Below are 72089 nucleotides of genomic sequence, written 5' to 3' on the forward strand. Positions count from 1 at the left end.
CCTCTATGGGGTCCGTTGTACCATTTACACGGATTACAAGAGCTTGAGGTACTTGATGGACCAGCCAAATCTGAACATGAGACAGCGACGGTGGTTGGACGTGGTGAAGGATTAAAATTGCGAGATCCTCTACCACCCGGGGAAGGCCAATGTTGTGGCCGATGCGCTTAGCCGCAAGGCATTTGCGGCTTTGATCAGATACATCTGCCTGAGAATGACAGTAGTAACTCTACTTTTGGAGCGGATTCGGGAGGCTTAGCAGGAGGCTATGAAGGAGGAACATCAGAAGAGTGAGTGTATCGTGGGTCAGATTTCCTCCTTCGACTATGATAGCCGCGGGCTATTGACACTCCATCGTAGAGTGTGGGTTCCGTACGCGGGCGGTGTATGCCAAATCCTGATGGAGGAGGCACACAAATCCAGATTTTCTATCCATCCTGGGGCAACGAAGATGTATAGGGATCTTCGCCCTGACTATTTGTGGCCCTGCATGAAGTGGGATGTAGCCTGGTACATTGAGAGATGCTTGACTTTCAGGAAAGTCAAAGCAGAGCACCAGAGACCGCACGACAAAATGCAGCCGTTGGACATACCTGTGTGGAAGTGGGAGGAGATCCTTATGGACTTCATTACGAAGTTGCCTCGGATAGCGCACAGAGTTGATGCGATATGGATCATCATGGATCGATTGACCAAGAGTGCCCACTTCATACCGATTTAGGAGAGTATTTCGACCGAGAAACTGGCAGACATCTACATCAGGGAGGTAGTAGTTCGGCATGGGGTGCCGGTTTCTGTGATTTCTGACATGGATGTGCGGTTCACTTCCATATTTTGAAAGAAATTTCATGACGATTTGGGTACTCGTCTGCACTTCAGCACGGCTTTCCACCCGCAAACGGATGGGCAGAGCAAGCGGACCATACAGAACTTGGAGGATATGTTGCGGGCATGCGTTCTAGACTTTGGTGGTAGCTGGGATACCTACCTTCCCTTGGCAGAGTTTTCCTATAATAATAGCTACCATGCCAGTATTGACCGGCCTCCCTTCGAGATGCTTTACGGGAGGAAGTGTAGGACCCCAATATGCTGGGGTGAGGTTGGTCACAGGGTCATAGGGAGTACCGAAGTGGTACTCAAGACGACGGAGAAGATCCGACGGGTCCGTAGTAGACTCCAGACGATCCAAAGTCGACAGAAGAGCTACACCGACAGACGCAGATCAGACTTGGAGTTTCAGGTTGGAGATATGGTCATTCTGAAGGTGTCACCTTGGAAAGGTGTCATCCGCTTCAGAAAACGGGGCAAGTTGGGCCCCAGGTATATCGGACCTTTTAGGGTTATAGCCCGGGTGGGCAAGGTGGCGTATCGGTTGGATCTTCCGGAAGAGCTTAAACAAATCACAACACTTTTCATGTTTCATAGCTACGGAATTGCATAGTCAATGATATCACGGTGGTTCCTATGGAGGATATTCAGGTGGATGACAGCCTGAACTACATCGAGAGATCGGTAGCCATTATCGACAGGAAGACAAAGGATCTGAGGAACAAGAGGGTAGAGTTGGTGAAGGTGTAGTGGCAGCACCGCAAGGGCTCGGAATGGACGTGGGAGCCGGAGGATGAGATGAGGGATCACTACCCAAAGTTATTTCTAACAGCAGCAGACTTCGAGGAAGAAGTCCGAGATAAGTGGGGGAGAATTGTAACGCCTGGTTCATGGTATGTATTTAAATTATAATTATTCACTTTTGTATATAAACTCGACGAGATGGAGGCCCCAAAATCGTCGAGTAGAGATGAATTGGACTGCGGGTTTTGGAAACCTACTCGACGAGTGGGGAGCATCAACTCGAAGAGTAAGCTGGCAGAAATGAAACCCTAATTTCGGGGATTCACACCCTATTTAAACACCTTAACCCCAAGGTGTTGGCCTCATCTCCAGCCTCCACTGTCCAAAACCCTAATCTTGAAACCCTAAGCCATTTTTGGTGATTGTAAGCTAATTTTGTGCATTCTTGGTGAGTTTGAAGAAGAGGAAGCTTGAAGGAGGAGCAAGAACATGTGGAAGGAGAGTAGATCTAGAAGTTAGGCTTCATTTTTGTTTCATCTGAGGTATAAAGCTTCAACCTTGTCCATGGCATGCTTAGATCTAGTTTTAGGATGTTTTACTTCATGTTTTGGTCCAAGTATGTTGATGGTTGGGATTTGGACGTCCCATTTGGGCAAACCCTTCAGATCTAAGGTCTTGAGGGGACTTCATGGCATAAAGGTGCCAACTTTATGGTCATGGAAGTCCCATGCAACTTTTAGACCATCTTTTTGGTCTTTTAAGCCTTATTAGGTCATGCATGCGAGTAAAGATGAGAGATTTACGTGGCCAATTTGTCCCTTGAGTCCAGATCTATGACCTCATGGTCTATCTTGAAGTTTTAAGGGCTTTTGTAGTTGGATATAAGCCATTTTGGGGTTAGGGTTTGAGTTTTATGCATTGGGAGAGGTTCTTAATGGGTAAAGTTGGAAACTTTACCCTTCTATATGTTTTCCCAGCTTAGATCCAGAAGATAGGACCTTGGTTTAAATAATAGAGACGTAATGCATTAAGAAGTGTTAACAAACTGAAGAACTCGACGAGTTCACGGAAGGACTCGACGAGTTGTATTGAGGAATCCTGATTCTGTTGAAAAGGAAGAACTAGACGAGTTCATGGAAGAACTCGACGAGTTGGATCGCGACGTCACAATTTTGTGATTCTTGGGAACTCGACGAGTTGAAGGGAAAACTCAACGAGTTGATTCAACTCGGAGCGTTAACTTTGACTTTGACCAAAGTTGACCCTTAAGGGGTTATGAGTATTTAAGGGTACTTAAGGAAATATTATATGTGTAGGGGTTTGAGTTGGGTTGATATTCAGAGCCGGGGATTGTTCAACTACTTCCATTTTTCAATGTGAGTTACCTTCCCGGTAGCAGTGAGTCTAAGGCACCAAGGCCGGCCCACTAGTAGTTGTGTATAGTAGAGATGACTGTCTTTGTGATAATTGTCTGGTATGCCACTATCTATAAAGATTATGTGCTTATATGCTATGTATTATGTGGTAGTGGTAGGAGGGGTGGAATAGACCCCGTAGCCGGTTGAGATAAACCAGAGGGTAGGTCGGGCACCCAAATATGCCTGACAGTATGTTTATAATATGTTATTATGTGATAGTAGTAGGGGGTAAGATAGACCCCGTAACCGGTTGGAATAAACCAGAGGGTAGGTTGGGCACCCATATATGCCTGACAGGGTAGGTCGAGCACCCATATATGCTTCGCATGGGTAGGTCGGGCATCCGGGTATGCCTGATATGGGTATGTTGAGCACCCAAGTATGCTCAGCAGGGTAGGTTGGGCATCCAGATATGTGTGACAAGGGAGGACAGGCACCCATATATGCCTGGCAATATGTGATTATGTGGTATGATGGGGGAACTCGCTAATCTTTGTGCTTACGGTTTTCAGTTTTGGTTTCAGGTGCTTCTTCATCGAAAGGAAAGGAACCGACATGATCGCAGCGCATCACACTATGATTTTCCGCACATGAGATATTTGGGATTTGAACTCTGATGATGTTTTCTTATGACATATTTTAGTTATTGAGATATTGGTTTTGATTATAATATGAGATGATACTATTGATGTTTTCATACTATTGGTTTTTCAATTACTTAATTGAAAACAAAATTTTTGGTCATGAATTTTAGGATGTTACATAGGGTAATTGTGTTGGGTTTTTGAGAATTCTAACACTCCTAAGTGTACATGCAACCCTAAATACCTTGGATCTATGTTTTCTCTATTATACATGCAAATATGAATATTCCAAGGTATTACCCTATCTAGCATACAATCCTTGATACTTGGGTAATATAACAAGTTAGAATACATACCTTTTAATGAAGCTTGAAGTCTTGAACTTTAAGAGCTTAGCCCCAATAGTGTGGAAGCCTCAAGTGGAATCACAAATCACCAAAACACCTTGGAAAACCTTTAGAGAATATGTATACTAGGCTCACACTTATGAAATCGGTTATTGCCCTCTTTAGTGTATCCACACTAGCCACTAGCCTAATTTCATGAACCATAAGACCCTTTATATAGTGTGGAGGATTAGGGTTAAACCCTAATACCCATGACCTTTCATTTCCTAGGATCCATGGGTTAAAGCTCCATGGACTATCAATGAAGACTTAGCCCAACCTAAATGAACTTGGCCCACTACACATATATATCTAAGCGTCCATATTTAATTAGTTCCTTTTGATCACTTAATTAATTATAAATTAATTCTTGATCAATACTAATTAAATAATATGATTATATATTAATATATTAGAACTTATAATATATTAATATAAATCATAAATATACTATTCTCAAAAGACTATCCATATAAATTGTGCCGGTGAAGTGCAACCCAAATGGACCATGCCGGGTCGGGTCAAGTACATACCAAATATAGTTATGGACTTAGACATTAATCAAACAGTCTCCCACTTGGATAAGTCTAAAACTATTATTGAGTATGACTTCAAAAACCAACTGGCAATCGTAGCTCTTAAAGCCGTTGTCGAACTCTGATCTTGTCAACGAACTCTGACCTTTGTCAATGACTTGTCCATTAGATAAGGGATCATATATTCCTCCATTCTAGATATCATATGGACTGAGACATGGATTATCAATCATTCTCTCTGTCCATTTGTTGTTTCCCGATTTCCGATTTATGATGACTGACTGATTGAACAAATCAAATCAGTCCTGGCTTGGCCAAGCACTCACATGTGTCATCACTAAATCATCGAGGGGCCCACAGATATCGCTTTTATCCCGAACGTAAAAGGAATGGATAAACTTCGACTCATATGGCTTGTTCTACTACTTGTTGAATCATACACAAAGGCATGTTTTATAACATCGAGTTACCGAATGCGTTTTCATGCAATCAATGTACAACCAACTCATAGTAACAACTCATATCTCTAGGTTTGAAGAATATAAGATATTATCGTCTCATGATCACTCGTGATAAAATCCATGAAGTGATTCAAATGAGCGCGGGTTGAATCCAATACTCAGAACTTATGAGCACTCATGAGTGTTGTAGCACAACTTTGTCCACCAACTTGGACCTCTACAAGCCAACCCATGACAGTCTTGATTCATATCTACTTCCAACATATGACCGACTGTGGATGGTTTGAATAACTTAGTCATTCCGGAAGAATAACCTAGTTATTATGGAAGTCAAAACATGCAAAGTGAAACACAAGAATAAATAAATCAAATATGGTATCAAACCCTATGAATATAAATAGACCACTTTTATTTATCACCATACTGATTACTCATTATTCATTGTTTCGGTTTTATCAACTTTATACCTGAATTAAAAACACTAGTTGTCCCATGCTCCAAGCATGTACACTATGTTTTTCTAAACAATAGCTTTGTCATACACCAAGTATGCACTCTATGTTTGTCTATGATCCTTTTCTTTGCGAACTAGATCAATTGAACATAATTTCAATGATTCTCTTTTCACACTCCCAAATCCTTGTCGTAAATGTAAGAATTCCTAACATTTATTGAAATCTGTTTAGATTTTAAACTTATACGCACTGTTCCTCTTGTAATGATTATGCACAAAGCCATGAAGACTTGGCAACAATCATTACAGAGTATTCCAATGGAGAGCAATTCCATGGAAACGATGTCTCAAATTCAAAGCGCATTGCTTTGAACATGCTTCTTGCATTAAGTTTCTTTAACCTTACACAGATTGCTTCCACCTATGAAGACAACTCTATATTCCCATTTTGACTACCACTTCTGAACAAGCGTTGCCTCTTTTCAGACTATGTCAATATGGTCCTTCCAATATTAACAGTATACTTCCCACTGTCCTTGAGCAACCAATCTTTGGTAAACCTTAGATTGTCCTCGACAATTGCTTAATCACTTTAGTCAGATCCAATTCTAGACATTGTTCCCCTTAATGCCCCAAGGCATTTGGAAAATTCAGAAAGGATAAATATTATAGCACATGTAATCGATCTTGTACCCAAAGTAAATGGGACACGATTCATGATGTTTCACATAAAGACATGGTTCTAGACCAGTCTTTTTCCATAATAATTTTTTGTTTGCCGTATTCTCAAAATTTGACTATGAAAAGGGATGCCGTAATGATAATCGAATTTTGAGAACGCAATATATAGAATTTTCTTAAGTTGAACCAATCCAACATGAAATTCATATATATATTATTGACTAAAGGTGATTAAAATCTCAATATAAGCTCTGTAGAATGATTATAAACTCAATCTAAGCTTTTTAGAATTGAAATGAAGTATAATTTCCTCTCGCTTAATTATAGCAAAAAAAAAAATTTCAACCCCTACAACCTCACGAATTGAAACTTTTGTTTTCTATAATTAACATTACTAACTTGCAATACTTATCATAATTATCATGCTCCCACTAACATGATGATTATTAGCATAACACTTATGCTCCCACTAGCTTTGACATGTATCCAGAAAACAGCTGGACCTCTAGAAGTCAATACTTTATTGACATTCTTACCAAAGTTCAGATTTCTGATACTAGATTGCTTTGATAAGACTTTATCAAAATCATACACCTTATCTTAGATAGATCACAGGTGTGTCTAAACAATTTCAGAACTATGAAAAGGGATGCCATAATCATAGTCTCAATTGTTTATACCTTTTGCCATTTCTCATAAGTCCATGTTAGTGTGCCGGTTAACCACGCACGCTCCACTAACGACTTTGAGAACTGCAAATATCACAATTGCTATCTACTTAAAATCTACTTAGTGAAAGAATTTCCTCACCATCAATTTCATGAATCGGAGAGAAACCTTATGACACTTAGATTTTATGGTGTATGTGTTCTTATCCATGTGAATTTGTCAAACCATAATCACAAGACTAGGTTAGTGACAAATCCTAACTCATATGGATTGAACTTGTGCAATCTTAACTTCTTGCCACCTGGCAGCTCAAGGGCCTGCCATTGCTTCCAAGTAGCTATGCAAACAATTGAGAACATGTAGAACTCAAATGTATAGCCAACTTAACTGGAATGGGCACAGAAATGTCAACACGATAGGTTATAAATCTCTAGTTGTGTGCTAGTGATGAAATACAGGTTTTATTCTTGATTACTTCTTGAAACCCTTTCAGGATCTTTTAGACTCCCACTGTCTCCTTGACCTATAAGACTTTCTTGCCAAATATTCAAGAGATAGTGTGGATTCTAATCACAACAAACACTTAACACAATTGGCCTAAGTTGGTCTCTGTTTTATCCAAAACATCACAACTTACCAAATTCAAATGTACAAGAGTAGAAAACCTTTTACTCTTACATTTCACTAGTGTTAATAAACCTTCTTTAAGATGTGTCACTCAAGTTACATTTGTGGTGGGCTTGATCAGTGCACAAGAATGTGTACTCGATACCTTAGTCCTTTACTTGACTCATACATCCATGTGAACAAGTAATTAGTCTTGATTTTCCAATGCTTGAAAGTTCTCATTCATCATACTATTCAACTTGCATGATTCCAAGTTTCGGTCCAATTGAAACTTGGGTGATGAGGAACTTTCCTGATTTGGTAAATTTAGACACTACCACAAATGAAAGAATCAAATTCATATTTCCACTCTTGCTATTAATGGAATCATATAAGCAACAATTTTTTTTCCTTTTCACAAATGCCATTGTAAGGATATTTTAAAATAAATAAAATCAAATTTTTTTTCCTTTTATTTTAAAAACTTTGCGGAAAAAACTATCCTTACAGTGCAAAAGCACATGAAAAACTTTGTTGTTATCTATTCCTAAGCAATATATCATAACTCCTAAGCAACAGCTCAAAATTCTGATCACAGAACCATGCGATCGAGATCCATCTTCGCGATCAGAATCAGCATATACTTCCTTTAAGTTTCTTCACTTTTCTTTGATTCTTAAAACATCAACATGTGACCCAGTCACATTATGTAACAAGAATCTCAGAATAGAAATTTAACAGAGTTAGATAGTGGACTTTACCTGAAGTAGAGTCAATCTTCTTGACTTGATCAACCTTATGATCTTTCAGGTAAATAGGCTGCTTCGCAATCAATTCCCCTTCCTTTGGCAAGAGAAACATAGGGACTCTTTGGGAATGGTACATGGGACTATCGCAGACTTAGCCTTTCTCTTTACCATTTGGTCAACCTAGTTGACTATGGTCAATCCCTTTCCTTGGGAAGAGAAGGCTTTTCTAGATATCCAATGTTACCATCGTTAATGTCCATGGTAGCTTGGGAAGTTGATATACTAATCAAATTTGCTCTCCCAGTGCTCCAAATTATTGTTGATTCAGCAGCACCAAGCAAATAGATAAGATCATTAAGGGTCATGTCATAGTCTGTTTCATATTAGTCCCAAAGGAATTCACTATGTGACTTAGAAAGTGATTGAACCACCAACTTTCTTAAGAGTTTGACACCCAACTCTCCCGGCTTGTCAATATGTGACTTCATCTCCGAGATGCGATCACACATAGACCTTGCTTGCCAATAGGGCTTGAGTGACCTTGAACTTGTGGGTTAGGGAGAATAATTGGAGGAGGTGGAGGAAGTGAAGTTCCAAGAGATTTGGGAGGATCATAGATGTCTGAACCAGACATCTTTTTGGGAGATATTCAAGATAGTTGATCTAAAGTCCTTAATATAACACCCAATATGAAATATTAAGGCTAGGACCCAACAAACTATTTTATAACTTGGAAGAGGGATGCCGTAATCCAAGCTATAAAATATTTGAAGGTAGGTGAATGACGATTCACCAATTTCCACCAAGATAAACGAAATGTATTATTAGGTTTTAATTGGTTTTGAAACTCCTAGATTCTTTTGAGATTCATTGAACTTTTCAAAGGCATGTTTCAATCTCGAGTGTGCCCTTCAGGTTTTGTGACTGGGATGCCGAGGATCACAAAACAAGGTGTGAATAACCATGCAAATATACTTGGTACCCTTAATATTTACCCCTCAATCGATGTGCCGGTTAACCACACACGCTCCACCGATACTATGATAAACATTAAGTTACCATTTGCCTACCTTGTTAAATCAAGCTAGTGTGCCGGTTAACCACACACGCTCCACTAACTGACTTAAGCAAAGTGCAAAGTGTAATTTCATGGGTTAACACCAAATTCACATTTTCCTAAGTAACTAAGATTGAGTATTATTAAGAGTTTAGTTACTTATTATTTATCATTAATACTTTTAATGAAGGGAGAATTATAGTCCTTGTCCTAACCGTTCGGCTAACGACCCTCCACCGGTCAAGGAAGCGGTGGGTGAGAGTGGACACCCATTAAACTGCCATTTTATAGGAAGCAACCTTATACCCCCCTTATAGACCGGCTTCGTGAATGAGGCCTACTAATGGTAAGACGACTTTACTCTTATACATATATATAAATATTATTAACTTATAATATTATAAAGTATAAGGGTTGAATTTTAACTTTTAAAATTCTAAGGGCTTAACTTGGAATTAAAGTATTCATAAGTGAAAACTTTACAAATTCCAAAACTTGAGGGCAAGTTTTTGAAACTATTCAAAACTTTTCATTTCATAACTTATGAGTTTAATGGTTCATTAAAATTAAGACTCTTCATTTTTTATGTAACCTCTTATTCTTTAATAACACTTTTAAAGAAGTGACTCTTAAACATCCATAACTTGAGGACAAGTTATGGAGTAATAATACTATTTAATGAAAAAGACTCTTCATTTTTTTTATGTAACCTATGGCACTTTTATGAGTTTTAAGATTCATAAATGTGACCTTTTATGTAACTTGAGGACAAGTTACAAAAACACATTTTATGAACTACCTCTAGATTAATTAAGATTGAAAACAACTAAAACACAAATTTTTTTCCATTAATCTAAACTAACTCATAAATCAAGGAAACATAAACACTTTTGGTAATCCATAACTTATGGAGTTAAATGATTGTTTTATGATGAAAATTTTCATGTTCCACAACTTAAGAATAAGTTATGGAATTCTTTAAAACATTAACACCAAATTTTGTAACTCCATAAAAACTTTGAATCAATTTTTTTTAAAACCTTTTCATATCCATAACTTATGGAGGTTTCAAAACACTTAAGATCACAACTTTAAAAAAACTTTTGATCTCCAAAATTTTATGACAAAATTTGTAACTCCTTAAAACATTTAGATCAAACTTTTAAAACTAATAAAATAATCATATCATTTTATCTTTTACTAAATTTGACCTAATTCAACTCATATAACAAATGATTCAAATTTTACAAATAATTAGTTTTTCACAAAACAAGTAATTATCTTAAAATTTGACAAACTTCATGTTTTTTTTTCTTTTTTTTTCAACTTTGAAAATCAAACATTTGCATGAATATAACATAAAACAACCCATGTCTCTGATACCACTGTTGGGTTTTTGAGCATTCTAACACTCCTAAGTGTACATGCAACCCTAAATACCTTGGATCTATGTTTTCTCTATTATACATGCAAATATGAATATTCCAAGGTATTACCCTATCTAGCATACAATCCTTGATACTTGGGTAATATAACAAGTTAGAATACATACCTTTTAATGAAGCTTGAAGTCTTGAACTTTAAGAGCTTAGCCCCAATAGTGTGGAAGCCTCAAGTGGAATCACAAATCACCAAAACACCTTGGAAAACCTTTAGAGAATATGGATACTTGGCTCACACTTATGAAATCGGTTATTGCCCTCTTTAGTGTATCCACACTAGCCACTAGCCTAATTTCATGAACCATAAGACCCTTTATATAGTGTGGAGGATTAGGGTTAAACCCTAATACCCATGACCTTTCATTTCCTAGGATCCATGGGTTAAAGCTCCATGGACTATCCATGAAGACTTAGCCCAACCTAAATGAACTTGGCCCACTACACATATATATCTAAGAGTCCATATTTAATTAGTTCCTTTTGATCACTTAATTAATTATAAATTAATTCTTGATCAATACTAATTAAATAATATGATTATATATTAATATATTAGAACTTATAATATATTAATATAAATCATAAATATACTATTCTCAAAAGACTATCCATATAAATTGTGCCGGTGAAGTGCAACCCAAATGGACCATGTCGGGTCGGGTCAAGTACATACCAAATATAGTTATGGACTTAGACATTAATCCAACAAATTTTCCATTTAACCCTTTCCTTAATTGGGCCAAGGCCCAAGTCCAAATTTTTTATCCAAAAGGCCCGACTTACTTCAAGGCCCAAGATTGGCCCAATTTTCCAAATTGGGCCCAAACCCCTTATTGGGCTTCATCTAAGGGCCGATCCTGTAATTAGCCCAAAACACACTTATCTAGATGGTCCAGTAGGTCCCAAGTATCAAGGCCTAACAGGTGGCCCAATACACGAAGCCCAAAGTCCGTACCCCTTCATTACGCTGAGCGTACTCCGCCTCGCATTGAATACCATTGGGGTGGTTCAGTAAGCGAGGCATACATCAACTTACGCGGGGCGTACCCTCGCAGGCCTTAAAATCCTTATAAGTGTTTAATGGATTAAGCACCTAAGCTCAAACTTCAGATCTATGACTCAAAAGTACTCTAGAACCATAAAGTCTCAAACTTTAAGACTTTGGTCGTCCAAAAAGGGCTTAATGCATGGTCTTAATCCATTAAGACCTCCTACAAAGAACAAGGGACCAAACTAGCTCAAGGGACCTCATTTTTATGCCTTAGGACCCATCCTAGGGTCTGAAAAGGACAACCCAACTTGACCAAAACAAAACAAGCACAATATTGGGACTCTTGGGACAAGAAGAATACCAAAAAGCAACCAAAACAAGATCTAAACAATCCAAGCATAAAGGTAGAAGCTTTATACCTTCTGAAGCTTCCCAAGAAGATGATAATCCCAGATCTACAAGCTTGCTTTCTTCCTCGACTAATTTTATGCACTAACTTCTCTTTTTGGCACACAAAAATCACACTATAAGCTCAAGACGTCACTATGGGGGGGAGGGGGGGGGGGGGTTAGGGTTCTCTCAAAACGGCTAAGGGACTTGGAGGCTGAAAGAGTGAGTCCAAATGACCCATAATGGTGTTTAAATACTCCTCAAACCCTAAAAATTAGGGTTTCACCCGGACACGCGTACGCCCTGCGTACATATATGTACGCCCCGCGTACTAGGGTGTGCCCTAGTACGCTTAGAGTACCCACATGTACGCCCAGCGTACAACTCAAGCTCCCAATAATTACCAATTTGCCACTAGGGCTTCTTAAGGCTAAATCCAACCAACATCAGGGACCAAGAATGACATATTACAATACCAAGGGAAGGATTTGAAAATACCTTAAAACCCGGGATGTTACAATTTCCTTTTCCGATCTCGTCTGTGTGCAGCTTAAGTTATGTGGTTAGGTTTTGAAAGCGAAAAACGAAACGTTCTTGCTGGAGGTGAAGGGTGGTTCTTTGAGGAGATCAGGACTAAAGAAGAATGATAGCGACGACGACCTAGAGATTACTGACGATGATCTGCTCGATGGTGAAGAGGGTGGTGGTGACGAGCTAGTGTTTCATGAAGGTGAAGGTTTGAAGAGGTAGTACTTAGATCAGAGAAGGATGTGGATGAGAGTTAGAAGGAGAAAGGGGAATGTAATCTGTCGATGGTGGTGGGCGGTGATCCAACGTCAGAGGTGGTCGCCAATGGTGGTGGTCCGATAGGTGGTGATGGGGATGTTTTATGTGTTCAACTGATATCATAGGAAAATAGTGATAAATATATGAGTTGTAATTTCCATTTTTTTAGATATAAAAATGAATTATGAATAAATAAAAAATAAAATAGTAAGGATACTATAATCATTTTATATTTGATAAATGATGAAGTGTGTAAATTTAAACTAAAAAGGATCCGACATGTAAGTTTAGAACTGATGGGTTTTGAGCATTCTAACACTTCCTAAGTGTACATGCAACCCTAATAACCTTGAATCTATGTTTTCTCTATATACATGCAAATTTCCTTTTCAAGGTTATTTCCTAACTAGCATGGCATGGGGATTACATAAAACATAAAACTAGTAGAAATACATACCTTGTTGTTGCTTGGATTCCTTCAAGACTTTGTGAGCCTAGCACCCCAAATGTTGTGCCTCAAATGCTTCACACAACACCACAAAACTTGGAATAACTTGGGAGAATACTTCTAGCACTCAAAATCGGTTATGCCCTCTCTAGTAACACTAGGTCACGATTTTGCTAGCCATAGGGTTCCTTTTATAGTGTTGTCACAATTAGGGTTTACACATGAATGCCCTTAATTGTCATGACTCTTGATTTCTCATGACCCATGGGTTTGTAACTCCCATGGACTATCCATGGAGCTCCATATGGTTATAACCAAACCCATAAACCATGGATCATTAATCCACCATAAAAGAATTGATGATTGTCATAATCAACCCTATATATTTAATTAGTCTCACTTTGATCACTAGATTAATACTAGATTAATACTTGATCAATACTAATTAAATAATACTATTATTAATATATTAGAACTTATAATATATTAATAATCATAAGTGCCTTATTCTCTCATTTAGTCTATCCAAGTATTGCAATGCCATGCAACCCAAATGGACCATGCCGGGTCGGGTCAAGTACATACCAAATAAAGTTATGGACTTAGACACTATATCCAACAGTCTCCCACTTGGATAAGTCTAATAACTATATTTGCAAATATGACTTCAAAATCCGACTAGCAATCGTAGCTCTTTCAAAGTCTCTCGGAACTGAGATGATGATGATACGCCATTTAAGATAAGTGATCATACAATCCTCTGTTCTCATGATATCAGCCGGACAAACACATGGAACATGGTCTTACTTATTGTCCAGCATTTGTTTCTCGATCTCTGATTTGTTTCGACATAGAACTAAATTGAACACATCAATTAGGTTCTGACCGGGCCCGGTACATAAGTCAAAACCAAATCATCGAGGGGCCCAGATATCGCTTCTATTTCTAGAAGGAACAGATAAACTTCGACTGATATGCTTGTACTAACTACTTGTTGAATTATTCACAAAGGCACGTTTTATAACATCGAGTTACCAATGCGTTTTCGTACAATCAATGAATAACCAACTCATAGTCAACAACTCATATCTCTAGGTTTGAAGATTTATATGATATTACCGTCTCACGATCACTCGAGATAAATTCCATGAAGTGATGCAAGTGAGCGTGGGTTGAATCCAATACTCAGCCCTTATGAGTACTCATGAATGTTGTAGCAACCATTGCATTGTCTAAAGCACTTTAGACAAATCATACAAGCCAAATTCATGACAGTCTTGATTCATATTTACTTCCAACATATGACTGACTGTGGATGGTTTGAATAATATGATATATACCATAACATAATTATTCTGGAAGTCAAAACATGCAAAGTGAAACATAAGAATAATACTAATCTTATATGGCCCCAACACTTTGAGTGTAAATAAAAACACCTTTTATTTAAGCACCATATTGATTACTCATTATTTATGTTTCGATTAATCAACTTTATGCTTGAATTAAAACATTAGTTGTCCCATGCTCAAAGCATGTACACTATGTTTTTCCAAACAACAATTATGCCATACTCCAAGTATGCATACTATGTTTACATATGGTCCTCTCTTTGTGAAATAGATCAATTGACAATATTCCAATGATGCTAATTTCATAATTCCAATCCTCGTTGTAAATGAAAGAATACCAAACACTTGCCATCTACTGTAATCTGTTAGATTCTAAACTTATATGCAATGATCCCCTTGTAATGACTATGCACAGAAGTCACAAAGACTTGGCAACAGAAATTACAAAGTATTCCAATGGAAAACAATTCCATGGAAATGAAGTTTCAAATTCAAAGTACATTCCTTTGAACATCCTTCTTAGCATTAAGTTCTTTAATCTTACACAGATTCAAAGAATAACTTCCACCTATGGAGACAATTCCATATTACCATTTTGACCATCACTTCTGAACAAGAGTTGCCTCTTTTCAAAATATGTCAATATGGTCCTTACTCTATACTTCTAATTGTCCATGAGCAACCAATCTTTGGTAAACCTCAGATTGTCCTCGACAACTTTGCTTAATCATTTTAGTCATTTCCAGTTCTATTCCTTTTTCCATCTTAATGCCCTAGGCATTTGGAAAATTTAGAATGGATGAATATTATAACACATGTAATCAAACCTATACCCAAAGCATATGGGACATGATTTATGCTATAAATTTTTTTATTTGCCATGTTTTCATAATTCGAACTATAAAGAGGGATGTCGTAATCATAATCGAATTTTGAGAACGCAACATATATAGAATTTCCTTATGTTAAACCATTCCAACATAACATTCATATATATTCTTGACTAAAGTAGATTAAATTCTCAATCTAAGCTTGTAGAATTGGAGTGAAGTATAAAATCCTCTCCCTTAATTATAGCAAAACAACTTTTTCAAGGCGAATTGAAACTTTTGTTTTCTATAATTAACATTGCTAACCTGCAATATTTAACATAATCGTCATGCTCCCACTAGCATAATGATTACCAGCATAACACTTTATGCTCCCACTAGCTTTGACATGTACTCAGAAATCTACTGGACTTCTAGAAATCAATACTTTATTGACTTTCTTACCAAAGTTCATATTTCTGATACTAGATTGCTTTGATAAGACTTTATCAAAAACATACACCTTTCCTTAGATAGCTCACATGTTTGTCTAGACCTTTTGCAATTCTCACTAGTTAGTGTGCCGGTTAACCACACACGCTCCACTAACTATATGAGAATGCAAATATCACAACCGCTATCTACTTAAAATCTTCTTAGTGGAAGCGTTTCCTCACCATCATTTTCATGAATCGAAGAGAAACCTTATGACACTTAGATTTTGTGGTGTATGTGTTCCTATCCATGTGAATTTGTCATAACCATAATCACAGGAGTAGGTTAGTGACACTTCCAAATTCATAGGGACTGAACTTGTGCAATCTTAATTTCTTGCCACCTGGTAGCACAATGCCCACCATTGCTTCCGGGTTGTTATGCAAACAATTGAGAACTCATAGAACTCACAAGCATAATCAACTTTCAACTGGAACAGACACAGAAACAAGAATATGTCAACACGATAGGTTACAAACCTCAAGTCGTGGGCTAGTGATTAACAAAACTCTTGATTTAGTTCTTGAAACTATTTCAGAATCATTTAGACTCCCACTATCCTCTTGACATATAAGACTTCTCTTTGTCAAGAACCATTCCTTGACAAAACAAATATTCAAGATCTAGTGCGGATTCTTATCAAGTTAAACACTTCTCATTATTGGTCTTAGCTGGTCTTTGTTTTATCCAAAACATCACAACTTACCAATCTCAAATGTACAAGAATAGGAAACATCTTACTCTACATTTGACAAGTGTTGTGAACTTTCTAAAGACTATGTCACTCAAGTTACAATCTTGGAGTATAACTCCAGGATTTGTTTTTGGCACGAAGTATGAATTATCTTTTGATTTAACCATTTCAACAATTCACGATTCCTCTCCTCAGGCAACAAACACACTAAGGTGTCCTTAGAGGATCAATTGTGATATGGTTCCATAATCACTAAGATAATCATAAAACAAAATACACAAGTACTCTCCCATCTCTTCAGATTGGAGAAACTTTTATCTTTCTGCCTTATTTGATTCTTCTTATTCATTCTGCCATACATTGAAACTTTTCCAATGTTTCAGAATTACACTTAAACTCGTAAGCATAACCATATTTACTAAACTTTAGTAAATCATAACGAATAATCTTATCTATCTTTGTGGTGGACCTGACCAGCACACAACCAAGTGTACCCAATCTTTTAGTCCTTCACTTGACTCACATGTACATGTGAACAAGGAATTAGTCTTAATTTCCCAAAGACGAAAACTTCTCATTCATCATACAATACAAGTTGCATGATTCCAAGTTTCTATCTAACTGAAACTTGGGCGATGAGAATCTTTCCTTATTTGGTAAATTATGATACTACCACAAATGAAAGAATCAAATCCATTTTCAAATATTGCTATTAATGGAAACATATAATCAACAATTTTTCACAAATGCCATTGTAAGGATACTTAAAATAAATAAAATCAAAACTTTTCTTTATTTTAAAACTTTGCGAAAAACTTATCCTTACAACCATATGAAAACCTTGTTGTTATCTATTCCTAAGCAATATGTCTCAACTCTTAAGTAATAGCTCAAAATTCTGATCACCGAACCATGCGATCAAAATCCCTCTTCGCGATAAGAATCAACATATACTTCCTTTAAGTTTCTTCACTTTTCTTTGATTCTTAAAACATCAACATGTGACCCAGTCACATCATGCAATAAGAATCTCAGAATAGAAACTTAATAGAGTTAGACAATGGACTTTACCTGAAGTAGAGTCAAACATTTGACTTTACTATCCTTATGGACTTTTAGGTAAATTTGGCAGCTTCGCAACCAATGCCCTTCCTTTGGCAACAGAAACATATGGACTCTTTGGAAACGGTACATGGGACTATCACAGACTTAGCCTTTCTCTTTACCATTTGGTCAACCGAGTTGACTATGGCCAATCCCTTTCAATTGGGAAGAGAAAGTTTTTCTGGACTTCCAATGTTACCATTGTCAATGTCCATGGAAGTTTGGGAAGTTGATCTTCCAATCAAATTTTGCTTTACCAATGCTCCAAATCATTGTTGATTCAGCATCATCAAGCAAATAGGTAAGATCATTAAGGGTCATGTCGTGATCTGTTATCAGGGAGTGACCAAGTCAACAGCCAGCTACCTTGAGACTTCGACACCCTACTCTCCCGGCTTGTCAATATGTGACTTAATCTCCAAGACCTAAGCACATATAGACTTTGTTTGCCAATAGGGATTGAGTGACTTAGAACTTATCATGTCTTGAAACTTGTGGGATAAGGAGATTTATTGGAGGAGGTGGAGGAAGTGAAGTATGATTTCCAGTCCCACTAATGCATAACAAAGGGATTGATCTTTCACCTTGATTGCCATTCGGGATATCATCTTCATTAGAAAGCTTCTTCCTAAAGATTTGGGAAGACCATAGCTGTCTAAACTAGACATCTATAATGGGAGAAATTCAAGTTAGTTGATTTAAAGTCCTTAATATAACACCCAATATGAAATATTAAGGCTAGGACCCAATAACCTATTTATAACTGGAAGAGGGATGTCGTAATCCAAATTATAAAATAGTTAAAGGTAGGTAAATGACGATTTACCAATTTCCACAATGAAAAACGAAATATAATTAAGTTTTAATTGGATTTGAAACTCCTACATCTTTTGAGATACATTGAACTTTCAATGGCATGTTTGAATCTCGATTGTGCCCTCTCAAGTTTGTGACTGGGATGCCGAGGATCACAAACAAGGTGTGAATAACCATACAAATTGACTTGGCACCCTCAACAATATTACCTAATCGATGTGCCGGTTAACCACACACGCTCCACCGATCTATAATAAAGTCAAGTTACCCTTTGCCACTCTTACTAGTCCATGTTAGTGTGCCGGTTAACCACACACGCTCCACTAACGACTTGGTAAGGTACAAAGTGTAATTTTATGGGCTAGCACCAATTTCACATTTTCCTAAAGTAACTAAGATTGGGAATTTATAATGTATAGTTACTTTATAATTCATTATACTTTTAACGAGTATTTAAAGTCGTATCCTACCCGTTCGGCTAACGACCCTCTACCGATCAAGGAAGCGGTGGGTGAGAGTGGACACCCATTAAGTCACCATTTTATAGCCAACAACCTTATACCCCCCTTATAGACCGGCTTCGTGAATGAGGCCTACTAACGGTAATAATGACATATTCTTATACATATCTATATAATTAAAATTATAATAATAGTATAAGGGTGTATTTTAAACATTTAAAATACTTGGTGGTTTAATCTATTAATTAAACTATACTTAATTTAATTAAACTTAAACCATGTCTTTATGGAATTATTAACTCTTTTAATTAAACACTTTAATTAATTTAATGAAGTCCATAAAGCTTGAATTTTACCTTTAAAAAATTCTAAGAGTTCAATTTGGAATTAAAGTGTAAGGCTTTTCAAATTCCAAAACTTGAGGGCAAGAATTGAAACTATTCCAAGTCTCTTCAATTTGTAACTTATGAGTTTTAATGGTTCATAAAATGAAGACTCTTCATTTTATGAAACCTCTTTAGTTCTTTAATCATAATTAAAAGAAGTGACTTTTGGTTATCCATAACTTGAGGACAAGTTATGGACACCATCATTAGCATTAAGATCATGAATTAAACAAGCATGTAAGTTACACAAAATTCCTATGATCTTCTAAAAAACTCATAAGAACAAATATTCATATCAAACAATTTCAAGAAAATCATATAAACATATACAATACTTGAAAATTGATAAAAGTCATGTAAAATGGGTTAACATAATCATTATCATTTTGAAAAACAAATTTTACAAGTCCAAAACAGATTGGGATAATGATCTTAATCCATTTCCAGCAACAAAACTCGAAAAAACTGTCCAGCACGCTCCTACTCGCCGAGTGCATTATTCTACTCGTCGAGTAGGATGAATTTGTTCATGGACTCTGCGAGTCCTCCCCATGGACTCGGCGAGTCCAGTCGTCAGAGTGCAGAATTTTCGATTTTTAAGCAGTTTTGCATCAAGTATACAGAAAACAATCCTAGGCTCTGATACCACTGATGGGTTTTGAGCATTCTAACACTTCCTAAGTATACATGCAACCCTAATAACCTTGAATCTATGTTTTCTCTATATACATGCAAATTTCCTTTTCAAGGTTATTTCCTAACTAGCATGGCATGGGGATTACATAAAACATAAAACTAGTAGAAATACATACCTTGTTGTTGCTTGGATTCCTTCAAGACTTTGTGAGCCTAGCACCCCAAATGTTGTGCCTCAAATGCTTCACACAACACCACAAAACTTGGAATAACTTGGGAGAATACTTCTAGCACTCAAAATCGGTTATGCCCTCTCTAGTAACACTAGGTCACGATTTTGCTAGCCATAGGGTTCCTTTTATAGTGTTGTCACAATTAGGGTTTACACATGAATGCCCTTAATTGTCATGACTCTTGATTTCTCATGACCCATGGGTTTGTAACTCCCATGGACTATCCATGGAGCTCCATATGGTTATAACCAAACCCATAAACCATGGATCATTAATCCACCATAAAAGAATTGATGATTGTCATAATCAACCCTATATATTTAATTAGTCTCACTTTGATCACTAGATTAATACTAGATTAATACTTGATCAATACTAATTAAATAATACTATTATTAATATATTAGAACTTATAATATATTAATAATCATAAGTGCCTTATTCTCTCATTTAGTCTATCCAAGTATTGCAATGCCATGCAACCCAAATGGACCATGCCGGGTCGGGTCAAGTACATACCAAATAAAGTTATGGACTTAGACACTATATCCAACAAGAACATCTAAGGGTCTATCAAGATTAATTTTTAAAAATATGGACTGAATATGCGTTTGACCATTGCATGAAGAAGATTATATATCATCTCTAATAAATGAAGGTTTTTTGTCATTTGTCACACTCTCATTTAATTTGCCAAATTTCATTTTGTGGTTATTTTGAATTAATTTTTTTTCTACATGTCATTTTATTAGTTTTTCTATTTTACTAAACTAGATTATGGCCCGCGTTAAACGCGGGGAACATATAAAAAAATACATATAAAGGTATAAAAAAGTTGGTACAATAATAAAAAAAGATAAATTAATAGCAATAGACTTAATGTTATTGATAACATTGAAATGTTTGAAAAAAACAATGAAATAAATAAATATCTATAATCGTTGAAAGATCTCTTTATAAACAACATTTTTTGTTTTATTAGTTGGACGACTTTCATCGTTACATATGAGTACCTTCAATCTTTTTTTACTTGTGACGCGATAAACGACATATAACTGGTATGAGTGAACGGGCCTATGCAAGTAGGATATCCAAAATTTGATAATGTTCGTCCTTGACTTGTTAATGACAAGGGTCAATCAATGTTTCATCATTATAGAATTGTATAATGAAAAATCTACCAATTATAGTTATAGCAACATACTTCCATCTTTTAAAATAGCAAAAAAAAAATCCCACCATTGGTAACCAGTTATGTAATATTTTTCTTGACACATGATATATTACTATAACGTTTTTCTGCCTTACAGAATCAGGGTCCAATTACATAATCTTTTTCTGCCTAGGGACCAATTATGTATTATTTTTCACCACAAGGACCAATTATGTAGTCTTTTTCTACACATGCACCATTTCTGTTATGTTTTCTTGCATTGCGATTATTGGTAAAGAGTCATATGTATGATGTTTTTATGGGTCAAAATGAGCTTTATTTTGCTTTGGTATATAAGATGTGTATTTAAAAACGTTATAAACTCTTGAGTGTAGACTATATAAAAATAAAAAATAAAAAATAGAAAATAGAAAAAAATAAAAACAAAAAAAACAAAAAAAAAATCAATGATAATTACAATAAATTGTTATTTTGCAATTAGCCATAAGTATGTTGCTATGTTGGTAAGAAGAGGTGCTTTAGAAATTATTCAGAAAAATAATTACTCAGAAAAACGACTCTTTAGCAACATATAAGGTATCCAAGGCAATCCAACAACTATTCAGAAAACGACTCTTTAGCAACATATAATGTATAAAAAAATTCAACCAAAAAGAGTAATTAAAATAAATCCAACCATTTAATTATTACAAATGTTGATTGTTTGAAAAAATAAATTAAATTGAGTAATTAAAAAAATCACAAGAATGAACAACATAGTTGGATGGTTGTAATTATCAAACATAATAAACAATGTACAAAAAAGCCACATAGAAAAATCAATGAATTCATCCACTTGTAGTAGCAACAACAAAAACCACGGAAAAAAACATAAAAACAATGCACAAAATGTTTATTATAACCACTCATGTAAAAACCAATAAGAAAATATGATTTTGCAACAACCATGGTTAATAAAAAAAAATTGGTCGACATAAAGACAAAAAACATTGCTTAATGCATATATATATATATATATATATATATATATATATATATATATATATATATATATATATATATATATATATATATATATATATCGGGCTTGCAAAATTTATAAAAATGGCTCACCTAAAAATTTGATTCCCATAGCTTTTGGAATTGTGATCAAAACACATTATAGACCAACCTAATATGAAAACCACCAGGACTTGATTTTTTAGTTGACCATATACTATCCCTGTTTCCATGGCTACTGCTACTGCTACCAGAAACAATAACCCAACCAAAACCAACATCTATTATAATACAACCAAAACCATGTTTGGTTTTCATATTATGAAGGTTGGTTTTGGGTGGGATGAAATGTATAATGTTTCTTCCGAAATTTAAAATCTGGCTTTCTCTTCTAATTCGCTCAAAGACTCATCTTTCAAGCACGATTCTTGTTTTGCTTTATCAAGCTTCACGATCAACATCAAAACTTATCCAAATATTACTTCAAATGCACAATTTTAAATAAATAAATCAAAATAGATGACAATATATATATATATATATATATATATATATATATATATATATATATATATATATATATATATATATAACTTACTTATCATAATTTTTATGAATTGAGCCCATCTTATGTTACCTTTTGATTAAAGGTCTTATTTAATGCTAAAGTTTTCCTTCCTTCCAAATGGATTAATGATAATTTAAAAACATTATTTGTTGCCATTGTGTGGTAGCAAGGATTGCTAATTAAGCTTAACCATTAGGTTGTATCATACCTTCGTCAAATTTGAGATGAAGTCTAATGTGTTTTGCATTCCTGAAATTTAAACAAAAACGTAAATAAAAAAAATCATCTTAAAAATAAACATATATGGTTAACTAAATGGAGCATTTTTTTTTATTTCTACTTCCATGTGAAGACATATTTTGCTAGGTTTTCCCCATTCTCCTAACATACCTGAACTTGTATTTAGTGCTTTTAGATGTAATCGACAACCAAATCCAACATGTATGTTGTGTTCATTCGCCACAAATATCATATACAAAGATTCTTAGTAGATATTTAAGAAGGATAATTGATTAACAAAAAAATGGTCTTACATTGTTCATATTCATGATAAGTTACCATACAAAGATTCTTTCACTTATGTGTGTTCCCCTTACCTAGAAAAGTACAAAAATTGCAGTTTTTATCATCCTCATGATAAGTTTGAAGTTCCAATTGACAAATAGCTAAGATTGTTTAAATTTCTATTATGCTTCGTGGATGGGTCGCACAACCCCTTTTAGCCTGCTCCTTAAAGGCTATTGTCTTCGAACTACAATAATTATTTTGTGACAGATAACTTAGAGGAACTCATTGGCAAACTCAGTTGATGACTTAAACCAGTTGAAGCATGTATTCTCCGTTCTTCTTTCTAGTCACTAAAATATAGTATAATAAAGAAATTAATGAGAGTAAGTTTCTACTTCTTGTAATCAACCCAAACTAAATGCAAGAAATAGAAACTTAATTGTATTCATTAGTTGGGGGCCATTTGCTCGTTTCTCTAGAGAACCAAACATAAAAATCTCTTTCTCGAATATTGAATAATGGAAGAACGCAGTGCTCGTTTACAAGATTGAGTGTGTATGAGATGTGAACCTATACATGAAATTAAAATTCAGAGGTTAGGATTAAAAAAAAATCAGATATCATATATTGAGAAAATTAAAACCCAACTTTATTAGATATTTCAACGTGTTCCCTCCATCTAGAGAAATATGTTAACGTTCATATTCGAATTGAAACACAAAGAGATAGAATAGTCCATCCATCATTGCTAACCATTTGTGACCACCAAGCTTTTTTAATTTGATAATCAATTGTTAAAAGTTATGTAAGGTTAAGATAATCTGCATTATTTACCAATCAGTAAAATACTTAGACCCTATATAATTAGAAAATGAAAACCATAATCGTTGTCTATCAAATTACTAAAAGTGAGTATTGTAGCTTGAAGAGGCAAATGGGTATTTGGTGGTATATGAAAAGGAAATGATGTACAAGTTTTCATGTATAATTAATACAACAATTATTACAGAGCATCAAAAAAGTATATGCATTTTTTGGTTGTGTGGTCTTCAATAAACCAAGCGACTATATATGGTTTTGGAAAAGTTCTTTGAACAAAAAAATGAAACAAACATATGTTCGTTTGGATTGAAGATTTCATGAAAATTGAAGATTTTGAAACTCTTTTGGTTCAGGCATTTTATCAAACAACTAATATGCATCCCAAATAAATATATATTACTGTTAAAATGGAAGCCACCTAAACCCATAAGAATCAATTTCATTAAATAAATGACGTAATAACAATGTAAAACTTATAACAGGAACTGGGTTAATTGCAAAAATAATAACCCATCACAATACCATAAGACACTTTCAAGAAAAGTCACTTTCAAGAATTAGTTCTGATGTTTAATTTTCAGGCAAGACATAAAAGGATACATGGCAAGATCCAACATTTTTATTAGGAAAATCGATAAAAAATAATAAAAATAAAGTGTACCTTAAGAAGAAAGAAAGCATATGTGGGAGTAATTAACCTCAATTTCAAGTTGTTGGGGAAGAACACGATGCATGAAATGTATAGACAAAGAAGATGTAAGACGGAGAAGATAAGTAGCTTGAAATATATAACAATATGCTCAAGAATTACTTGTTTTGATGTTATTTTCATTAACGTGTGACACAGAACTCTCCTAATTTTGTGGGAAACATTATCAGGGCGTTTTAGGTAGATTAAATATGAAATTACCATTGAACGTTAACAACACCCTACTCTTCACTTAATTTTATGTGACAATCCGAAATTTTTATCTTGTACTCTTATTCAAATCAATGAAGGTCAGACTCGTTTTTGCTATCTTCTAGCACTGTTTGGAGTCAATTAAAGTGTTTAAAACTTAGTATAATCAGGGGATGAGTCGTGGGACGAGTATTGTGAGTGTAACACCTTGCAAATGAGCCAAACACACCAACACAAGGTGTGTGCGGCCACACACCCATCCCAACCGCACACTCTTCCCTATATATTCAACACTTAGTCATTTTTGAACACTTTTCCACTTCTTCAAGACTAGAACTCGAAATCCTCTCAAGTATCATCCAAATCTTCATCTTGATCTTCATAAAAGTATGTAATTCTTCCTTTTGATTTGTTGATTCACGACCCTAACTAGCAAAACCCTTTGCTTTGATCCATGAAAACATCCATTTTTAGTCAAGAACACCAAGAACACACACTAGTTTTGGACCTTAATCACCCTTTCAAGCCTCTATAACGTGTATACACTTATCATAACTTGTTATATGCTAAGAGCACTTGATGATATACTAGAAAAACACGATTTTATCATCTTCATAAAGGGTGTGCGGCCGCACACATCATGGTGGCCGCACACACCCTTTTTAGGTCCAAAAATGGCAATAAACTCCATATAAGGCTAAAGCTTGAAGTAAGAAACCTTCCTAGATGAGTCCTAAAGCCTTAAAATACGTTTTGGCACATTTCATAGGGAGTGTGCGGCCGCACACACACCCTGGCCGCACACCCTGGCCGCACACACACAAATATTGTGCATTTTGACCATACACTCCCTTGTATAGCCATATACCCCTTATATACAATCATATATGGTTGTAACACTTCAAAATAAGTGTTTACTAGTCCCTAAGGTGGTTCCAATTCAATAATTAGTTGTTATAAGCACTAATTGTATTCATATATGTATCATTATATGTTAAATAGGATCCGCGTGTGTGCTCAAGTCTTCACTTAACACTTAGCATCCTATCCAGCACTTTCATCCAAACCACTCACTACAGGTGAGTTCATACCCCTTAATCAACCTTTTAAATGATTTTAAATGCTTTTATGGGGGGTAATACAAGTTGAACTATTATAGTTATTATATCAATCACATGTGATTAATAACTACCAAACAAGTGGATTTCTTACTTTTCAAACTGTGTTATCAAACAAACTACTTCAAACTGTTTTTACAAACTCTTTTACATGTTAAATACCTTTATTAAACTCTTTTAAACTTAAACTTTGTTAAATGTATATCTATATAGATATAGTTATATAAGTGGGATTGAAAGGACTTAGGACTGATAGCTCACCTTGCTTCCTGTTCCTTGTTTGGTTGTGGACTTAGGGTATCGGTTATTTGTCCGAAGGTCGTTTGAATCTTAGTTATATATTATGTATATGTGTATAGATATAAAAGTTCCTTCATTCAGTTCAATACCTTTGGGTAGCAAAGGTATACAAACATGTTTATACATACAAACAACATCACTAGTAAACTATAATAGGTATAGTTTAGGAAGTTACAATACTATTACTAGAACAGTGAAACATACAATGAGTCAGTTCATACATGAGTCAATACACACTATGATGAGAAACAAACATTACATACAGATAGAGAATACTATAACGAGAAACAAACGATAACATACAGAGAGAACATACTTTTATGAGAAACAGAGAGAACATACATTCATACTAGACAGAGAGAGAACATACAATACAACTAGTACATACAATACATATACAAGAACACTACTACAATTATGTGAGCCACGTAATGGGGCATGGCATCACCTGTCATGGCTCGTTTTGTATCTGGAATCTCCTTAAGTGGAGAGCGTTGAGTTTGTGTATAGATCTATACTGGATTGACTATCCTACACCTTGTTGCTCGCTACAGTGGGACTTGCAAGTCTACGGGTGCCAAACGTCATTCCTTCCGACGTCTTTCATCGTCGTGTTTTTAGTCGGTAGTATGGTACAGGCATATCACATGGTACTTTAATTAACAATTAGTTAGTACAGCAGTAGTTACTTAATACAACACTACAATACTATTTTATTTCCCCATTGCATTCACTTTATGATCTTCACACAATGAACAATAATGTAAGAACTATATTTTTGGTTACTGATAGTCAGATTTGGGAAAATACATACTCTTACAAGAGACTTACATACAAACATTTGATGCCTTGGTCGAAGGCTGCTTTTAGTAGAAAACATAGGGTTTTCTAGGAGATTTCAAACAATTACAAACATTTACAAACATTTACAAACTTATACATCAAGTACTTACAAACGCTTTCATACAAACACAGACACTAAAATACTTATGATCTCACCAGCTTTAAAGCTGATAAACTCTTTCAAAATAACTTGTATTCTCAGGTCACCAGTAGACAGGTACCGGTGCCAGGTTTTGAGAAGATGGAGCTCGTTCAAGACTCATCTCATATTTTGATTTACATTTTTGGTGTCTATTAAACTTAATAGAACACACTTGTATTAAATTATATTATTAATGCAATGGATGATGTTGTTGCTTGTTTACTACTATGCATTGTTGTGATACTGTACATGACGTCCTCCACCCCCGAACGATTCCGTCGTTCCGGTTTTGGGATGTGACATTTTATAAGCGATTTTATTAAGATTAAGTAAAAAAAGAAACACCTACATATATCTGAATCTATTAATTTTTTTATAAATTAAGTGCATTACATAAAAAAGAAACAACCCCTTACTCCATTCCTTCCTTCCTGAGCACCACACCCGCAAATCTTCCTTCTTTCTTCTTGAAAAAAAAGGCAAAATGTTTATTCTTGGTTCCTACAAACGTCATCATCTGAAAAATGAAGAACATAAAAGTGATTAAATCAATTAAATCGAAATTTTATACCTGTCATCGACTATCAAATAGTAGGAAATCATACATAGGCCAAATGAGAGACGAAAGTAGGTAATCGAGTATGTGATTTGAATCGATTACACAAACGTAAAACCCTAAAACTGAAAACCCAATTGAGTTTGTTACCTGTGCTAAGAGTCGGTTGTTGCTATAACTTCAAATCGAATTACAATAGAAGGAACAAGCACTGGAATAGCATAATAGCAGCAGTCCAAGCACAAATCGAAGGGTTTTCCATTTGTGTTCTTTTTCGAAGCTATAGTTTTAGAGAGAAATTAAAGATGAGGAACTTAAATGGTTGTGCAACCATTTAAAATAGGAAAATCCGTAACTCCAAATCATTTTCCTGATTTTATGCCATTATAGAGTATAAGATTTATGGTAACTCTTTTAAAATTATTTGAAATCTGGATGCAAGATAATATGATAGTAATTTCTTTAGGCGGGAAACAAGACATGTGTAAATGGTGATGTCAGAAAAATGATCCAAGGGTGGAAATCTATTAATGAAATGCAATCAAAGGCTCTGATTTCTTTATTTGGGAATTAAGGTTTTTTTTAATAACTAGATTATGACCCGCGTAAAACGCGGGGGAACATATAAAATTGTACATATAAAGGTATAAAAAAGATGGCGCTACTAAAAAAAAGATAAAGTAACAGAAACAGACTTAGCATTATTGGTAACATTGATATGTCTGAAAAAAAAAACAATTAAAACATGAATATCTATAATCGTTGAAGGACTTCTTTGTAGACATAACTTTTTGTTTTATTAGTTGGACGACCTTCCTCGTCATATATAAGTACCTTCTGTCTTTTTTCACTTGTGACGCTAGAAACAAAAAACATATAACTGACAATGGGTGAAGACAGGCCTACGCAAATATAATCCAACATTTGATAATTATTGTCATTGACTTTTGTTAATGGCCATAACAAAATAAACAACTATGGGGAATTGCCTCCGCTGAAAACATAATGAGATTCTTTTATTAGATGAGGTTAACTTCATGCAAGGTATATAATTAGTCTCGTTGAAATCTAGCATATATGATTCAGGCTTTAGTGACGTGTCTTCCAAGTCTAACAATCTGTAATCTAGTACCATTGCATAGTCATTTGGTTTGGTCGATATTACGAAGTAACATGACTGAAACACCTATTTTTAGTGTAAGTTTATGGTTGGAAATTCTATATGCCTTAAAACCATTCAACACTACTAAAGAGTAGATTGATTCCTCAAAAAAATCTTGTAACTCTATCTCACGTAAAGAATTTGAACTCATATATGTTTTCTCTTCATCTTTCATCAATCCTAAAATGTAGTCATTGGTAGCATCAACTCTTCATTTGTAGGGACCAAAATAGCTTTATCTTGAAAATATGATGGATCATCAAGATGGTTTTCAAATGATGGATAAATGGTGGATACAATTGAATGAATATGGTCACCTGTAGAGTAAACGACAACGTCTTCTGTAAATTTAACTTCAACTTCACCATCATTAGGGCCACCGTTATTACCTTCACCAATTTTAAGAATCCACTCATTAAATGTTTTTGTCTCATCAAAATCATTAGTTAGACAACCAAACTAAAGCCTCATGTTTACGGTTAAACTTAAAACTGTACATTCATGCCATAATTTGGATGAATATGATGCCTGCATAATATCCGAACGATTGCCTCTTTGTATTGCTGGAAGAATTTGTCTAAAGTCACCTCCAAATAAAATGGTCTTGCCCCCAAACGATTCTGGAAGATAAATACCTACAAAGCAATGATATCCTCTTTGTCGACCATATTTGATGTATAGAATTCACTGTCATTGAACTGTTCGTCAGAGTTTACTAATATTTTTGTATTGACATGTGATATCCTTATAGACAATGCCACATAAAGTTGGCCAGGTGAGAAACTGATTATGGGAGATAAATACTTACATTTGGAATTGTTTTTCCCTGAGCTTTATTGATTTTCATTGCGAAACATAATCAAATTCGAAATTGTTTTCTTATCAACTTGAATGGAAACATGTCATCTTCATGCGGACATAGAGGAATCCTTGGACCAAATCTCTAGAATAGTTTATTTCGACTATTACTGATGCAGCGGTACCAAATAGTTTCTTTCGATGATTAGTTTCATACGATTATTTAGGGGTTTAAGGTTTAGAGGGAGGGTGTGTTGCAATAAATATTAGCATATTGGTTAAAAAATGGGACTTATTTATGAATGCAAATTTGTATATGTTCTTAGCAGGAACATGCTATACTTTAAAGAACACGGAATATATTGTTCTTGTATAATCTCCCATTCATATATAAGTATACATTAATCCTAAACAAAATAAATAGTTATTTTGTCAAAATATATGTTTAAAAAACTAAAATAATATGTGAAGTTTATTTTAAAACAGGTTGATGCTAGTACTCTTTTTCGTAATATGATTTTCATATATGAAAAACATAAACCATGATTAGTTTTATAATTTGACAAATTAAAACATGATTACTTTTATATATTTAGACAAATTTTTTGTATAAAATTTTTTTGGAACATAATTAATCGTTTAAAGGTCATAATGAAATAGAGAATCGATTAATTGGTTACTATACTATTTTTATTTTTATAAGGTGGTAACCTCGTTATGTCTTATTTAAAAACTTATATTATAATATATATATATATATATATATATATATATATATATATATATATATATATATATATATATGATAAATACAAAATAAATTAATATATTGCTATAATTCTACTTTTATTCCACAAATAAATAAGTACGATTATAATGTAAATTATTTTAAAATAAGCTAAATAAGTAATCAGATTTACATGATAATTATATAAATTTTAGAATTAAGACAATTAATAAAATAAAAAGATTATGGTTTAACTTTTGTATTATTAACGTAATAGTATATAAAGAGGAATAGTATTGGTTTTTAAATGATTTTACAAAATGATTATTTAAAACCAGTTATTCAAACCTTATTATTGTAAAAAAAAACGTTACTGTCAAAATAGCTATTAGATATTTCACAAAGAAAAGACAACACTCTCATATATGTAGGTATTATAGGTATTTATCCTTTGTACATGTTAAAGTAGTAAAATCAACAGGGGAAGCTAAACAATTTACGATATACCTAAATAATCAAATGCATAACAACTCGATAACATTAATTGAAAATGTTCAAGGTTTAATGTTGGAAGTTTGATGTACAATTTGGGAATTGATTCAAGATTTACTACGGTTCAAAGTTCGTTGCCTGTTTTGGAGGATTACTCAAAGTACATTGCTAATCTCAGTGGGGTCACTGATATGGTTGATGGTCTGATCTTGGTTGATGTGATGTGTTATTCTCAATCATGAAATCAATATGGATAGTCCACAGACCATATGTTGAGTAAACCTAAGTGAAGCATTTTGACACATTTAGAACAACATAAATCCATTACCTTGCATGGGAGAGTTGGGTAGGGTCAATCAATTTTTACAAAAAGACCTTATTACAGTGAATTAAGAACATCAGGTCCTGAATATGCAACATTGTTTTGTATATTGATCACATTCTTTCTGGTAAAAAAAATCCTTCAAAGGTTTCATGGTAATGATCATTAGAAAGTACAAAACATGTCAACTAACTTTTTAGCTTTATTACATCTCGAAGTTATTTCATATGAACATCTAAATGGTGTGTAAGTTATTAAAATGAATAAATATTTTGAATAAATTGGGTTAGTCAAAACTGGGTTTTTTTTTCTTGTTCGGGTTGTCATATTAGGATTTTATACTTTTCCAAAAAGATTTCTCCACATATGTTCATCAAGGTAGGAATTCAAGGAATCTACCTGCAGTTAAAGAATTCCAAAAAAAGCTATTTTGAAAACTACGATGCTATTAATGAATTCTTTTGCAAAGTTCAACGCTATTGATGAAATTCGCTTCAAGAACACTTTCCTACAAATGAGCTTCAATGTAGGAAAAAATGAAACGTTTCAATATCATCTAAAAATAATCCAAAAAAAATATATTTTTTAAAGTACAATGCCGTTAATGAACTTTTTTTTTTTTTGCAAATTTTAATACTAAAAACAAATTTTCCCTAGAAAATTGTCATATTAATGACCTACTAATTAAAATTTAAATTTCTATACTACATAAATGGTTCGCTTGTGAACAAAAGTACATAAATGGTCCATATTTGAAATGTTTTTTTTACATAAATGGTCTATATGCGAAAAAAAAATGAAAATGTATTTTCCATTAACAAATATTTTTAAAAAAATCCTATACCCTTGCCTCTTTCATAAGGAACAAAAAGTCAAAATCTTCGTTTGTACTCTTTAATAGAGTGTAATATTTAAAGAGTTACCAAATTACCCTTGATCCTAGACATGAGTGACCACACCTTGTAGCCATCACTTCTACAACATTTAAAAAAAATTACAAAGAATGTTATAAAAAAAACAAACTATAGTTATGATATCTCTTATAGGGTACATATTATTATTGAAATTAATGCCAACAAAAATCTTCAATATCCAAGTGGCTCTAAATACAACTACCCTCCAGTTTTATGGCCCTTGACTTCACCTCACTCCCAAGTAGAAACAGTGCCTCAAATACTCTAAAAAACCTAAAAGATTAAAATATACACACAAAAAGATGACAATGGTAAAATGAACTTTCAAATATAACAACAATATTTTATAGACAATACTACAAACAAGCTAGAAACATGCAAATAGAGACGAAAGAACATCAAAATTAGATTAACATCATACACTCATTTAGTCTTATCTTTCTACTTCCCTTATAGGAGTTTATAAAACATTTTCTGTTTTGTGATGGATTTCTGAATTACTTATTTGAGATATGTGAGGTTGCAATGAACGGAACAAAAAAATGGAATGGATAGGTAATCGTAAAAGCAAGATAATAGAATGAGTAATTCCATTCCATAAACATGTTTGTGAGGCATGGAATGGAACATAATGAAATTTTCATACTATTTTTATGTTATATATTGCAATTTAAATTATAAAGATAACCCTTCACATATTTTTGTTTAGTTATTATTATGTAATTAAAAATGGTTTATATTGCAACTTTTATACTAATATCTTCTCTTATTGCTGAGAAAACCTTGATACTCACAATATTCCCAACCCTATTTTCAAGAGTGTAGGGTGTACCTATTTATCATTGAGAAAGTAAACTCAATAAGAAGATTCAAACCAGTTAAACGAAAGAATAAGGTTGTGCAAGGTTCTTACTATACTTCTCGGCATGCCCGGACAATGCAAGGTAATAAAAAATCTGCTAATTAACCAAAATTAATCAATCCCAAACATTTTCCAATAAGATTTATTGATGTAATCTATTTACATGGTATACTAAAACTTTGTCTTTTCTTTGCTATTGAGTCTAAAAGATGTTTTTTTTATAATATTATAAAAGGATTGGTGAATAACTTATTTCTGAGAGTCCAATTTGTATTTTTATAAAAAGATGTTTTTTACAATAAATCAAAACACATATTACCACTGGGTTTTGCTGAATTGCAGAATATGTGGATCACTCACTGGTATAAGGGTTTGAATTCCATCTCCAAATCCAGGAATATAGACATTGACTCGAGTATATCTTCCATTCACGACCTGGTAAGTCATAAAAAAATCATTGACTAAATTCATATATAAAAATAAAAAATAAAATCGACATATACAAATTCACTACCTAATGGACATATCTTCCAAATCGAAACAATGGATGAGAGGTAGTGGTGTTGCTGTTTCCATCCTTTTGCTCTCCAGGTACCTATAACTTAAAAAATCAAAATCAACAATACAAATCATAAGAACAAAAATCGAAGCAGATTCAGAAAACATAATCATTATGGATTTAAACTTAAATCGAAAGGTTTTATAGATTGGAACTTCATAGTTGAAACAAAATAAAAGAAACATAATCTAAAACGTACCCATAATCGATCTAAACGATCAAATTAAAGTAGAATCCAAAGAAAATTTATATCTATATCATTCCTTCTTCTTCCATGATGATCGAACACATGACTGATCCACACAGATCGAAGCCCACATATATTGTATTTCTTCTTTCCCTCATTTTCTTCTCCACTACAAAACTTATGTTAGATAATTTATGTAAATAAATGAGGGAGAGAGCGTAGGGGTACTGGTAATGAGGGGTGGGGCGTATTTTTTCATTTTATTTTTGGTGAGATTTAATTGTCATTAATAGAATTCCTAATTTAATTTATTTTATTTTTGGTGAGATTTAATTGTCATTAATAGAATTCCTAATTTAATTCATTTTATTTTTGGTGATTTAATTGTCAATTAATAGAATTCCTAATTTAATTTATTTTATTTTTGGTGAGATTTAATTGTCATTAATAAAATTTATAATTAAAACGTAATATACGTTTTATAAAATTTATGGACAAAAATAAAGAGGTTCACAAAGATGATGTCAACAAATAATCCAATGGTGGAAAATATAAGATTAAAATACAATCAATGACCCTGATTTCTTCAATTTAGAATTAAGGGTTCTCTTTTAATAATATTTAGAGATTATTAAGATTTTATATAATTTTTTAATATAATAATTGCAATAAATATAGTAATAAATGAATATCAATTTCATTAATAACTTACCTTTTTAGTTTCAAAATTCTCAAAATTAAAGCTCATTAGTTTTCTTTAATTTATTTAAATTATTTGTTTAACTTGAAAAAAAATAAAAAATATTTCTATTATAATAATTCATTATTTTTCTTATTTTTTATAAATTTAAAATTTTCTATTTTGATATTTATATTTATTTTTTTTAAATTAATCCATATAATACTAATTCATATAATTTAGTCATAAAAAATAAATATGTGATAGAAAGAGTCGAAAAAGGAGCCGGAGAGCAAAAAATCACACATTTTTTCACATTGGGTTTTCCCTTTCTTTATCGTGATTTCTGCATATCTCTCTCTCTCTCTCTCTCTCTCTCTCTCTCTCAATATCCAGCTTCCCTCACAGAATCGCCAGACCAATACATCATTTTTAACCACTCTGCACTCGTTTTCACCCCATCCATGAGCGTTTAGGAAAAATTCATTCTTTCTTTATCCGTTTCCTTGCACACAATTGACAAAGAAATGGGTTCTTTAATTGATCTTAATCTCTACCCTGATCCTCCTAACACCACCACTATCGCCACCGGCTACGCCGATACTGCTGCAATCTCGATCATCCCGAAAGTTGAACCCAAACTGGAACCTCTCGATGAATCAGTTGATGTCCCACCAGAATCCAACTCTAACCCTATTTTGGGTCTCATTTCACAGCCGACCACAGCACTAGTCGAACATTCCGAAGTAGACGAAAACAATGTCTATTCAGAATACAATAGGATATCGGAGATGTTTCGAACGGCATTTGCTAAGGACATGGAGACGTACGACGAAATTCAAGCCACGGATCCTGACGCGCAAGCAATCGTGCCGGTTCCCGAAGAAAACCAACTTTCTACCGTCGTTGTGCCGTCTCGCCGGAAGAATCCATCAAGGTCGTCGGAATTGGTTAGAGTTACAAACCTTGGAATCGAGGACGAGAGGTACTTTCGAGACGTGGTAAGGAAAACGAGGATGATTTATGATTCGCTTAGGGTATTAGTCGTTATGGCAGACGATAAACGTAGGTCTTTCGGAATCGTCTCTACTCCCCGTGCCCGGGGCGATCTGAAAGCTTCTGCGGTGATGAAAGACCGCGGCCTATGGTTGAATCGAGACAAGCGGATTGTTGGGGAGATTCCTGGGGTTCACGTCGGCGATGTATTCTTTTTCAGAATGGAATTATGCGTTGTGGGGATGCACGGCCAAGTGCAAGCAGGGATTGATTACTTAACCTCGAATCAGAGCTCCAATAGGGAACCGATTGCCACCAGTGTGATTGTTTCCGGTGGGTATGAAGATGATGAAGATGCTGGCGATGTTATTGTCTACACTGGTCATGGCGGACAAGATAAGAATAACAAGCAAGTCGTTCATCAGAAATTGGAAGGTGGGAATCTTGCGATGGAAAGAAGCATGCATTATGGAATCGAGGTAAGAGTAATCCGTGGGTTTAAGTATGAAGGTAGTCCCAGTGGGAAAGTTTACGTTTATGATGGACTTTACAAAATCATCGAAGCTTGGTTTGATGTGGGTAAATCTGGTTTTGGAGTGTATAAGTTCAAGCTTGTTAGAATGGAAAACCAAACTGAAATGGGTAGTGCACTTCTTAAACTTGCAGAGAATCTTAGGACAAAACCTTTAGAGGTTAGGCCTGTTGGATATGTTAGCTTTGATATATCAATGAAGAAAGAAAACATCCCAGTGTTTCTATTCAATGACATTGATAGCAATCACGAACCAATGTACTATGACTATTTAAAGACAACTGTTTTCCCCCCTTTTGTGTATCATCACGTAGGAGGTGGGTGCATGTGTGTCGCGGGATGTTCAAAAGATTGTTTTTGTGCTCAGAAGAATGGTGGTGAGTTTGCTTATGATTCAAACGGTCTTCTTGTGAGAGGGAAGCCACTGATATTCGAATGTGGACCTTTCTGCCGTTGTCCTCCTAATTGTCAAAACCGTGTAAGCCAAAAGGGTGTGAGAAACCGTTTTGAAGTTTTTAGATCAAGGGAAACCGGTTGGGGAGTTAGATCACTAGATTTGATACAAGCGGGTTCTTTTATTTGTGAATATAGTGGGCTTGTTCTTACAAGAGAGCAAGCACAACTTTTTACCATGAATGGTGATAGTTTAATTTATCCGAATCGATTCAGTGAGAGATGGGCAGAATGGGGTGATTTGAGTCAAATATTTTCTGATTATGTAAGACCATCATACCCTTGTGTCCCTCCTTTGGATTTTGCGATGGATGTTTCAAGAATGAGGAATCTTGCGTGTTATATGAGTCACAGTTCATCTCCAAATGTGTTGGTGCAGTTGGTGTTGTATGATCACTCGAATCTTGCGTTTCCTCATCTTATGCTTTTTGCTATGGAGAATATTCCTCCATTACGAGAGCTTAGTGTTGATTATGGACAGGCTGATGAGTGGATGGGGAAGCTATCCATTACTAATTAAATCAATTCTCATCCTCTATTCTCATTTTTGGTTTTTTTTTTTTTTTTTTTTTTTTTTTATCATGCAGACTCTTGGATGCATCATGTTCTGAGGTAACTAGATTCTCACATTATGGAAAGTTTTTCCTTTTTTGTTATGGTCTGAGCTCTTTAAATGCAAGAAATAACAATCTACTTTCATCTATTTGTTTATTATTCTACTTACATTTTTTTCTTATTACAGCACTGTACTTTGTAAAATCGACCCATGTATAGCAATGCCATCCACATACAAAGCAATTTTCACTGCTATAATTGGGAAGATTTTTCAAAGTACAATGTGCTAATAAGAAAAATTATAAAAGTACAATGTTAAAATTTGGTAGATTCTTCAAAGTACAATGCCTTAATAAGGAAAATATTGAAAATAAAATGTTGTTACAGAAAGAAATAAAAGTAGGATGCTGCAATATACAAATAAAATTTCGTATGTCACCATCAAGTTTAATCATATTGATTTGGCTATTTCCTACCCTGTTAATGGAATATTTTTATTTTTCCCATCTAATCAGTATAATATATGTTAATATTTTTATTGCATATCATATGAAACTTGCCATTGGATAAGGATTAACAGGTATATGCTAATTTTCACATGAACTTTGTTGCTTCTTGTTAGGTACAAGGTGTAGAAGCCTAAAATATGTTGTGTCAAAAGATTTGCAACCTTTTCAAGAAAAGGCTTCACCAATTTCGTGTCCTGTTGTCAAATTGTGAGCAAATTTCAACATCTGATGGGAATAATACATTCAGACATTTTCAGAGATAAAGTAGGTGTATGCAATTGCTGACAAGTTTAGATACATGTATGTAGAATGTAGTATGTTTTATTGTAGACTTTCATATGTTAGGATCACCAATCTTAGTGGTTTAATGTGATAATATTAGCGTGTATATATTAAGTTCCTATTTATTACAATTTTAGTAGAGCAACTGTATCCGACATCTTCAAATGAGTTGTTTCTGGTCTATATTTTTTCATTTGAGGAGGGATTGCTTAAGCTTGATTTCTTCTTGTATTGACATTATTCCATTTATCTCATCTTTCTCTTTGTAATTTTGGTTCTATTTGATAAAATTGTGTTAATTAGTGGTCTAGGTGATTTATAAGGTCTTTGAGGCAAACAAGACAAGACATGATACAACATGTTCTCTCTGTTTGTTAGTCTAGAGACAATTTACAATTTATATACAAGATGTCAATGCCTTCCTCACAGACCGATGAAGAAGTGCTTTTCAAAACAAATAAATAATAAAAAATTGTAACAAATTTTTATTACTGTTTTTGGGTATGTATAGTTTGTACAGGATAAGTTATTGTTTAGACAATCATAATGTTTGTTACTTTCTTTGAATAAATACCCTTCCATCTGTCATCACAGGAAGGTCAATGCACGGGGAACCCAACTAAGTAATCCTCACGTGAATCCACTAACGGGAACTACTTTCTGTGCAATTAATCTTGCCTTTTTCTTTATTCAGGTTTCATAATTTATTTTAATTGTTGATTGAATCTTACTCAAACGCTTCATAGAAGCTCATCAACTCCATTAAATCTTGTCTGAAAGCCCCACAACTGTCTTGATCACTTTTCAACCACCACTATATATATATATATATATATATATATATATATATATATATATATATATATATATATATATATATATGTTTCATATTTTTTTTCCATTCAATGTTGCACACCGAGCCATCTTTCTGCATTTATGCAGATGAAGACGGATGTCTTCAAAATGAGAAAGGGGATTTAGAGACGAAAAGTTCAAAACAATTGGACAGTAGTGGTGAATTCTCTTTTGCAGAGAGAAGTATGGGATTGATTGTGGAGGATGAAGAATCAAATGGATTTAAGAATGAAGAGATTCAACCACCGAGTCCTAAAATGTATCTTGCTACAGGGTTTGGAATCAATGGTATAGGTGGCACTGAGTTTACACCAACCTTGTTGGATGAGAGTGGTGATATCGAGTACTATAAGATGATTATTGATCCAGATCCTTACAATCCTCTCGCCTTGAGGAAGTACGCCCAATTTTTACAGGTGAGAAGTCAACATTCTCTTTCTTTCTTTCTTTCTTTCATTTCCCAAAATTTTCACCAGATTGTAAGTTTTTGAGTATGATTACAGTCCACGGGTGATCTTAATGGAGCTGAGGATTACTTCTTGCGTGCTACACTTGAAGACCCTAATGATGGTCAAACTCTGATACAGTATGCTAAGTTTGTCTTGGAGGTTCATGGTGATCAGGATAAAGCCTTGAGTTACTTTGAGAAAGCTGCTCTTGTTGCTCATGGAGACTGGTAATCCACTTATGACTCCACAACCTCAATTTTCATTTCTATATATACAGGACAAGGTCATACTGTGTTTGGCATACACTAGACTAGATCATGGACTATACTAATTGGACATAAAGTACATATTTTTGTTCCGAAATGATTAAAATAACCCCATAAAGCTTTATCCAATCCCAATGTCCATGTAACATGTAACAAACATAATCTCAATATCATGTCTAAGCATATGCCATTGAAGAGCTTAATTGAAAATGAGTATTTATTTTTTTGTTTCAGTAATATTCTTGCAGCATATGCTAGCTTTCTGTGGGAAATAGATGAAGAGTGCGAGCATGGTGGTGCTGTTTCTGTAGGTGCAGAGCCTGTGTTGTAGTTGCTGCGTACTATGGTTCAAGACAAGTAGCTGTGGGCCCCAAGCTTGTGTTTTTGTACTAATCGTTTCGATGGGTACTTATTGCTGTTGTAATATAAGAAAAATTATACTATAATTCATATGGGTCTATATTTAATCATTTCGTAACCAAATACATTCTCAAATGTTGGATTTTTTTCAGAGATTTATGTAATCACTCGTGACATCTATTCTACTTAAAAACTGAACCAAGCTACCTTTCTTTCAAATGGTCGATATATAAGCCCCGTTGTATTACAATACAGATGTGCCAATATTAAAAACAAAACCAAAGCGTATCTATATTACAATATGAGTATCGGTTAGTTGAGTGTCAATAAACCTTTAGTGATGAAAAAAAAAAAAAAAAAAAAATCCGTTGCACACATCTAATAATCATTTCCATGACCATGAGCTGTTTTTCTTCTCGAGTTCATAAGACTTGTTGCACTTGGCATGCGTGTTTTGACTCAGCTTATGATTCTTCGACTCTGAACGTTCTGTTTTTGTTTTGTTTTTGGTTCTGAGCATCAAATCATTCTCTGCCCACATACCAACAATTAGTCTGATTGTGCATGCATATAACAACAATAGAACATGTCCTGATTATACAATAATTTGAACAAAATTGGGTTAAATACGGATAATATATGTTACCTGGACTCGATAAAACAGCTCGCGGTGGCAGGATAGAACTTGGCTTAATTACCTCTGTAATTTTCTTGTTGACCTTATTATTTGGTTTATTTCCCTCTGCAACTTTTCTGTCGACCTTCGCAGCTGCTTTTGATGATGATATATTGGCATCTGATTCAGCATATAGAAAATTAGATATCGTCTATGGCTAAGGTTTGATTATGTAAATTAAAATCGTTAGTTAGATGCCTGAAGTGGAGATATGATGAGACTTGAGAACCCTCGGTGGTGTGTAAGTGTAACCATCTTTATGTTGAGGGGAATTGGATGGAGACTGGAAATCCTTCAAATAAATTCTCTGAAACTCTTGTGGATCTTCTTCTTCTTGTCTCACCTTCACCTTCGGATACACTTTGAAAAATTCATAGCAAAAATCAATAGACGTATAGAAGAATACATAACGTATTAACGTATTGATATAAATTAAAGAAGCAAATATATGAACAAAAACTTACTTGGGGATTTGATTTAGTAGGATTCCGGGTAACTTGGGATCATCGAAAGTACACAACTAGTCCTTAAAAGAAGAATGAAAATGAGATTTCAAAACACAAGTCCTTAAGAAGTAGAACAGAAGAAGAAGAAGAAAAAGCGATTTCAATAAGAAAATCGTGCAAAGAAGGTCAACATCAGTGGCGGTCAACGCAGAGATTAATTGTGTTCGTGTTGTGGCTCTTATGAACGCTGGTGGGCCAAATATAGGTTCCCACTAAATATATACACTTTCTCTAGAATCTTCGTCACCTCATTTCTAGCTTTTTAGTTCGGTCAACGTTTCTGTTTATTATGTTTCACAGGTTTTGTTTTCTAAAACATCAATTTCCGACCACACGATTGATATAGAAAGCAGAAAGAAATGAATAAAAAATACAAACCCAAATCTTACCTGATACGACTAGAGATATATTCATGGCTCCCATCACGCCGGTAAAACAATGCCTTTGATGATCGTGATGATGATGATGATCGGAAGGCTTTTTGACGGGGGCAAATAGGCTATTGGGAAAAGTGTTAATGTGATTAAATGCTTCCAACTCCGGTCGAAAAGATGAGATCACGGCAACACTTTTGATCTCGTCAACGAAAATCTAACGCCTCCCGGCAGTGGCTTCGACAAATCAGCGGAAGTTACTGGTTTCACCGTTCTGCTATGTTTATGGGGATTTCAGTTTCATGGTTCTTACCACGAGTTATATATATATATATATATATATATATATATATATATATATATATATATATATATATATATATATATATATATATATATATATATATATATTATTATACAAACCTTATTATTTCTAATAATAAATTTAAGACGTCCAAACCATTAAGCTTTAAGTACTATAATTTATGCATAGTGGATTTTATATTTCTTAAATTTTAAGTTGAAAATAGAAAGACTAATTCAAATTTTTTTGAAAGCTAACAAAAATGCATAATTAACTTGTCTCCAAACTAAGTCAACACAAAAATCGGGTGTAAGCTTTAGAATCTCTCTTCAAGCTTGTGACCAAGTCATCAACTGAAACCAAATCCCTCTATCTTGATCACATTTTCCTCTATCTCGGCCCGTCCCCATATATTCCCAACGTTCAATCTTCAATCCACCTCTCTCTCCCCATCTATCCTCTTTACTGTACTATCTCCCTCCCGTATGAAAAAGCCCTAAATCACCGTCGTTACCCTGATCTTCACAACCACCACCACCACCAGGATCTTCATCAACTGGATTTCCGCCGTCCCTAACCATCACCGTTACCCTCTCCGTGATCACACTGGTCACCAATACAGAAAATAAGCACTTGGAACGTTTCTCTACAACTCTCTCACTCGAAAAATTCCTAAATGTCCTCTCGGTCACTCCAGAAACCCTTTAAGTTGAACCAGGTATGAAATTGAAGGTTACATGTACCTTTCTATCTTTCTCCCGTCTTTCAACACACAGAAGCATCAAAATTACTTTTAATTTTACAATTGATTGTTCGTTTTATAGTGAAGTTGCGTTGAAATGTTTTTGCTTATTTGGGTGTTTGTGATAATTTTTTTATCAGGGCACAATATTGATATACATCTGGCAAGAAGTAGATGGTCAGTCAAGAAGTGGATGAAAAAGACCATGATATCTTAATGTATGATCTAGAGGTAAGCCATCTGTTTCAAATAAAATGTTTTCACTTTTTCTTTTTTGATTCAGTGTTTCTGATTATAGTGAATACTAGGATTAAAACCTAAAAAGTCGTCTACACCACCATTGAGGTCTCTCTCTTTCTCACACACACACACACACAACATATGGTGAAATCGGTCAATTTTAGCATATACTTCACATACCATCTTTCTTCCCTTTAGTTTTTTGTTAGAAGATCTTAATTTTGATATTTATTGGCTTTTCTTCATCTAATGAAGATTATTATTTTGTGGATATTGATGAACTCAATTTCAGGTATGTTCTTTCTCTAACTTCTGAAGAAAATATCTCCTGGTTGGTAATTTTTACCAACTGCATATGATTCTCTTTGGGATTTAATTATGGGCTTTAAATTGCTTTTGTGCTTTGTATATTAGGACTACAATATTTCTTTCTCAAGTTCCCTATAATTCCAAGCTTTTTAATCTGCTAATAGATTGCATGGTGTTTATTGTTCTCACATAAATTTGTATTTGGTTCTTTGTTAGGTTGCATTCATAATTCTTGGTGTTGTTTAGATTTGGTAGATGTTGGGGTTGTGGATTTGGTAGGGGTTTTTGTTTATTGCTCTTAGGTTTCTTGTACTTGGCTCAAGTTCTTGCTGTTGTCCTCTCTTTTTATTAAAATAATTGTTCAAAAAAGTGTGGTTAAGCTATGCAGAACTCAAAGATGCATCTCGCATCTGTCAGGACTCAGGAAATCTTGTGAATATGCCATTCATATGAGTCTGACTTAGGGTCTTTTTCTCATTAAGTTGTAGTTATATATAATTCAACTTCTTCTTAGTGGATTGTTGCATCCTGCTTGATTGAATTGTACTTAAAAAGCATTATATCACCCTACTTAATTGTTTATAACATCATATTTTTATTGTATTATAGTATCCAAATTTATTGAATTTTAGTGTATATGTTGATTTACAAATCTTTTGTTTTTAAAAGCTTTATATGTTGATTTATATTCTTTTGCTTGGCAGGTGATTTCAGAGTTAGTTTGTACCAAAAAGTAACCATTTGGTGATTTCAAAGTATAATGCTTTTTTCTGTTTATGGCATTATAGTACATTGCCCCTTTTAGTGGTTGCTACATTCAATTTGGTGCAAGCATAGGCTGGCAACCCTTCTACAAAAACGGTAACAACAAAATTAACCTATATAATAGCATTTAATGGCTTACAAAGACTGTGATTCTGATTTCAATCATAGTCCAACCAATGTTCCAATGTAGGGGTCAAACATGATTTGGTTTGTGATTAGAGTTTCTTGTGTGTTCTATACTTGTAATAAAAAAGTTGCATTTGGAATAAAACGATGAACCAATGCAATATTTTGGACTTTGTGCTATCAAATGAATAATTTAATGATAGTAAAAATGATTAAGAAATTCACAGTAATAATAAAACGTCAATATGTTCCTAATAATTTGATTTTGTAATTTTTAACTATACTAAAGAATATATTTATATGTAATTGGTAGATGGTATTGGAATTAGTTACAAATAAATGTAGATATATTTTGGTAGATTTTCATTATTCACTTGCCTATGATCAGAATATATTCCAAATTATTAAGTAAAGTTGACACAAGCTAATCATAATTTAAGAAACAAATATCATGTCAAATTGTGTAAAATGATTATAGGAGTCATGAATTTGTATTCGAGAGTTGTATTGGTCTATTGATTTTATTTGATGCTTACAAATTAAAATAAACAAAAATATTGATAATATTCCGGAATAAAACCACACAACATAATACTTTTAATTCTATAAATGCTAATATAGTTTGCAATTGTTTCGGGATAAGCATCCGAATTTATTAATGATTGTTTTTTCAACATTATTTTATCAAAATACTTTATCCATTTTTTTATAGCTTTTTACTATTCAATACTAGGAAATACTTAAAATAGTTTTTGAAAAGGGAAAAAACATATACTTAGCGATTAAAACATAAACAAATAATTCAACCCATTTCTCTTTTCACATTCTGGTTAATGTTATGATGTGTTTCAATACTAAAAAGCTCCATAATTATTTTAAAAATAAGGAAAATAACTTGATACAATCATTTGGAGAGGGTCGTGAAATGTTCTTAAAATGATTGGAAATTCATAAAAAAAATTAATCGTTTGTAGTAACTAATTTATGAAAAAATATCCGCATCCGTCGCTTGGCGCGGGTAAACGGCTAGTATATATATATATATATATATATATATATATATATATATATATATATATATATATATATATATATATATATAGGTTTAGGTTCTATGAAAAATAAAAAACCCTAAAAATCGTTAAAATCCATAAAAAATATACTTAGAGATCACAATACTTTTTTTTGAATTTTTTTATCAAAAAATTGCAACTTTTAGGTCAAAAACGCTGAAAAAAAATTTTGAAACAAATTTTTTTTTACAAAAAAGTAAAAAAAAATTTGATTTTTTATTTTTTTTTTCAGCGAAATTGTAAAAAATGCTGCGATTTTTTGATAAAAAATTCAAAAAAAAGTTTTGTGATGTCTTGGTATTTTTTTTATGCATTTTTATGATTTTTAGGGTTTTTTTGTTTTCCAAATAATCCTTCCCTATATATATATATATATATATATATATATATATATATATATATATATATATATATATATATATATATATATATATATATATATATATATATATATATATATATATATATATATATATATATATATATATAGAAAAGTTCAATAGAAATCCATAATTATTGGTTATTCAAGGAACCAATTTTTTTTTTCAATTTCTAGAGCTTATTCTTTATCGAAAAAAAATCTAAAAATATCTAAATTCATATATTAAGATTGTGAATGTGAAAAATATTTTTCGGATTCACCGTGTGAATCCGGATTCACATTATGAATTTTCAAAGATTCACATTGTGAATTTGACGTAAAAAAAAATCGAATTTGATATCATTGGAAAAAAGATAAAAAGTTATGAATTTCTGTATTTTTAGTTTTTTTTTTATAAAAAATAAGTTCTAAAAGTTGAAAAAAAGATTGGTTGCTTGATTCCTTGGTTAATTATGATTCTCTATTGAACCTCACCATATATATATATATATATATATATATATATATATATATATATATATATATATATATATATATATATATATATATATATATATATATATATATATATATATATTAAAAAAGAAAAAAAAATGTAAAACAAACATTATACCTCAAACAATATTTTAAAATCATTTTAGTCGATAGTTTTTAACTTTTATATTAAAAAGTTATATATATATATATATATATATATATATATATATATATATATATATATATATATATATATATATATATATATATATATATATATATATATATATATATATATATATATAGGGAAGGGTTATTTGGAAAACAAAAAAACCCTAAAAAAACCCCAAAAATCATAAAAATGCATAAAAAAAATACCTAGAGATCACAAAACTTTTTTTTTTGACATTTTTTATGAAAAAATCGCAGGTTTTTAAAGAAATTCGCTGAAAAAAAATTTGAAAAAAAAAACTTTTTTTTTACAAAAAAAAAATGATTTTTTTTTCAGCGAATTTTAATAAAGAGCTGCGATTTTTTATAAAAAAATTCAAAAAAAGTTTTGTGATCTCTAAGTATTTTTTTTATGCATTTTAATGATTTTTAGGGTTTTTTGTTTTCCATAGAACCTAAACCTATATATATATATATATATATATATATATATATATATATATATATATATATATATATATATATATATATATATATATATATATATATATATATATATATAGGGTTGAGTTATTTGGAAAATAAGGAAAACCCTAAAAAAAGAAAAGAGCGAATCAGAACTTGACAACACACATATGTATGAATATTACGCAACACGTCTTCAAAAGGGTATTTTAGTAAACATTTCGTTTGGAAAATCGGTTACACTTTCGAAATTCGAACTCGGAATCGATTCAAAACTGAACAAATTTCAATTTTGAGTTTTGAATTTGAAATTCAAAATGATTTCTACTTCACCGATTTTCAAATTCAAATTTTGAATAGATATTTCGATTAAATGTTGAGATATATTTGAACGATATCTGCAAAAAATTAGAGAATTATACTCAAATCTACGAATCGATCTGCAAAAATCACAAAATCACAATCGGCATTGCCTGATATTCCCAATCGGCGTTTCTCTCGGTGTCGCACAACCTCACACACGCATCATCTAAATTTGGTTTCTTCAATTTCATTAATTTGAATTTCGTTTCTGATTTCTATGTTTGATTTGTTCACGTGATTGTATTTTGCCCAACCCCATCCCCACAAATTCCAATTGATTTTTGCTTATTTTCTGGTTAAGAATTTCTTAATTAGACAGATTATGCATATCAAGATGAACGAAGGATTGCTAAGAATTTCACAGCCTTTCTTTTGTAAACCCATAGATACATGAAGCTTATCTTTTGTTAATTACAATAATATTCTATTTTTTTAAATGGAAAAAATGGTTTTTATATTTTTTTTTTGTATTCACGTGTAAATTTATTTGTATATTAGAAATCAAATTGATGAGAATGCATACAGAGAGCATATAAAAAAAAGGATGATGATTGTAATGGAATTTCAAATTCCAGGGTAGGATACAAGAAAGTGATTTTGAGTATGTTGGGCACAAGCTGAAGGCATGACGAACAAATACTACATTGGTTACATAGACAGCTCAACTGTTCTCCTGAAAACTGTTTATGTTGGCAACAAAAGTAATTACAATCAGAATATTGGAATCCAATTTGAATTCCAATTACAATTCTAATGTGAATTCTGTGAAACAAAGCTTATCCATCCAGAATACATTGATTTTATTGTATTGAAAAGAAGTCCCTATCCAGCATATTGGATATTAAAGCTTTCAGTCAACATTTTCATCTGCTACTTGTCAAATCAAGAGATAGAAGATAAGGTATACATTGTACTTTTATAAATTAATGATATATAACATTGAAGTTCCAAAAATTAGCAATAGTTAATTACAATATATATATATATATTTCATCTGTGTACCTTTTAATTGTAATATTTACATTTTGGTCATTAAAGTATATATTTAACATTAATTATTGTTTGATCCTTACAAAGTTATTGCCACCATTGAACAGCAATCACAAAGAACACAAGAAATTATGACAATACTAATGCTCAAAGGGTGTAACACCAAAAATAATTATTTTATAATTGTTGATGTGCATGACATTACCACACAAAATAAAACACTTACACCACTTACAAAGACAAGTTTTGGCACCTACAAAGACAACACCTCTGGTCACTCGAAAACAGCTTCCAACATCTTTAAATGTTTAAAGTAATCCTACCATTGAAACAAATTCCACAACCTACAAAAAACCACATGCAGCAACTTCAATTTAGACATCAGGGATTTTGAAATCCAAAAAATCAATAGATATTCTTATTCAGATCTTTCAATTACTTCAATTGTTACTGATTGTTGGTTCACCAATTACAAATTCTTCAGAGATTATTGAACGATGTCTGTAAACATTGAAGAATTAACTTCAACTTACGTACATGAAGATTCTATTAGCAAAATTTATGAATCATGCTCTTTGAATACAGAAGACGATATTCTTAAGTTAACAGGTGAATTGTTTTTTTTTTTTGAAAAGTACAGTAATTTGTGCCAAATGTTATGTTTCATGATAAAAAAATTGTCCTTATGAGAAAAGATTTTAATACGTATAACTAGTTTTTGAATTATACTTTGTATTGTGGAATATTTCAATTTATTGAATGTAATAATTAAACTTTATTTGATAAGTTTTTGCTTGCTTATTGATTGTGTTCATAATAATTTATCTTCAAAAGTACATCTTAAATGTATATGTTTAAAATATTATATAAATAATGTCTATTTAATATGTAAAGCTTACATACATAAAATCAGTTCAAATATCTTATTTTAATTTTCATGTTACTATACTTTCTAACTTTTGTCTTATTACAGGATGGTCCCTGTATTTAAGTTTGGAATTAATTTACTTTCATAACTGGACTTTCACTTATAGTTATAGCCCCTCTACATCAAACACTTTGACAATAAATGCACATCGAAGACAGGAAAAAAAAGAACCTATCAACAGAACCAAGAAAGGAAAACTATATCGAAAAAATTATTTCAATGATATTTAGCATAGTGATGATAAAGTAAATTACTTTCACTTGGATATGAAAAAATTCAACAACAAAAATACTAAACTCAAACAATGAAATCAACATCCTCTTTCAACAAAAAAAAACAAAAAAACAATAAAATCAAGAACATAATAACAACATTCATCATAACTTTACATATCAAGCTGCATTTAAGTTATTTTCATTCTGAAACATTTTTGCTTCAGAAATAAGCATCTCCTTATGAATATTGTGCTCCGATAACATAAGCTTCGCCATGTACTTCATCCTCAAAATCTTCAATGAAGTTATCAATGTACTTGGATTATGATCAAGCTCGCAATCCCAACAATAGTCTGACTGTCCAATGAATGTCTCCATATGTCGCATCAGATACAAACCACAATCATAGTTTCTCTCATGCTTTTTCCAATTGAAATTAACAACCACATATGCTAAAATTTTCAAATCACTTTCTTTTTCATGACCAACATAAAATAAATAGAGGCAGAAGAAGTAATGCTGCATACAACAAATAAACAATTTTTATTATTAAATTATTTATATATTATATATAATTCAATAACTTACTATTATAAAAAGATAATAAATTAAAGTACTTCATACACTACCAGTATTCTAGGTATATTTCCATAGGTTGTTTCCACATCTCCATTATTATAAATATGGTCTATGATCATCCAAGCAGGTTTCCTCAAATCAAAACATATTAAATAATATTTTGGCCCATTAACAATAGGAAAAAAAAACCTGCACGTATAAACATAAAAAATATATAATGTATCAAATGTTATTAGCTTTATATATAATGAAACATGATATTTACCAGATCCATGTCAGTAAATGGATATTTGTCATAGAACCTTAAATTGTATTCTTGAACTATCGATCTAAACTTATCAAATCTGTATAGCTCTGATATCATTTCATCAAGAATATAATTTGTCTGTATTATGATTGGATATATGAAAAAGTTAGTATATATTAATTTTAAATAAAAATAATATTTTAACTAACCAATATTTTTGTATGGAAGAATACTCTGGATGGTGCCATAACTGAGTTTGGTGTGTAAATAATGTTAAGGAAAGATGACCAACAATCAATAACATTACAATTAATAGGTTTGTTTGCTTCAAAACAATATGAATCTTCAACAAACATAAGTTGTGCATCTTTTAACTCCCATATGGTTTCCCTGTAAAATTATTAAAGAAAAATATCAGTTAATATTAAAATAAAAATTCTGATAATATTATAACATTTGCATTACCGAAGATTTCTATTTGAACATAATATTGACTTGCAAATATCAATTTCCATATCAGTAATCTTGTTTCTAATTGAAACTATGCTATTCATATACGGAGAACAAAAAGTAGAAGCTGAACTGCAAATATCAATTCCTGTTCCTGTAGAATTTTCATCCACGAATTGGAGTTTCTTTTTGGTACTTCTGTATATGATTTCATCTATTTCCTTTAATACTCCTGGGCTAAAGAAACTATCTGAAGGAGAAAATTCAATTCCAGAACAATTTTCACTTTTTCCTGAAGGTTTGGGTGTGCTGATGTGATTATAATCACACAATTGATCTTCTTCACCTACATCAATCAATTTATAAGAATAATTCAACGAAAACATGAAAATACTAGAGTTTACTATAGTATATTCATGAATTTGTTATTTACAAATGGACAATTTATATATAATGATGTGCACACATCCAACATTTTGTTAATCATATGAACTCAAATGACCAATTACTAAAGACATACCATCAAATTCTTTGACAGTAACATCCCTCTGCGTAGATATCAAAGACTGTCCACTATCCATCGATAATAAATATCATAATCTAAGAAGATTTACAATATTTAAACAACCGTTAATTAAAGCCTAAGAAAATTTACTAAATTACATAATCTAAGAATGACAAACGACAAGTTTCACAAAATACACAAACTAAAAAAATCAGATAGCATACTAGTTGCAAATGTGTATCCAAAAAACAATATAAAAACAATAAATTTCACCTTAACGTCATAATGATACAATAAGTTCTATTTATAAATTTTGATGAAAAATTTATCAAGAACTGCTTGACAGATAAGGCATACAAGCCTAACATATCACTATCTGGTACATATTCTAATCAAGAAACCAATTAACAATTTGTCTCCTTCCTAATTAACAGTATAATCAGGTAAAAACGTGCACATCAAACTCCATAAATCAACATTAAGAAGATATTATTATTAAAAACAAAAGTTAGCAAAGAATCAAACTTCAATCATTCATAAAATGCTTAACTTCATGACATCTTTCTGATCCAAATTGTTAGTTGGTTCCTTCAGCTTGAACAAAATATTTGCTTTTGTTTAATCTCTAATAAGCTCCATCCTAACATAACTATTTATCTTACCATCTAGAAATTGGGATTCCCATAAATGCCAAATTGGATAAGAAATAGGGCATCGTATTATAGTTTCCACTTCACAATCTTACTTTTGTAAAACAAATTTGATAAAGAATTGACACTCAATTAAGTTATCGATTTACAAAATTTAACTTGAACAAATTGACCACTTTTGATGATGGTAAATTATCGATTAAGAACTGAGAATCGGCTAACAGCAAAGAAGTGAGAATTGATTGAGAGTAGATAAATAAAATACCTTTAAGAAGCTATTAATAGATCATCAATGCCGAAACAACTGTGCAAACGTCGGGATGGGGAGATAGAGTGGTGTGGGGGTCGTCCGGAGAAGGATAGAAGGAGAAATAACCAATCCCCCCAAAATCATAACCTATCCCGCTCAATTCTCTATCAGATCATAAATTGGGCGGGTATATCTTTTGGTATTTGCTGCCTATTGACCTCAATCGACGATTACACATGTAACACACAACCGATCCCCCCAAAAATCATAACCGATCCCGCTCAATTCTCTATCAGATCATAAAATCGGCGCGTATATCTTCTCGTATTTGCTGCCTATTGACCTCAATCGACGACTACAAATGTAACACACAACCGATCCCCCCAAAAATCATAATCGATCCCGCCACTTAACGAAAATCGTCCAGTCTAATGTTCTAGGGTTTACGCCTCTAATCGATCGATTTACTTTAATACCCTTTAAACCATTATTTATAAATTAATTAATTAATTACATGTGTCAAATTCTAATTGGTCCTCACTTGATGCCCTAATTCCTTATTTTCCAAAGAACCCATTCCTATATATATATATATATATATATATATATATATATATATATATATATATATATATATATATATATATATATATATATATATATATATAGGGTTGAGATCCGTTGAGAACTCATAGTTTCCCGAGAACCTGAGAACTAAAGGTGAAGCGTTAGATCAAAATTAACTCATTAAGGGCATGATCGTCATCTTACCGATCTCATTTAATATTTAATTTTTTTTGTTACTGGAAATATTAATAAAAAGGTTTTAAAAATTAACATAACAAATCAAATTTCGGATTTTTTTTTTAATAATTTTTGTTTTTAAAAAAAAAGATGCAGATTTTTAATTTTTTTCAGAAAACATAATTTTTTTTAAAAATTGAAAAAAATACATATTTTTTTTTAAAAACTGCAATTTTTTCAAAAAAAAAAACTGCAAATTTTTGTTAAAAAAATGCATTTTTTTTCAAAAAAACTACAATTTTTGCAGAAAAACTGCAATTTAAAAAAAAACTATATTTTTTTAAAAAAGTCAAATGTTAAAAATCGGTAAGTTTTACCAAAAAAAAACTAGATTAGTTAAAAAAAAGTTTAATTTTTTTAACAAAAAAAATCAACGTTTTAGGTGCATATGCATATTTTTTCAAATGTATATATATGCATATTTATTATACTATAATATTCGTAATTAATCATAAAAAATCTCATTTTTATTAATCAATCTATAAACATAATATAACAAATAATTTATTCGATACAGAATAAAATATAAAAAATAAAAACTGCTACGAAGATTCATTGTCTTATCATTTCTTCATATCAAGATTTCCATACTTTCTTCAATTTATCACTTTTCACCTATTCAATATTTTCAACAAATTCATCAAAACCTACAAGAAATTTTTTTTAAAAAATTGATTAATGCAAGAACACTCAGAAAAATGCACAAGTATATATCATGTAAGATTCACATCTGATTATATCATGTAAGATTCAAATGTGATTATATAATGTGATAGCCACATGTGATTGTATCTTTTAAGATTCAAATTTGAAATTCACAAGAAAATTAAAAAAAATAATTAACGAAGACCACTCACACAAAATGCATGTGTGCATATAGACATAATTCATATGTGATTCAGTAGTGATTTACATGTGAATCACATGTAATTCATATGTTATTCACTTGTGATTTACATGTAAATCACATGTAATTGATATGTGACTCACTTGTGATTTACATGTGAATTACATGTGATTAATATGTGAATTACATGTAATTTATATGTGAATCACATATAATTCATATGTGATTCACTTGTGAATCACATGTAATTCATATGTGATTTACATGTGAATTACAAGTGAATCATATGTGAATTACATGTGAATCACATGTAATTCATATGTGAATTATATATTATATACATGTAAATCACATGTAATTCATATGTGATTAACTAGTGATTTACATGTGAATCACATGTAATTCATATGTGATTCACTTGTGATTTACATGTGAATCACAAGTGAATCATATGTGAATTACGTGTGAATCACATGTAATTCATATGTGAATTACATGTAATTCATATGTGAATCACTTGTGATTTACATGTGAATCAGACGTAATTCATATGTGATTTACATATGAATCATGTGTGAATTACATGTAATTCTTATGTGATTTATGTAACATCCCAAGTTCAGGGATATAAGTTCGGGGTGCTATGTGTAAATAAAGGAGTAGACTCGACGAGTAGGTGTCTTAACTCATCGAGTCGGAGCGGGTTTTGGTCACGTGTTAAGTGACCAACTCGCCGAGTCGGCGGCTGGACTCGACGAGTTGGTGCTGGGAAGAGAAAACCCTAATTTTAGGGTTTGCACCCTATTTAAAGGACCTTAATTCCTCACCTCAGCCCCCTTATCACCCCTTGACGTCCAGAGGCAGCCCTAACCGATCCAAACCCCATTTTGAGTGTGTGAAGGAGGGAAAGTGTGTTTTGAAGCAATTGCAAGAAGAAGGCTTGGAGTTTAAGAAGATTTGTTAATATCCCATGTGAGTTGTTATAACCATACTATGACTCGAAGACCTCATACTCGACGTTCTTCAAGCGTCGGAATGTTATGACACTTGTCACCCCAGACCTGCCGGTCTAGCTGTTGCAAGCAGCTCAGGTGCGGGTTGTCAAACCCAATATAGATCTATATACAACTATCACGCTCTCCCTACAAGAGATTCTGGTTATAACTACAGGACTTTTCTGTTGTACTAAAGAGTACTCCGAAGATGAATGTCTCACAAATTTATTCATTAACATGTTCACGTAGTTTGTAATAAAATACTCGCTTTGTAAATCGATAGTATTACCACTTCTTTGTTAAAAGAGGTGTCCAAACTATACCTATTATAGTTTTATCAAAATGCTTTATGTTGTAAATGAAACCTTGTTATGCATGACCTTGTATTTCAATAAACTGACATTGAAAATGCTAAGTATAAAATCTTACACACCTTGCTCAGCATGTTACAAGGTGTGAATAACTCTTAAACTTGTTTTGACAATTTAACTCTTAACTGCCACTGTTTTAGATTATTTATGGAAAAATCATCGTAAGTCGAAAACTAAAAACGTAAACTCGGTGAGTTTGGAAAAAAGTCTACTATGTTCACAAATTTTCTTATAATTTTTGGTGGTCTCAAACCAGTGTGAAAATGTTCATTTTCACGACCTGGTCTGATTTCGTTGCTGCAGTGATAGGCAGTTTTGTAAAAATCACCAAAAATTGTAGAAAAATCGTATGGAGATGTGCAAGTAGTCATTTTAAAGGTATAAACCTGAACCATTTGCATATTGAACAGTTTTGAAAAATATTAAGTTTAAGTTGGGTAAAACAGCTCGTGAACAGGTCACAACTTTTCTGTTGTAAGCTGTCAAGTTAAGTTTCAAATATGTTTTGGTGTTTTAACTTGTATTCCCCCCCTAAAAACTAAAGAAAACTAGAAAATGTAGGGGTATGAACTCACCTTGAGTGATGACTTGAAGAGTGGGAGGTTGAAGTTAAGGAATATCAAGTCAAGAGCACTTGGTGGACACGTGAAGACTTGGATGATCCTAAGAACGATTTTTGGCTTTAAGATGTGAGTCAATGATCCAAGAGTGTTATGAAATTATGGAATCACACTTGTGTTTAGATGTAATACTTACCAAAAAGTGCAGTAGCAACTCAAGAACACTTGCACAAGGTGGTGGAAAGTAGAGAGAAAGAAGCTTTCTTGAGGTGATATGAGAAGTGTGTATGTTTGAAATGAGCAAGTAAATCAAGAAATCCTCCAGGGATTTCTTTATATAGAAGGTTGCTGGAGCAACTTGTGAGTTTGAAGTGATGTGTGCATTGGTTTGTGTGATGTGGATAAGGTGGCAAATGAGAGGGTGACACATGGAGGGCAAGTGGGCACACTTGATCCACTTGTGGGGTAGAATACTTCTCTTATAATAAAATAATGATTTTTAATTAAAAATCCTTGAAAAATAAATAAAATATGAGTTTTGGGGGTTAAAAATGGTAAAATTATGAATTTGGTGAAAAGATCTCGTCTAAAACAGGCTTAGGAAGCGAAAGTGGTCGAAAACCGGACAATAGGGACCGAACCTGCGAGGTTCGGCTCTAAGAGGTTGAGAACCGAGAGAAGGGGAGAAGGACCGAAGGTGAGAGGAGGAGGACCGAAGGTCAGGTCTCGGTCTGAAGTAGCTAGGGAACCGAAATAGACCGAGCCCTCGGTCCATTTCGGTTGAGAGGGTTTCGGCTCTGATGTAGGTTCGGTCCGAGAGTGGGAGGTTCGCTTCTGACAGATTCGCTTCTGACAAGTTCGGCTCCTAAGAGGTTCGGTTCCTAAGAGGGGTTTCGGTTCCTAAGAGGGGTTTCGGTTCTATTTAGCTGTTTTTCGATATAACTCACCGTTTCGAGCGGTTTTTGGCCAAGTTAAGGGTCAGGATGACTATAAAAAGTTGAGAGAGATTGTGGAGAGATTTTGGGAGAGATTTCACATACTTGGAGAGATTTGGGAGAGATTTCACATACTTGGAGAGATTTCACATTCTTGGAGAGATTTGGGAGAGATTTCATATTTTAGAGAGATTTGGGAGAGATTTCACATACTTGGAGAGATTTGGGAGAGATTTCACATTCTTGGAGAGATTTGGGAGAGATTTCTCATGCTTGGAGAGATTTGGGAGAGATTTCACCTTAGCCATTATTATCGTATAATCTCGTAATGCAAGGTTCGTGAACCCCGTTATGCTTCGTTTATGATTGTTTTAAGTCCCCGAAAGGGTCCTTAGTCGTGTTTTGATGCGTTTAACTCCCTTTTTAGGGTTTTTACATTGATAACACATAGATTCTTCGAGACATTTGAGTCCTTGACATACAAAAGTACATTTTTATACATAACTTTTAATCATGAAAGTATTATACAAGATTGACTGGTTTGACTTGTTGACTTGACTTTGACTTGTTGACTTTGACTTTGACTTGTTGACTTTGACTTTGACTTAAATCTGACGGTTGTCACATTATCCCCCCGTTAGAAGAAATTTCGTCCCGAAATTTGCATTTTTGAGAGGGACTTCAAGGGTTGGGGAATAGATGTGGATACTTTTGATTCATTTGATCCTCACGTTCCCATGTAAATTCAGGTCCTCGCTTGGCGTTCCAGCGGACCTTTACGATGGGGATGCGGCTTTGTTTCGTTGATTTGACCTCTCGATCCATGATTTCAACAGGTTCCTCTATGAAGTGGAGGTTCTCATTGATCTCAATTTCTTCCAACGGAATGACAAGGGTCTCATCAAACAAACATTTTTTTAAGTTCGACACATGAAAGGTAGGGTGCACGTTGCTGAGTTCCTGTGGTAATCGAAGCTTGTATGCCACCGGCCCAATCCTGTCGAGGATTTCGAATGGCCCGATATACCTTGGATTTAACTTCCCACGTTTTCCAAAACGTATTAATCCCTTCCAAGGTGATACTTTCAGTAGTACTCGATCTCTAACTTGGAACTCCAAAGGCTTCCGTCTTTTATCGGCGTAGCTCTTTTGTCGGTCTTGTGAAGCCTTCATCCGTTCTCGAATTTGGACGATCTTTTCTGTTGTTTCCCTTATGATCTCCGGGCCAGTGAGTGTGCTGTTAGGAACTTGCCCTTTTGCTAGTTGCGTATCGCCCACCTCAGCCCAGCACAGGGGTGATCTGCACTTACGGCCATAGAGGGCTTCGAACGGAGCAACTTTGATGCTAGTGTGATAACTATTATTGTATGAGAATTCGATAAGGGGTAGGTGAGCATCCTACGCTTTACCAAAGTCCATCACACAAAGCTCTTAGCATGTCCTCTAACGTTTGAATGGTCCTTTCACTCTGCCCGTCGGTCTGTGGGTGGTAGGCTGTACTCATGTCCAGCCTAGTTCCCATAGCTTTCTGCAGTGACTGCCAGTATCGTGACGTGAACCGACTATCTCTATCGGAGATAATGGATATCGGTACTCCGTGAAGTCGCACAACTTCTTTAATGTAGATCCTTGTCAGTTTCTCCATTTTGTCGGTTTCCTTTATTGGCAGGAAGTGAGCGGATTTGGTTAATCTGTCGACGATTACCCAAATGGTGTCAAGTCCACCCGTTGTCTTAGGTAACTTGGTAATGAAGTCCATTGTAATTCGCTCCCACTTCCACTCGGGTATCACTGGGTGTTGAAGTAGTCCCGAGGGCTTCTGATACTCTACCTTAGCCTTTGCGTAAGTCAGACACTTGCCCATGAAAGTAGCTATTTCGGCTTTCATGTTCGGCCACCAATACAGCTTCTTGAGGTCTAAATACATCTTGTCCGAGCCGGGATGCACTGAGTAACGAGTTTTGTGAGCTTCATTCATGACAACATCCCTGAATCCACCAAATTTCGGTGTCCATATCCGGTTCATGAGACAACGAACTCCGTCATCCCTGACTTCAAGATTTTTGTCCATTCCTCTCAACGCTTCACCTGCCACGTTCTCTGGTTTCAAGGCTTCTTCTTGTGCCTCCTTGATTTGTGTGGACAAGTGTGAATGGATGGTCATGGTTAATGCCTTTACTCGGCGGCCAGAGTATTCCTTTCTGCTTAAAGCGTCTGCCACCACGTTGGCTTTTCCTGGGTGATAACGAATTTCGCATTCGTAATCGTTTAGCAATTCTACCCATCGTCTTTGTCTCATGTTGAGTTATTTTTGGTTGAGGATATGCTGAAGGCTTTTGTGGTCGGTGAAGATAGTGCATTTGGTGCCGTAGAGGTAATGCCTCCAGATTTTTAGGGCGAAAACTACCACTCCTAGTTCGAGATCGTACGTCGTATAGTTTACCTCGTGCGTCTTCAGCTGTCTTGAGGCGTAGGCAATGACCTTTCCTCGTTGCATCAACACACATCCAAGACCTTGGTTTGATGCATCGCAATAAACCACAAAGTCCTCTGTTCCATCTGGTAGGGACAAGATCGGAGCACTGCACGGGGCTTGCTTCAGTGTTTGAAACGCAGCCTCTTGCCTATCCCCCCAGACGAAAGTTACTCCTTTCTGAGTCAAGGTGGTGAGCGGTTTTGCGATTTTGGAAAAGTTTTGGATGAATCTCCGATAGTAACCGGCGAGTCCTAAAAATTGACGGATTTCTGTGGGCGTTCTTGGCGCTGCCCAACTTTCGATTGCCATGATCTTTGAAGGGTCCACATGTATTCCTTCCTTGCTGACTACATATCCGAGGAAATCCACTTCTCTAATCCAGAACTCGCACTTTGAGAATTTTGCGTACAATTTCTCTGCCCTCATTGTCTCTAGGACTTGACGTAAATGCTGGCTGTGTTCTTCCTCACTTCGGGAGTAGACTAGTATATCGTCGATGAAAACAATCACGAACTTGTCTAAGTAAGGTCGACACACCCTATTCATCAGGTCCATAAACACCGCAGGTGCGTTTGTTAAGCCGAAGGGCATCACTACAAACTCGTAGTGACCATAGCGCGTTCTGAAGGATGTCTTGGGAATATCCTCCTCTTGGACTCGTAATTGGTGGTACCCTGATCTAAGGTCAATCTTCGAGAAGAAACTTGCTCCTTGCAGCTGGTCAAAGAGGTCATCGATTCGAGGCAAAGGGTATCGGTTTTTAATGGTGAGTTTGTTTAGTTCACGGTAGTCAATGCACATGCGGAACGTCCCATCCTTCTTTTTGACGAACAAGACTGGTGCTCCCTAAGGCGAGAAGCTTGGCCTGATGAAGCCTTTGCTTAGTAGTTCATTCAATTGACTAGACAATTCCTGCATTTCGGCTGGGGCTAGACGGTATGGCGATTTGGCTACAGGAGTAGCTCCAAGAATTAGGTCGATTCGGAGTTTGACTTGTCTAGCAGGGGGCACTCCTGGAAGGTCTTTCGGGAATACATCAGGGAATTTACAGACCTCCAGAATGTCCTTTATGTTTTTAGCTTCTTGATTCTTATCCACGACGTAGGCTAGGAAGGCGTGGTACTCCTTGCGGAGGTACTTTTGGGCCTTGACACACGAAATGATCTGAAAGTTTGAACTGGGTTTGTCGCCATAGACGACGAGGGTTTCTCCATTTGGCAGATTAAGGCGAACGGCCTTTTCGTGACATAGGATTTCGGCATGGTGAGGGCATAGCCAATCCATGCCAATGATGACATCAAAACTTTTTATGGTGACCGGCATAAGGTCGATTTGGAAAGAGTGATTGTTTAGGGTGAGGGTACACCCGATGTAAATGTCGTTAGTGTTCTCTGTTTTTCCGTTAGCCATTTCTACGGTGAATGTATCTTTTAGTGTTTGTGGTTTTTGTTTAAGCAAGCGTTTAAATTGATGGCTCACGAAGCTTTTCTCCGTGCCACTATCGAAAAGAATGCATGCGTATGTATTGTTGAGGAGAAACGTACCGGTGACCACAGTTGGGTCTGCAACTGCTTCCTCATGACCTATCGCCAGAACCCTGCCCACTCCACCAGGGTTGGGGTTTCTTGCCTTCGGGCAGTTCCATTTGAAGTGTCCTGCCTCTCCATAACCATAGCAGGTTTGACTTGCTCCGGCGTTGGCAGCTTGTGCGTTTTGTTGGACTGGAGCTTTACAAAATCGAGCGGTGTGCCCCTTTTTGTTACAGTTGGTGCAATGCATTTCACGGAATGCACCGTTGTGGTGGTAGTTGCATTTGTTGCACTTGGGCAGGTTCCCGGCGTATTGCCTTATCGGAGTGGGGTTGGCAGTGGTTGTGGCAGCGTGCACTGCAACCACTTGTTGTTTCTTGGCAGGGTCTTGAGTAGGCTGGCCCTTTTTCTTATTCCAGAATTTTCTTTGGTTGTTTCCCCCTTTTGCTTGCTCGGAGGTGGTCGTTACAGTGCCATGGCTGGCGTTATGGTCGATGAGTTGCTGGGCCAGTTCCTTGGCACTGTCAAAGGTAGTTGGCTTTGAGGCCAATACGTGTCCTTGGAGTTGTTGAGATAGTCCCCATATGTATCTTTCCACCTTCTTGCCTTCAGTAGGAACCATCCCGGGATACAGCATGGCTAGATCGCTGAACCTTGAGGTGTACGACAGGATGTCAGAGCCTGTCATTTTAAGACCCCAAAATTCTTCTTCCAGCTTCTGTATCTCACCCCTGGGGCAGTACTCCTTCATTAACATGGTTTTCAGATCTTCCCATGTTATCGCATTAGCCACCGGGAGCGTTAGTGCCTTGACGTGACCCTTCCACCAGGTGAGGGCTCTTTCGGAGAATGTACATGAAGCAAATTTGACCTTGCTTGCTTCAGGGCATGCACATATTTCGAAAATGGTCTCGGTTTTCTCGAACCATTGTAGCAACGCTATGACACCTCCACTTCCGTTGAAGGTTTTGGGCTTGGCGTTAGTAAAGTCTTTGTAGGTACACTCTCTCGAGCGTCCCTGGCCGTCCCCGTTATTAGAATTCGAGGCACCACTGCCTGCACCTCCTGAATTACTGGGGTTGATTTGGGCTATTACGGCTGCCACTGCGGCCGCCACTGCAGCCTGGAACATGGCTGGGTCGAACTGAGGTGGTGGTGGTGGGGGTGGTGCAGTCTCAGCTGCGTCGCCGCGTCTAGGATTCCTACGAGGTGGCATTTTCTGCCATAATCAAGAATGAAAAGACAATAAGTCTTTGATACAAGTCGAGTGTTAAACTAAACATTATTAGTTCTTTATATGCATCATGATTCCGACTTGTAAGAATGTTGTAAGAATTCATTCATACTAGAAGTCTATAAACAATGAAATATAGACTTTATGAATTTCGATAGTATTGATTCTCATGAAATGTCAGTGATAGTATCTATACCGGGTCCAACCAACAATCACTTGATGTATAATATTTACATGTAATTAAGATTAAATAAACTTTCAAATCTAATGGTTCTGCCCTGGGCCCACAACCAAACAAGGAACAGGATCCAAGGCGGAACCACCATTTCTAGGTCGACATGGTCTCAATTACATATAACTTTGATTTATACTTTGGGCGATCATAGGTTGGTCACCAATAAATTTTTATCTGAAAATAGTTCATGTTATTAATTTGATGTAGTGTTCTCAATAAAACAATTAGCGTGTCAATATCATTGATATAACTTAGTATACAATACTTGGGAAAATTTGACCCTACCAGGGGTCTATGCTACATCAATGTACGGAAAATTTTGACCACCTACTGATCCCGGAAGTGAAAACACTTAAATCGCGAGATCGGACATAAAATACTAGAAAATGATAGCAATATTTATCCACAAACTAGGTTAAACTAAAGCGAGAAGTGCAAACACTACTTGCGGTGGTTGAAGTTCTGAGGATCACGAAGTGTAGACACGAAGTTCCTCATTTCGGCTCGGGATTCCGCCGCTTGGCGCTCTGCTTCGGCCAGGCGTCCTTCAAAAGTGGCTCGGTGTTCTCGGAGTTCTTGCACTTCGGCTCGGGTCGCGGCCATTTCCCGTCGAAGAAGCTCGGTGGAGTTCAATCGTGTTCATCGTCCAAACGGTGAATGCGAACGAAGTTGACTTGGCTGGTTGCACCAACTTCCATGAGGTGGCAGATGTTTACTTCTGTTTTCTCCTCGTGGCGTGTGACACGGTGAACTATGACAGGGAGAGCTCGGTCGGCTGACCCTCCTCTGCTGAGATCGTAGAAACCTCGTTGCATGCCATAGGGAGGTCGTTGACCTTGCTCTCGGCTCCATCGATGTATAGTTTCAGCCCATTGGGGCGTCGGGCCCTGGAAGTGTTGCGGAGGAATAGGGGCAGGGTGTGGATTGTAAACTTCGGGTTCGGAGTCGGTTCCATCCGAGTCTTCTTCCTCTTCACCGTCTACGGATTCTTCTTCTTCCATGGGTTCCTCGTCCTCCATGGGCTCTTCTTCGGGTTCTTCCTCTGGGTCTTCCACAATCCAACCGACATTCCCTTGGTTGGGAAAGTAGGGATCACCTGGTAAGTGGAATCCTGCCATCGTACCTGTACGAGAATGGGGATAAGGAGGAATGTCACGAGACAAACTTTGGGAACAAGAAGTTAGTTGTCGAAGTTGTGATCACGACTTTTTGTGTTAAAATACTCCTATAGTATTTTTAAGTTTGATTCTTGGAATTTTTGGTAAGTTGCAGACTTGTTGCTCACCATGATCCTTCTTCGGCATACATTGGTCCTACCTTGGCTAAATATAGTTGATCAGGCTATATTCATCCAAGATCTGACTACATACCCCGAAGCTGAATCATGGTGTTCAACTGGTCTTGATACTTTTATGTTATTGTCATTATGATACTGAATTAGTATGTGCGATTGTGCGAATAATTTTATAAAAATATAAATTTTTATTTTAAAGTATTTTTGAAAAGCTACGTCAAAGAATTTTGTCCCGTTGTATTTATAGTTTGTATATCATATGTGGTTCGATATACTTAGTTCACTATAAACAAAGCTCTGATACCAATCAGTCACACCCCAAACCGGAACGGCGGAAACGTTCGGGGGCGGAGGACGTCATGTTCAGTATCATAACCATAGTGAAGAAAGTATACACAACCATCATAAATATAATTTAAAAGGTTACATCGTTGCAAAATACATGTTTCCAAATAAATTACATATAATGTCAAAATAGTTCAAAAGAAATCTACGCCTTAGCGTCTTGCCTTCAAAAGTCTTGTGGTTACCTGTATTACTGATTACCTGAGAATACAAGTTGTTTTTGAAAGAGTATCAGCATTAAAGCTGGTGAGTTCATAAACAATTAATGAATGAAAAATGAATGTTGTTCCTTAAAGTTTGTTACAAGTTTGTTTCCAGAAAATCCAATATTTTCTAAAAGGTTTAGTGTAGTCTTAACTGAACCAAGACTTAGTATATGTAAGTAAATCATCATACTTATATGTGGTTTTATATTTAAATAAAAAAAAACTCCTTTTCGTGAAATCCTTAAATTCCCGTGAACGGTGTGTTTGTTAATTTCCCATGTGAGTTGTTATAACCATACTATGACTTGAAGACCTCGTACTTGACGTTCTTCAAGCGTCGGAATGTTATGACACTTGTCACCCCAGACCTGCCGGTCTAGCTGTTGCAAGCAGCTCAGGTGCGGGTTGTCAAACCCAATATAGATCTATATACAACTATCACGCTCTCCCTACAAGAGATTCTGGCTATAACAAATGACTTTTCTGTTGTACTAAAGAGTACTCCGAAGATGAATGTCTCACAAATTTATTCATTAACATGTTCACGTAGTTTGTAATAAAATACTCGCTTTGTAAATCGATAGTATTACCACTTCTTTGTTAAATGAGATGTCCAAACTATACCTATTATAGTTTTATCAAAATGCTTTATGTTGTAAATGAAACCTTGTTATGCATGACCTTGTATTTCAATAAACTGACATTGAAAATGCTAAGTATAAAATCTTACACACCTTGCTCAGCATGTTACAAGGTGTGAATAACTCTTAAACTTGTTTTGACAATTTAACTCTTAACTGCCACTGTTTTAGATTATTTATGGAAAAATCATCGTAAGTCGAAAACTAAATCCGTAAACTCGGTGAGTTTGGAAAAAAGTCTACTATGTTCACAAATTTTCTTATAATTTTTGGTGGTCTCAAACCAGTGTGAAAATGTTCATTTTCACGACCTGGTCTGATTTCGTTGCTGCAGTGATAGGCAGTTTTGTAAAAATCACCAAAAATTGTAAAAAAATCGTATGGAGCAAGTAGTCATTTTAAAGGTATAAACCTGAATCATTTGCATATTGAACAGTTTTGAAAAATATTAAGTTTAAGTTGGGTAAAACAGCTCATGAACAGGTCACAACTTTTCTGTTGTAAGCTGTCAAGTTAAGTTTCAAATATGTTTTGGTGTTTTAACTTGTATTCCCCCCTGAAAACTAAAGAAAACTAGAAAATGTAGGGGTATGAACTCACCTTGAGTGATGACTTGAAGAGTGGGAGGTTGAAGTTAAGGAATATCAAGTCAAGAGCACTTGGTGGACACGTGAAGACTTGGATGATCCTAAGAACGATTTTTGGCTTTAAGATGTGAGTCAATGATCCAAGAGTGTTATGAAATTATGGAATCACACTTGAGTTTAGATGGAATACTTACCAAAAAGTGCAGTAGCAACTCAAGAACACTTGCACAAGGTGGTGGAAAGTAGAGAGAAAGAAGCTTTCTTGAGGTGATATGAGAAGTGTGTATGTTTGAAATGAGCAAGTAAATCAAGAAATCCTCCAGGGATTTCTTTATATAGAAGGTTGCTGGAGCAACTTGTGAGTTTGAAGTGATGTGTGCATTGGTTTGTGTGATGTGGATAAGGTGGCAAATGAGAGGGTGACACATGGAGGGCAAGTGGGCACACTTGATCCACTTGTGGGGTAGAATACTCCTCTTATAATAAAATAATGATTTTTAATTAAAAATCCTTGAAAAATAAATAAAATATGAGTTTTGGGGGTTAAAAATGGTAAAATTATGAATTTGGTGAAAAAATCTCGTCAAAAACGGGCTTAGGAAGCGAAAGTGGTCGAAAACCGGACAATAGGGACCGAACCTGCGAGGTTCGGCTCTAAGAGGTTGAGAACCGAGAGAAGGGGAGAAGGAACCGAGAGAAGGGGAGAAGGACCAAAGGTGAGAGGGGGAGGACCGAAGGTCAGGTCTCGGTCTGAAGTAGCTAGGGAACCGAAATAGACCGAGCCCTCGGTCCATTTCAGTTGAGAGGGTTTCGGCTCTGATGTAGGTTCGGTCCGAGAGTGGGAGGTTCGCTTCTGACAGATTCGCTTCTGACAAGTTCGGCTCCTAAGAGGTTCGGTTCCTAAGAGGGGTTTCGGTTCCTAAGAGGGGTTTCGGTTCTATTTAGCTATTTTTCGATATAACTCACCGTTTCGAGCGGTTTTTGGCCAAGTTAAGGGTCGGGATGACTATAAAAAGTTGAGAGAGATTGTGGAGAGATTTTGGGAGAGATTTCACATACTTGGAGAGATTTGGGAGAGATTTCACATACATGGAGAGATTTCACATTCTTGGAGAGATTTGGGAGAGATTTCATATGTTGGAGAGATTTGGGAGAGATTTCACATACTTGGAGAGATTTAGGAGAGATTTCACATTCTTGGAGAGATTTGGGAGAGATTTCACCTGCTTGGAGAGATTTGGGAGAGATTTCACGTTAGCCATTATTATCGTATAATCTCGTAATGCAAGGTTCGTGAACCCCGTTATGCTTCGTTTTTGATTGTTTTAAGTCCCCGAAAGGGTCCTTAGTCGTGTTTTGATGCGTTTAACTCCCTTTTTAGGGTTTTTACATTGATAACACGTAGATTCTTCGAGACATTTGAATCCTTGACATACAAATGTACATTTTTATACATAACTTTTAATCATGCAAGTATTATACAAGATTGACCGGTTTGACTTGTTGACTTGACTTTGACTTGTTGACTTTGACTTTGACTTAAATGTGGCGGTTGTCACAAGTGGCATCAGTCTGAAGGTAACAAGTTGTTACCTTGACTTTGTTCTTTCTAGATCTCTTTATGTTCAAGATTAGGGCTTTTATAGCATGGGTGATATTCATTCTCGGGTATGGGCTAAGATCTGAAGTTACAACTTCAGATCTGAGCTCATCTTGGACTCTAGAGTCATAAAGTCTCCAGATTTGGAAAGCATTAAAGCCTTGCATGCACGTAAAGTTTGCAACTTTACGTGATAAACGTGCATTGGAAGCTGGATCTATAACTTGGAGCCTTAGCATGGATTAAAATCGTCTGCATGAAGAAATGACTGAAGAGACTCGACGAGTTGTATGAACGACTTGGCGAGTCCAATGAAGATTGTCGTAGACTCGGCGAGTTGTATGAACGACTCGGCGAGTCTGATGAAGGTTGCCGTGGGATCGGCGAGTCGGTCGAGTGACTCGGCGAGTCAGCGAGGGTTTTCCCAACCTTTGGACACGTTTAGACGCGGCGAGTTATAAAGGGAAAACTCGGCGAGCTGGCCAAGGAGTTTCGGCCACTGACCCTAGGAACTCGACGAGTCACGCGAGTGACTCGGCGGGTTGGCAAGTAATGCAAGGAACTCGGCGAGTAGCTAAGGGTACTCGACGAGTTAAGGTCAACATGGACTGTTGACCTTTACAGTTGACTTTGGCTTTGACCAAGGGTTGATCAGTTGACTTCTGAGGGTATTTTGATAAACTGGATATTTATAACAATGGACATTGGTGAATATAGGTGTCGGAGTTGGAGCTACATTTGGAGGAGCTTGACACTACCTTCCGAGCTACTTGCGAGGTGATTTATCCTCACTATACTCAAGGGTCTAAGGCACCAAGGCCGGCCTTTTGATTTGTTATTTGGGATAGTTACTATTGTGATATGATAGCTTGGTATCCTGGTAGATAGGATGGCTGCATGCTAGTGCGATCAGTTGGATTAGTATCCTGGTAGATCAGATGTGGTTATGTTTAGTGACCTATAGTTAGGTCTGGCTGTCTGTATGCTGGTAGGAGCTTACCTGTTATATGTGCACATGCTTGTTATGGTAGTTGAGGGTATTCCATCCTGAGGATGATAGGGCCCTAGTATGTTGTCTAGTAGACTGTTATATGATTATCTGATATAGGTGCACATGTTTGATTGGTTATGTGGGCAATCCAACCCGATGGTTGTGGGCCGAGAGTATTCCATCCCGAGGATGATTGGACTCGTATTATGCTGGCATTCCAACCCGATGGTTGTGGGCCGGGAGTATTCCATCCCAAGGATGATTGTACTCGTATTATGCTGGCATTCCAACCGGATGGTTGAGGGCCTGGGGTATTCCATCCTGATGGATAATTGGACCCATAGTAGTTATTGTATATGTAGGAGTGTGGGCATTCCAACCCGATGGTTGTGGGCCGGAAGTATTCCATCCCGAGGATGATTGGACTCATAGTATGTTGGCATTCCAACCCGATGGTTGAGGGCCAGGGGTATTCCAACTCGATGGTTGACTGGACCCATAGTATGCTGTTCATTTCTGTATGTGCATGGTTGTATGTGTATGGGTATTTTGGGGGTAACTCACTAAGCTTTCGGGCTTACTGTTTCAGTTTATTGTTTTAGGTACATCAGGAGATCGTGGCAAGGCAAAGGCATGATTGTACCACTCCTCATTTTTATGATGTTGTTTCTGGGATACTCTGATAATAAACTATTTGGAAACCTTTTTGTAATAACTAATGGAACTTGGGTTGTTTTTGAAAGTTTAAATTGGTTTGAAATTTTTGGGTGTTTCAAGTTGGTATCAGAGCCTTGGTTTTAGTGAATTGGAGGAACATTCGTGTGAATCCAGTCTCAAATCAAGGAAAGGTTTTCAAAATGATTTCTAAAATGGTTTTCAAAATAAGTGAAGGAGGATGCAGGGTGTACGATCAGCCGGAGCCAGTAAGTAGACCCCAAAATACCATACAATTATTTGATATTATGTGATATGATAGAACAACATGCTAGTACTAGGCTAGGGATCTTCAGGAATTGCATGATAGAATTGCCTGATTGCATGATGCCTGCTAGCCTAGGGTTCTCTTTATATGAAATTCACATCATTACTGTAGTTATTTAGTGTATGCATCACGGTTATACATAACTAAGATCTTATAGCCTGAGAATGTTTGATTTGGCCTTATGTTCTGTTCTTGTGTGGTTGGGAGCTTAGGGTAGGATTGGATATTCGAAAGTCTATAGGGTCCAGCGTAATATATGACTAGCATACACTAGTTCTGCAGGGTTAGTGGAAGTTTCATGGATGGGTGAGTGGTGGGACCGGTAGGTCAGTATGAGATATTTAGCTTTCCTCTAGGAGTGAGGATTGAGCACTCGCTATGTTAATTTGTATTGTTAGGGTGTTGTGGCGATACTTGGGACAAATATGGGTAGGTGTGGAAGGTAGTATGGGCCCGTACTACTGAAAGAACAGGACGCATACGCGTATCAAGGAAGTCACAACCCCTACGGTTTTAGTTGGGAGCTAGTCTGGGCTGCTATGAGGAATGTCTAATGCCCTTTTTGGATGTATTTCAGTATGGTGATTACGAGGCGCTTCGGGGCGGGATCCGGTTCGGGATCAGGGGCAGGAGAGGGTGGTCTGGATGGATCAGCACCACCCGAGGTCACCGGTCAGATGAGGACGGAGGAGTTGGATGTCAAGATTCGTGAGATCCTGCATGATGAGGTTGCTTCTATGTTCTGGGCTCAGTTACCGGAAATGTTTGGGCCGATCAAGACCGCTATGGTTGAGTACTTTTATGAGCGCTATGTAGCTCTTGCAGAGACGGCTGCTACGGCAGCTGCATCGGCTGTAGCAGCGGCAGGGGGAGGAGCCGGTCGGGGATTTCAGTATCGGGAATTCGATAATACAAAGCCCCCTACTTTCGACGGGGTTCAGGATCCGATCGTTGCTATGAGATGGTTGTCGGATGTGGAGGGATGTTTCTTCACATGTTCATGCCCTACTGATCAGAGGGTGAGGTGTGCTCTGAACCTGTTGAGGCTCGGGGCAAAGGATTGGTGGAGATTGACTACGGGATCATACTCCGACGCGCAGCGGGCTGCGGTTACTTGGGATCAGTTTCGGGACATGTTCAACACTCGTTATGTTCCGCGGGTTGAGCGGGAGAGGTTGGATCAGGAGTTTTTGGAGCTGAAGCAGGATTCAGAGTCGGTGACGGAGATCAACATGATGTTCACGGAGAGGGCGATGTTTTGCCCTGAGTTCGCTTCGGAGCAGGCTCAGATGACCCGGTATCTGAGTATGCTCAAGAGGGATATCAGGCAGTTCATGTCCATGCAGAGATGTGATACCTTGTTGGAACTGCAGGAGGCCGCCAGGCGGCGCGAGTTAGAGATCGAGCTCCAGTTGAGGGAGCAGAGGCAGGCCCCAATGCAGTCTCAGCCTGCGCCGAAACGGTTGAGGGCCACTGATTATCGACAGGGGAGTCAGAGGAGTCGTACTTGTGGGAAGTGCGGCAAGGTGCCAGGGACTGCAGACAGCAGACTCCAACTATCGAAGTCCGACTCTGTTATCATTGCGATCAGGTGGGTCATATGAAGGCCCAGTGTCCTCTTTTGGCTGCCAGGCTAGTGCAGGCCCCAGCACCAACCACTTTGAGGATTACTGACGGGGGTCAGGGTAGAGTAGAGCCTCCGAAGGCTCAAGGGCGTGCCTATCAACTTATGGCCGAGGAGACCGGGACAGCGCCAAAGGTGACGGCCGGTATGTCTTTTCTCCTATCTTTTGTTCATATTTGTATTATGAGTTTCCGTTTCTCTCTGCGTGAGTTATTAGAGCATAGGAGATGCTAGGGGGATTTTATTGTTAAGGGATCTTAGATGGGTAGGATCCGGTGGTTCATTCAAGAGAAAGAGATATGATAGGAAAAATCGTTAGACCAGATCGAGCAGTCGTGATTCAGAGATCCAGAAATCATCAGCAGGAACTCAGATACTTTGAAGTTCGTTGCCTTGGATAGGGACAATTGAGTCGCGTACCAGTTTCGCCGCCAGTAATCAATAGTTAGTGCTCTAAGTGGGGGAGAATTGGAAATTCTTAGATGAGGCGTTTGCGTTGGAAGATGCTGCCTGATGCAGTTGGGTGGCGGTTTCTAGAGTGGAGTAAGGAGTCGGCCCAGTTATGCTGAAGACTCTATATGAAAGGTAGATCTATGTGCAGGTATGAAGTATACTGCTATGCTAATAACAATCAGTGGGTCTGTCTTCAAGTGATGGACATGTTGAGGAAGTGTGATGAGGACTTTGTATAGGTTATCAGTTGTGTGTTCAGGTTCTGAGTATATGTGTTATGGAAGGGCATCGTGATCCACAAGTGGATAGTGTAGATAGAAGTTTCAATGTTGTGGCAATGACTGATGCTGCAAGGTCGTGGGTTAAGCCTCCTTGGAGGTGAAGGAGGTGAGTATCTCCAGAATGGAGTTTTGGACAGCAGAAGTGGAAGTAGCGGGGTGGACAGACTTGGAAGCAATCCAGACCTATACTGAGGACCATGTGAGGGTATTCCAGTCATGGGCTGTGGGCATAGAGATTGTGTGATTATGTCTGTTGTAGGAGCGCGTTCAGATTGGACGTATTGTTGAGATTTGGGTGAGCTGTGCTCGGTTGTGTCGAGTCAGAGAAGTTTGAAGGAGATGCAAGGAGAGATCCTTGGATACGAAGTATAGTTGTAGACATGGGTTATGTATGTAGTGGTATTCCAATCTAGGGTATTCCATCCTGAGGATGACCAGACCCTATGATTGATTGGACCTGATGTGTTTGGTATTCCAACCCGAGGGTTGATTGGGCCAAACCTGCGTGAGGATACGAGGGTATACCATCCTAGGGATGACTGGACCCGTCGTAGGAGTACCTGGTATTCCAGCCCGAGGCTGATTGGGCCAGGTATGAGTGTTTATGTGATGTAGCTGGTTGTTCATAGGAGTTGCCCGGAAGCTGAAGGATGCATCATCCTGTCAGCGCGGATAAGGACTAGATTCAGGAAGGTGGCGGTATCATCGGGTGATACTTAGGTTGATGTGTGCTACTAATAAGGAGAAGAGGCCGGTGGCCGGCTTGGAGCGTTAGGCAGGGATCCTGCTCAGGAAGGAGTTGTCATAGAAAAGATGCGGTGGTAGTGTCTGAAGAGACCTAAGTTGACTGGGTGGTCGGAGGCTGCAATGCAGGAGTGTTAACCCAAATCGTGTACTGCAGCGGGCTTCGAGGACGAAGCCTAATTTAAGTGGGGGAGAGTTGTAACATCCCAAGTTCAGGGATATAAGTTCGGGGTGCTATGTGTAAATAAAGGAGTAGACTCCATCTCCAACGGCACCAAAGCTATCAACATTTGTGTCATTAGAAACTCCATCTCCAACGGCACCAAAGCTATCAACATTCACAAGAACCCTGACACCACGTTCATCACCTGACCATGATGGCAAGTCAGAATCATCTTCTATTTTTAAACTTTTATCCTCAAGCATGTCCAAGGAGTCAGAAAAATTGCTTTCTGCATATTCA

General features: G+C 35.4%; 3 protein-coding genes across 3 annotated transcripts; 2 read left to right on the forward strand and 1 right to left on the reverse strand.

Annotated features, from left to right (window-relative positions):
- The first annotated feature begins 35138 nt into the window (after nucleotides 1–35138).
- On the forward strand, nucleotides 35139–38394 carry SUVH9 (SU(VAR)3-9 homolog 9). The gene is made up of 2 exons (XM_079055374.1): nucleotides 35139–37441; nucleotides 38007–38394. Exon 1 carries the CDS (start codon nucleotides 35376–35378, stop codon nucleotides 37347–37349), a length of 1974 nt encoding a protein of 657 aa, XP_078911500.1. The 5' UTR covers nucleotides 35139–35375; the 3' UTR covers nucleotides 37350–37441; nucleotides 38007–38394.
- A 676-nt stretch (nucleotides 38395–39070) lies between these two features.
- LOC145122595 (uncharacterized) lies at nucleotides 39071–40228 on the forward strand. Its single transcript, XM_079058170.1, has 3 exons — nucleotides 39071–39446; nucleotides 39534–39706; nucleotides 39980–40228. The coding sequence occupies exons 1-3, from the start codon at nucleotides 39081–39083 to the stop codon at nucleotides 40074–40076; spliced, it is 636 nt and encodes a 211-aa protein (XP_078914296.1). The 5' UTR covers nucleotides 39071–39080; the 3' UTR covers nucleotides 40077–40228.
- Nucleotides 40229–40313: 85 nt separating this feature from the next.
- LOC145122596 (uncharacterized) lies at nucleotides 40314–41933 on the reverse strand. The gene is made up of 5 exons (XM_079058171.1): nucleotides 41677–41933; nucleotides 41246–41307; nucleotides 40980–41141; nucleotides 40752–40901; nucleotides 40314–40636 (listed from the first exon to the last, which is right to left on the reverse strand). Coding segments are annotated over exons 2-5 (459 nt in total). The 5' UTR covers nucleotides 41247–41307; nucleotides 41677–41933; the 3' UTR covers nucleotides 40314–40490.
- Nucleotides 41934–72089: the final 30156 nt, after the last annotated feature.

The sequence above is a fragment of the Lactuca virosa genome, chromosome 6, assembly GCF_052849685.1.
Source record: "Lactuca virosa cultivar CGN04683 chromosome 6, Lactuca_virosa_CGN04683_v6, whole genome shotgun sequence".
NCBI classification, from domain to species: Eukaryota; Viridiplantae; Streptophyta; class Magnoliopsida; order Asterales; family Asteraceae; genus Lactuca; species Lactuca virosa.

Coding starts and splice junctions, on each gene's coding strand:
- SUVH9 (XM_079055374.1), top strand. CDS start 35,376: ATGGGTTCTTTAATTGATCTTAATCTCTACCCTGATCCTCCTAACACC.
- LOC145122595 (XM_079058170.1), top strand. CDS start 39,081: ATGTTGCACACCGAGCCATCTTTCTGCATTTATGCAGATGAAGACGGA. Junction 39,447..39,533: donor AGTACGCCCAATTTTTACAG/GTGAGAAGTCAA, acceptor GTATGATTACAG/TCCACGGGTGATCTTAATGG. Junction 39,707..39,979: donor CTTGTTGCTCATGGAGACTG/GTAATCCACTTA, acceptor TTTTTGTTTCAG/TAATATTCTTGCAGCATATG.
- LOC145122596 (XM_079058171.1), bottom strand. Junction 40,902..40,979: donor TCATCATATCTCCACTTCAG/GCATCTAACTAA, acceptor ATGCTGAATCAG/ATGCCAATATATCATCATCA. Junction 40,637..40,751: donor AGCTGTTTTATCGAGTCCAG/GTAACATATATT, acceptor GTATGTGGGCAG/AGAATGATTTGATGCTCAGA.